The 72,089-nt window shown below is 35.7% G+C and overlaps 1 protein-coding gene across 1 annotated transcript; it reads right to left on the reverse strand.

Annotated features, from left to right (window-relative positions):
* Positions 1-793: 793 nt before the first annotated feature.
* Positions 794-58,407, reverse strand: LOC130454696 (endoplasmic reticulum-Golgi intermediate compartment protein 3-like). Its single transcript, XM_056800611.1, has 2 exons — positions 58,323-58,407; positions 794-3,077 (listed from the first exon to the last, which is right to left on the reverse strand). Exons 1-2 carry the CDS (start codon positions 58,405-58,407, stop codon positions 1,945-1,947), a joined length of 1,218 nt encoding a protein of 405 aa, XP_056656589.1. The 3' UTR covers positions 794-1,944.
* Between the last annotated feature and the right edge of the window lie 13,682 nt (positions 58,408-72,089).

A 72,089-nucleotide genomic window follows, 5' to 3' on the forward strand; every position in this document is an offset into this window, starting at 1 on the left:
AAAGAAGTTAAGAGAAGTTTGAGATGTGTCCAGTAGAAGATTGGACTTTAATTGAGACTTAAAAGAAACAAAGGCAGTAAGTCAGTAGGCAGATTGGAGGAGGGAGAATATTTTATGTATGGTGACAACTAACTAGGGAAAAAAATTGTAGCCAAGAAATGAAGTATCTTATTTCTGAAACAGCCAGAAATCCAGTGTCACTAAATTGAAGAAATTATATTGGGAGATAAAATGTAAGATCATAAAAGTAGTAATGTGCTAGTTATGAAGGGTTTGTATTTTATATTTGATACTGAAGACAATAGGAGACAAGAGGAAACCAATGGAGTTTAATGAGTAGAGGGGTGAAATGGAAAGACCTATACTTTAGGTAAATGGTATTAGTGCCTGAAATAGAGGAAAGATTGAAGTGAGGAGAGGCTTGAGGCATACAGAAATACCGGCATCACAATGTACATATAAGTCTGGATCATACTGTTTCATTAATACACTCAATATCAATAGGGAAGAATAGGCACACACAGAAACATATCACAGAAAATGAAAAAGCAAAAATAAACTGTGGACTATTTAGACTTTTGATATCAGTTTATACAATAACCTCTGCACCACACAGAACTGCTTCTCTGCTCACTGATTGACTCTTGGCCCACACCACTCTTCATCTGAGGAAATCCTTTTCTTTTTTTCTACTTAAATATAATATTTGCAAGTTTTTTTTTAATTTACAAAGGCCTTTAGAAGAATGTATTATCTCTCTTTTTTTTTAATTTAAAAAATTATTTCTATTTCATTTTGAAATACAATTTGGTGCCTGATATTCGGGAAATTAATTTTTAACCAAATAAGTTGAAGATAAGTCCTCATCTTTAAGGAGATTAGATGCAGAAAGATCTAGAAAGTTGTTCCATTTTGCCTCTGCTCATCCATCCCCCCCATTGTTCCTCATTCACTCTGCACTGGGAATGGATGGCATCACCCCTCTGGTATGTATACAGAAGCAAATTTTGCAACATCTCTTGTCTAATTCATACTTTTCCCAGGGAAAGTTTGATTCCCAGTTCTGCTGAGATGTGGGTTGTATGCCAGTGAATGAAAATCCTAAAGAAGTCAGTGAAGGGCTAAAATTGAGGTGACAATGTCTGCACCATGACTAAGGCACAGGTGGAACCCAACTGGCATTAGGCCCAGAAGGAAGTCCCAAATCCTTTCTCTCCCCTAAGTGAAGCAATCAATGGCGATTTACAAAAATTCCCTTCTCTCTCCCTTCTCCTCAGCTTCCATCCCAGGCTGAGACAGAACATGGGAGAAGAAGAGTTTGAACTCCAGGTCAAAGCCTAGAGCTTTTTACTTCCTTAACTCCTCATCCCAAGAAAGCCACAATGGAAGAGTTAGAGTGAACATTTTTGGGGGAAGAGGTATCCCCTTCAATCCCTCTAACCCAGGTTGTGAACAAGAGAGGATACTACCCCTTGATAACACCTCATAGAAACCCGTGGCTGGTCTCAGTTACTCTTCCAAGCTCAGTTCCTCCCTCAGCTTCTAGGAGGAGAGGTGAAATTTGGGAGGCCAGCATTTCTTGGAAGGAGTTCAAATTGCTCTGACCACTGGCAAATGATTCCAGCATAGGGAAGAGATGGGTTATGTGGGAATATAAGAGGAAAGACCTGGTCTTTCCTTTGAAACCTCCTTTGAGACACAGGAGGAGCATGAGTCAAGGCAAAGGATTATGGGGATAGTGGAGCAGGAGATATACTTAGGTCTCAATACCATCACAACACACAATTTTACAAACTTTGGCAGGGAGGTTAGGAGGGCAGAACAATTCTTACAGTTTGAAGATAGCATTCATGAGGGTAGGGCATGGGTCACAACTAGAAGTCAGACACTGGGAAACAGATAGCTTCAAGTGAGACAGGGCCAGGGGTGGGGCATGCAGCTCCTCTATGTTGTCTTCCCTAATTCTATTTTCTTCTGGATGGCTCGAGCAGAATGGTAGATCAGGGAGTCAATGAGTCCAGCAACTGTAAACATGCCTCCAATGATAGCGCAGACACCAGTGAGGAAGTGGGTGAAGGACCTGTGCTTCTCTGTCAGTTGGACCATCATGGGTGAAAGCTCATACAGCACAAAGACTCCGGGAAGCCCCTGGTCCCCAATGAGCCCATTGGCAACTTTCTCATGTCTTGTCACAGAGAACTGATTGGACCTCAGCACCTCCCCGCTCACTTTCATGTATACTGTGGGCACTACTTTTACAAAGTACTGGAACATCATGGAGGCTTGGGGGGCAGTAATGTTGGTATCATCCAATGGGTTCACAATCCCTGGATAATCTTCCCCAAAAGATAGACGTCGAATGTAGTGAGTCATGTTGATGTTGTCTAGTCCAAAGCTCTGCAGGTCATGAACATGTACATGCGACTGCTGGAAACTCTTCCCAGGTGCAAAGTGAAAGTTCCCAGCCACCTTGTTGACTTCTAGGAAGCCATACACCTGGCAGCCTTCATTCTTCTGTTCTTGCATCTTTTGACTGAAGCCTTCCCGTCTACACTGCTCAATGGTATCTGGGTTCTTGAAAGCCCAACCCCTCAGTCGGTATGCTTCCCTCACATCTTCGCATGTGTTACAGCATTTGCTATCCTCAGACTCAGCACCATAGCAGCTCTCACAGCGCTCAGGATCCAAGGAGCTGGGGTCAAACGCCTTTTCCTCCTCTTTCCCCAGCTCATGACGCTCAGCTTCTGTGGTTACAGGGCGGCCATCTTTGTCCAAACGCTGTTTGTATAGGTTGTGTTCCACGTCTAACTGCTGCTCCCCAGCCACATCCATGGCATCAATACTCAGATAGGCACAGGGCATATGCGGGAACAAGATATCAATGTTGATCTTCAGTTTGTCTCCTCGGGACTTGTCAACATAGAGTTCAGGATGAACCTCGGCCGTAAGGTAATACTGCAGTTCGGAAAGGAAGAGCAGCAGCATTAGGAGCCCGCTGATGATGGTCACTGTGGCCCCGCCGCATGTCTTGACCCGGAAGTCCTCCAGGGTCTTTGGGTAGGCATCGAATGTATTATCTCTTAACAGGAATAGTTCTCCTTTTTAAATCACTGCACTGTAGAACTCATCCAAGTGCTATCTCTGGAGTTAGAAAGACCAATCCAGACAGTTATTCATTCACCTGCAGTGATACATTCCTCCATCAGAAAGAAGAACCCAGAAACACATCTCAGATTAATTCTTTAAATCAGATAAATAATCTGGGGGGGAGGGAAAAAGGATAAAGCACCTTCAATCCCTCCTACCCCTTTTCTTTTCCAACTCAAGTCAGAGATAACAATAGAGAACACCTGATACTTTTGAAGAATTACACCTCTTGATTACCCTAGATTTCAGTGGTGGGCAAGAGCTATTATAGAATGAATGAAACCAGTGAAGTCAGTTCTCCCTCCTGTTTATCAAGGTCAGTAAGTCAGTTCTCCCTCCTGTTTATCAAGGATCCCTTAGCTACAAATTATTCTCTGGGTTATGGCCCTGATTCTTATGATTTTTTTCTTCATTATGATTCAGAATCCCTCTCACCATGGAAGATTACTCTGCTTTTCTGGCACCTTTTTTAATTGGTTATTTCCTCTTTGTAACTCCATTTTAAGGAAAATGTACAGAGAGCTTTGTTCAAATTTTTGTCTCTCTCTAGACTTCCCTCCTGACTCTGGACCATTTTCTTTACTATGATCAACTGTTATGCTCATCCTGGAATAAGACTCTTCCTAAGCTGATTTCTCTTCCTCTAAAATCATCATCCTGTCTTCTGATTGGTTATTCCTTCATTTTATGGAAAGTGGCCAGAGTAGTGATGTCCATTCCTTCATTCCTCTAGGGGTCTCTTCTAGATTATCTGTAATTCTTTTTGTAAGCACAACCACATTCTGGTGCCTTCAATTCTTTCTAAGTGTTTCACTTTTGTTATTCCACCTACATCATCCTTTGCAGACAGAGATTTTATTTCTTTTTACTTATATTCATATTCAGAGTTCCTGGCATATAACAATTGATTAATAAATGCTAACTGATACAACATTCCTTTTTCACCAGACTATTTTTTCTAAGTGCCACAGCTCAAAAAAAAAAAAAAGCAGCTCTCCACATTCTTTGCAACGCCTTCAATTCATGTTCTCAGATTTCTTAGTCAAGTTCTCAGTCAGATCTCTATAATTCCCTTTAAAATTTCACTGGCTTAACAAGAACCTCAAATTTTTGTGACTCATTTTCCATTAAAAATTTAAAATTCCTCAAATTTGCACTGTCAAATGTAAAGTCTTGTTAAAACAATGCCTCAAGCATCAAAAGTTTATATGATTTCTCATTTTATTCAGTTCTAACATTTTAAAATATTAAAATTAAAAGTTTAAAATATTTATAGGCAAATTGGTTGAGGTTCCATAATCCCTGAAAGCTTTTGAGTATTTAAAATGGTCTAATATCTAGTTTGGTGTTGAAATTATTTTTCTATTCATTCATGATTTTCCAGCATATTTTTAATTAAATGAAATATTTCCTTCCCTTTAAAACACCTTAAATATAGAAGGCATCATTCTAAAACACTCATAAGATATTTTGTCTTTATATTTATATCAAAATCCATTTTTTCATCTAAAACTGTATTCTCATACAAAAAGATATAAATACATATGCATGCTCTCACAGTTCATATTAAAATAAAGTTTTTTTCTTACTACCGTTATGTATCAAACTGTTCTTCTATATGGGCAATATCTTACCCTGGAAGTGTTTCCTTTTATTATGTATATATATCCACATTTTGTCACTTAATGTTTTATATGGAATTTCATATTAATGAGAAATTGTATTTCATATTTTGGTCTTTTTATGGCATTCTAAAATGCTAATTGAGAGTCCTGGATGCTTATCAAATGGAAGTGTACTATTGGAGGATCATTAGCTATATAGATTTAGGAGAATTTTCACTCACACCATTACTTCTGGGACCTTAGATTAGCAATGACCTCTGTTGAAATTTAACCTGCCAAACCAGGTGGGTGATTTGAGTTTACAGGTTGTGTTACAGTACAATAATAGTAACATAGTGTCATGACAATGATAATGATTAAATAATAATGAAAATATTGATTAATAATAATAATTCAGAAACAAATAGTGCTTTAGGGATCAAAATTCCACTATCCTGTTCCTAAGAATACATTTACAACATTTTTATATTCAGTTTTGGGCACCATATTTTGAAACAGATAAAACAAGGTCAATAAGTAGTCTAGAATATAGGTTATATTATAAAATTGAAGAAATATGGTAAAGAAAACAATTTTTTCAAATAATTATTTGATATGTGATTTAAAAGAGAAAACAAATATGCTCCCTATTTCTTTGCTAGAAAGGATTTTGTTTTATGAGTGGAATTTTGAAGCTTAATATATTGAGTAATTTTCTAACAATTCATTTCACAATTTCAATGGACTTGTATTCTTATTCATATGAGCACTCAAATAATATAAATTAAAATATATTTATACTTTATTCTTCTGAGAAATTCTTCCAAAATTCTGAACAGAAGATTCAATCAATGTCATGGATTCTTTCATTTAAATCTTTTGACATTGAATGGATAGTAATAGACCATGGAGGCTGTCCATTGGTTATCCTATAGCCAACACATTTAATTTTGGGTTGTATAGCTTGTTAATGATATCTGCTTCTGTGAATTTCTTCATTGGTTAAAATATTATTGGTTAATCATATAATTTTGATTTAATTTATTATCAAAAAATTAAATAGGCTCTAAATCACTATTTTTTAAATAGCTTCAAGTGTTTGGGAAAGGTTCCATTACCATCTTTCAGGGACACATATAGAATGTCTTCATTAGATGGGAGGTTACATTCAATAGCTTCCTAGCTCTCTTCCAGTGCCCAAATTCCATGAAAAAAAAAATATGTATATATGAATGGTCTGAAACTAAAAGTCTATCAGTTTCCCTTATTCTATGTATGTCTGAGGAATAGTAGTAAAAATTAAAACCAGTTTGTTTTAGGCTTCCCACTTTTCTCTTAAGTAGGCATGAACTTGTCTCCTTTTGTTTATTGTTTGTTTAACAATATAGTACTCAAATAATTCAGATGACAATCTACAGTTTCCCATCCTATGCAAATCTTGCCCATACCATCCTAAGAAAATGAAAAAATAGTCACCCAGTGAATGGGCTGGGATATCTTCTCAAGTTTTCTTGATATCATGAGGTTGAGTTATTATTAGGTATCTTTCAATCTTACAACTTGGACAATCCAGTTTGTTTTTGTTTTTGTTTTTTGGTATATTTCTTTGCTAACATGATGTATATGAGTTCTTTTAATTATTTGTCTGCAATGTGGCTGCTTATGCCCACCATTGGTCTTTAGGTGAGAGTTTAGCAAACTATGACCTTGGCCCATCTGTCTGTCAGTTGTTTTTGTATCTGCAAGGCCAAGAATAGTGTAGCCAAAAGGCTGCAATTTGACTACTTCACCTTTAGGAGATGCTTTACTTAAACTCTTCAAAGCCTATAATGACCTGTCACAAAAGGACAGAAAATGTTGTTTCAGGCAAGAATGGACTCCTAAATTCTCATTTTTAATGTGGGACTGTTGGCAAATGATGTCTCTGATTCTTAGTTATTCCTTCATCTTTGAAATGGTGACAATTTGTAAGAACAATTTACATGTACTCTACAAAATTAGCACATGATATATCTCAAGATGGGATTATTGTGTACAAAGTGATACAGAAATATCATAGTACAACTGAATAAAACTTCATAAGTAAGAAAATAATTTTCTATAATTGTAAAGGAACAATGATTAGGATATATTAATATGCACAACCACTCTCACTAAGTTAATTGAATACTAATTACCTGCTGATTGAATTAACTCCATTGCAAATCTGTTAATTAGGCTGCTTGACTGGATTACTGGTTAAGAACAAGTTGATAGATGGTTCATGTAGTCGAAATGGTCAAACCAGTTAAGCATGCAAACACAGCATCAGTTTTAAATGGTAGTTATTCAATGTATTACTTACAAATATAATGAAATATAACTTATATGAATCTCAAAATTATGAGCAGTATTACCTATATGTACAAATGTATCTATTCTTTTAAATAATATGTAGAGTAATATTATGCCTGAATTTTACTTGCATATATCCTCTCATAAACCTTCCATAGAAGTACACTGTATACTTTTTAAAAAAATTATTTTAAAATAGGCTATCCATAGGTTATCTTTTTTCTTACTGTGTGACTGACACACATCCATTGTCATTGTATAGTTCTTGAATTACATATTTGATGCCTCATATTGCACATCATTTCTTTTTGTTTCTTTTTATTTTTTTAAATTTGGTCAATTTCAAACATTATTCCTTGGTTACAAAAATCATATTCTATTCCTCCCTCCCCTCCCTCCACCCTTACCCTTGCAGACATGCAATTCCACTGGAAATTACATGTGTCCTTGATCAGAAACTATTCCCATGCTGTTGATGTTTGCACTAGGATGGTCCTTTAGTGTCTATATTTCCAATCATAATATCACCCTCGACTCATGTAATCAAGCAGTAGTACCATATTGTTTTGATAACAACTGTTTTATAGTATAGTTTGAGATCTGGAACTGCAAGGTCATATTCCTTCACATTTTTTATTTCATTATTTCCCTGGATGTCCTTGATCTTTTGTTCTTCCAAATGAACTTTGTTATTTTTTTCTAATTCATTAAAAATTTTTTTTGGTAGTTCGATGGGTATGGAACAAAATAAGTAAATAAGTTTGGGTAGGATGATCATTTAGATCATCCTACCCATAAGTAGTTAATGTTTATCCAATTGTTTAGATCTAGTTTTAATTGTGTGGGAAGTGTTTTATAGTTGTGTTCATATAGATCCTATGTTTGTCTCAGCAGATAGATTCCTAAACATTTTAAATTGTCTACGGTGATTTTAAATGGAATTTCTTTTCCTAATTCTTTTTTTTCCTTGTCCTTTTTTTTGATACTTTTAAATATTATTTTATTTGTTCATTTTCATACATTATTCCTTGGAAACAAAGATTATTTTCTTTTCCTCACCCCCCCTCCCAACACCCCTCGCATAGCCTATGCACGATTCCACTGGGTAACACATGTGTCCTTGATTCAAACCCATTTCCATGTTTTTGGTATTTGCATTAGGGTGTTCATTTTAGCATCTCTCCTCAGTCATGTCCCCTCAACCCCTGTAGTCCAGCAGTTGTTTTCTCAGTGTTTTTACTTACTCAGTTTGTCCTCTGCTTGTGGATAGTGTTTTTTCTCCTTGATCCCTGCAGATTGTTCAGGGACATTGTATTGACACTAATGGAGAAGTCCATTACATTCGATAGTTCCACAGTGTGTACAATGATTTCCTGGTTCTACTCCTTTTGCTCTGCATCACTTCCTGGGGGTTGTTCCAGTCTCCATGGAATTCCTCCACTTTATTATTCCTTTGAACACAATAGTATTCCATCACCAACATATACCACAATTTGCTCAGCCATTCCCCAATTAAAGGGCAGCCCCTCATTTCCCAATTTTTGGCCACCACAAAAGTGCGCAACTATGAATATTCTTGTACAGGTCTTTTCCTTATTATCTCTTTGGGGTACAAACCCAGCAGTGCTGTGGCTGGGTCAAAGGGAAGGCAATCTTTTATTGCCCTTTGGGCATAGTTCCAAATTGCCCTCCAGAATGGTTGGATCAATTCACAACTGCACCAGCAATGAATTAATGTCCCTACTTTGCCACATCACCTCCAGCATTCATTGCTTTCCTTTGCTGTCATGTTAGCCAATCTTCTAGATGTGAGATGGTACCTCAGAGTTGTTTTGATTTGCATCTCTCTGATTATCAGAGATTTAGAACACCATTTCATGTGCTTATTAATATTTTTGATTTCTTTATCTGATAACTGCCTGTTCATGTCCCTTGCCCATTTATCAATTGGAGAATGGCTTGATTTTTTGTACAATTGATTTAGCTTTTTATAAATTTGAGTAATTAGACATTGGTCAGAGGTTTTTGTAAGGAAAATTGTTTCCCAATTTGTTGCTTCCCTTCTCATTTTGGTTACATTGGTTTTGTTTGTACAAAAATTTTTAATTTGATGTAGTAAAAATTATTTATTTTACATGTTGTGACTCTTTCTATGTCTTACTTGGTTTTAAAGTCTTTCCCTTCCCATAGGTATGAGATATATACTATTCTGTGTTCACCTAATTTACTTATAGTTCCTTCTTTATGTTCAAGTCATTCACCCATTCTGGGTTTATCTTGGTATAGTGTGTGAGGTGTTGATCCATAACTAATCTCTCCAACACTGTCTTCCAGTTTTCCCAGCAGTTTTTGTCAAATACTGAGTTTTTGTCCCAGAAACTGGGGTCTTTGGGTTTGTCATATACTGTCTTGCTAAGGTCACTTACCTCAAGTCTATTCCACTGATCCTCCTTTCTGTCTCTTAGCCAGTACCAAATTTTTTTAATGACCACTGCTTTATAATAGAATTTGAGATCTGGGACTGCAAGGCCACATTCCTTTGTTTTTTTTTTCATTATTTCCCTGGATATCCTTGATCCTTTGTTCTTCCAAATGAACTTTGTAATGGTTTTTTCAAATTCAGTAAAAAAAAAAAATTGAAGTTCAATTGGTATAGAACTAAATAGATGTAAAAAGTTTGGGTAGGATGGTCATTTTTATTATATTGGCTCATTCTATCCATGAGCAGTTAATGTTTTTCCAATTGCTCAAGTCTAGTTTTAGTTGTGTGGAGAGTGTTTTGTAGTTGTGTTCATATAGTTCCTGTGTTTGTCTCGGAAGATAGATTCCTAAGTATTTTATTTTGTCTAGGGTAATTTTGAATGGGATTTCTCTTTCTAGTTCTTGCTGCTGAGCTGTGTTGGAATTATATAGAAATGCTGATGACTTATGTGGGTTTATTTTGTATCCTGCAACTTTACTAAAGTTGTTGATTATTTCGATTAGCTTTTTGGTTGAATCTCTAGGATTCTTTAAGTAGACCATCATGTCATCCGCAAAGAGCAATAATTTGGTCTCCTCCTTGCCTATTTTGATGCCTTCAATTTCTTTTTCTTCTCTAATTGCTACTGCTAGTGTTTCTAATACAATGTCAAATAATAGAGGTGATAATGGGCATCCTTGTTTCACTCCTGATCTTAATGGGAATGGGTTTAGTTTATCCCCATTGCAGATGATATTAGTTGATGGTGAGGTGTTGATCCATAACTAATCTCTCCAACACTGTCTTCCAGTTTTCCCAGCAGTTTTTGTCAGATATATACTGTTTATTATTTTTAGAAATGACCCTTCTATTCCTATGCTTTCTAGTGTTTTCAATAGGAATGGGTGTTGTATTTTATCAAAGGCTTTTTCTGCATCTATTGAGATAATCATGTGGTTCTTGTTGGTTTGCTTGTTGATGTGGTCAATTATGTGGATGGTTTTCCTAATATTGAACCAGCCCTGCATCCCTGGTATAAATCCTACTTGATCATGGTGGATGACCCTTCTGATCACTTGCTGGAGTCTTTTTGCTAGTATCCTATTTAAGATTTTTGCATCTATATTTATTAGGGAGATTGGTCTATAATTTTCTTTCTCTGTTTTTGGCCTGCCTGGCTTTGGAATTAGTACCATGTTTGTGTCATAAAAGGAGTTTGCCTAAAACACTTACTCTCTTTTTGACCCTGAGCAAATCATTTAATCTCTCTTTCTGTGTGTTGTCTCGTGTATAAAAGGGAGGTTATAATAGCATCTGCCTACCAGGACTGCTGTGAAGATCAAAAGAGCCAATATTTATAAAGCATTTAGTGTGATACTTGGTACATGGTAAGTATTATACATATTAGCCATTATCATCATCATAATGATTTAATTTAATTTAATATCCAGACTTTCGTTTTTTGGTTGTCCTTCATATATGAAAGCGTATCCAGGTCTAGCCTATAACATACTGCTCAAGACTAAATACAGGATTCCAGGAGTTGTATGATAAAGGTCGAATAAGGTAGGATCATCATCTTCATTCTGGATGCTCTGCTTATATTAATTCAGCCAAAATCACACTAGGTATTTTTTTTGTTTGTTTGCCTACCATTTCACATGACTAACTCCCACTGAGGTTCTTGTCCAATTAAGCAAACTTCCATTAATCATTCCTCCAATGAGTCACTGAATTATGAATTGACTTGAGTCTATTAATATTCAGTTAACATCTCTACTTTTGCCCAAACAAATTCTATATGAGTGAATTTATCAAAAGACTTCCTGAAATCCCAGCAAGCTGTACTCTAGTGGCATTTCATTAAACCTTCTCTAGATAAACTAGAAAATCAAATAGCAAAAGTAGTGTAATGGAAAGAACCATAACTTAACTTCTTACCTCTCTCCTTATTTGGCTGACTTTGAACAAGTAATTTACTTATCAGATCCTCAGTTTCCTTATCTGTAAAATGGTACTCCTTATATTTTTATCACTGATCTCATAACATTACTATGGATAAATGTGTATAAAAATTTATAAAGACATACATAAAATATTATAAAATGTTTATAAAATATTTATGAAGCTTAAAGTTCTGCAAAAACATTATCAGTTCTTAACTGGTAATTAATAGCCTCAACAAAATAGATGGATAGATAAATGGATACATAGACATTAATAAATAAATAAAAGGAAATAAGATTAATATAGCATTGACCTATTATTTAAGAAACCATTTTTGGTTTATAATGATCAACATTTCCCTTTTTATGTGTTGAAAAAAATCACACTTTAAATAAAATATTTGTAAATTTTGTTTTTTGATGAAAAAACAAATGAGAAAAATAAGTAGCAAAAGAGATCTTGAAAGAAGGATCAAAGAAAGCACAAGAAATTATCTGAGTTGTGTGATTAATTTAAATAATCAATTGATTAGAAATTAGAGGAAGCACGTTTGATTTATAGCTCTATTTTCTATCTTTCTGACACCAGGGCCAATCCCAGCATCTCTGGGTTTTAGTTTTTATTCAATCTTAAAATGAAATGATTGAATATAATGATCTAAAAACTTCCTTCCAGCTCCAAAATTCATTATTTGAAAACTTCAAATGCTCATTTCTTGTTTAATATTCCTAATTTATAGAAAGTATGGAAGAGGCATGAAGGAAGAGAGAATTTCATGCATGCAAGATGGAAATCTGGGGACATCATCTGTCAATCAAGGTGAACATTCCAAATAGAATGTTCCCAGGAAAGTCAGTTGGAGCCTCTCCAGGAGATGAACTGAGTGACTTCCTTGGTTTCTGACCAAGAGAGAGACTGGCTTTTTTCTGACCTAGGCTGAGGCTTTGGTGTGGCTGTTGTTGGTGATTGATCATTATATACTGGGCTGATTAGAAGAAGACCAAAGAAAATCAGTTGTCCTTCATATCTTCTTCACAGACTTGTGTCACAGCTGTGACAGGACTGACATTTCCCAAAATTCTCCTAACCCTCCTTATAGACTAGGGACCGCCCTATCCCTCTCTTTCACCTCATCTTTCATCATGTCCTATCTTCCCCAATAAAACTCCTTACTTGAGAAAGAGAACAAGAGTATCTTCTCTAAACCTCACAGTTCACCTTTGAGTTACATAGAAAGGTGGTTGACTAACAGGGGGGAGGGGAAGGGAGGCAGGAGGGAGTAAGTGAGAACCTGGAAGGTGAAGGGTGGAGGGTAGGAAATATCTTGATCTATTAGCCATCAGTAGTGATCAATAGGCAACCCCAGAGTATCCCCTCTAGTAGTATCTTTCTAGTAACTCCAGAATATCTTTCTCTATTACAACTAGGCACCTTGAGGTTTCTCCAAGTATCTCATTTATTACAACTAGAAATATCTCCTAGATTATCATTTCTAATACAAAAGCCAAAGGAGTCTCTCTGTGCCATAGAATGAGGTCACTGTATACCTAAGACTAATAAAATGAGCACAAACATGGAGAAGTAGCATTAGGGAGTAATAATAGTAATAGCTTAGTATGTCCTAGATCCTTTACAATTATTATCTATCTCACTTGATCTTCACAACAACCCTGGGAGGTATGTACCTTTGTTATCCCCACTTTTTAGATGAGAAACCTGAAGCAAAGAGAACTTAAGTAACTTGCCCAGGATCACACAGCTCAGAAGAGTCAGAGGTCAAATATTAACTTTGGGTTCAGCATTCTATCCACTGCACCAAGTACCTGCCCTTATAGTGCCTTTAAAATCCAAAAGGACCTTACAGTTTAATAAGTATGTTCCTTTGGCAGAATTGAACCCACTAGAGTGGGTATGGACTTCTCAAAAGCTGGTGCTTTGGGGGTATTGGACATCTAGGAAGCTCAATTTATAAAGTGTAAGATCTGGAGTCAGGAAGAATAGAGGTCCAATCTGTGTGGCTATGAGCAAGTCATTTAACCTGTTTGTCTTAATCCTCTAGGAAAAGAAATCCAGACCACCCTAGTGTCTTTAGCAAACAAACAAATAGAACAAAACATATAATCACAAATAGTCAGATATGACTGAATAATAGCAACAATACCTTCTCATGATCAAACTTAAAATGAGCTTAATTCTTCCTCTCTAATACAACTTTCTATTTCTCCTCAATCTATCCTTTTGGCAAAATAAAAAATAAAAATAAAAACATTCCTCCCAAATCTTAATCTCTAGACATCTCAACAATGAAAAAAGTGCACATTTCACAATATTTCTGAGTCTATGTCTTAAAATACATATCAAATTTCTCTCATTGAATATTTCCTTTTAACTTATCCTTCATGGTTATATTTTTATGTGGCTTAGGGCAGTTTTAGAGTTACCCTTAGAAATGGATGAAGTGGGTCCAAGTCAGACCTCTAACATATATTGGATGTGTAATCCTAAACAATTATCTTAACCTCTCATTCCTCCAGGTGAATTTTTTTAAATTAACGTTATTTTATTTGGTCAGTTTCAAACATTATTCATTGAATACAAAAATCATTTTCTTTTCCTCTCTCCTCTCCCATCACCCCTCCCATAGCCGATGATAGCCAATGCACAATTCCACTGGGTAACACGTGTCCTTGTTCTGAAACCATTTTTTCCATGTTTTTGGTTTTTGCGCTAGTATGTTCATTTAGAGTCTCCATCCCCATCCCCAATCATATCCCCTTTGCCCCTGTATTCAAGCAGTTGCATTTCTTCGGTATTTTTGTTCCCATAGTTTGTCCTCTGCTTGTGGATAGTGTTTTTTCTCCTTGATCCCTGCAGATTGTTCAGGAGCATTGCATTGACATTAATGGAGAAGTCCATTACATTCGATAGTATCACAGCGTATCAGTTTCTGAGTACATTGTTTTCCTGGTTCTGCTCCTCTCACTCTGCATCACTTCCTGGAGGTTATTTCAGACCCCATGGAATTCCTCCACTTTATTATTCCTTTGAGCACAATAGTATTCCATCACCAACCTATACCACAATTTGTTCAGCCATTCCCCAATTGAAGGGCATCCTCTCCTTTTCCAGGTTTTTGCCACCACAAAGAGTGTAGCTATGAGTATTCTTGTACAAGTCTTTTTACTTATTATCTCTGGGATACAAACCCAGCAGTGCTGTGGCTGGGTCAAAGGGAAGGCAATCTTTTATTGCCCTTTGGGCATAGTTCCAAATTGCCCTCCAGAATGGTTGGATCAATTCACAACTCCACCAGTAGACCATCATATCATCTGCAAAGACTGATAGCTTGGTCTCCTCATTGCCTATTTTGATGCCTTCAATTTCTTTTTCTTCTCTAATTGCTACTGCTAGTGTTTCTAGTACAATGTTGAATAATAAAGGTGATAATGGGCATCCTTGTTTCACTCCTGATATTATTGGGAAGGCTTCTAGTTTATCTCCATTGTAAATTATGTTGGCTGATGGTATTAGATAGATACTGTTTATTATTTTTAGGAAAGACCTTTCTATTGCTATACTTTATAGTGTTTTCAATAGAAATGGGTATTGTATTTTGTCAAAGGCTCTTTCTGAGCCCAGGTGAATTTTTTTTTTTAATATATTTTATTTGATCATTTCCAAGCATTATTCGTTAAAGACATAGATCATTTTCTTTTCCTCCCCCCCACCCCCCATAGCCGACGCGTAAGTCCACTGGGCATTAGATGTTTTCTTGATTTGAACCCATTGCTTTGTTGATAGTATTTGCATTAGAGTGTTCATTTAAAGTCTATCCTCTGTCATGTCCCCTCAACCTCTGTATTCAGGCAGTTGCTTTTTCTCGGTGTTTCCACTCCCATAGTTTATCCTTTGCTTATGAATGGTGTTTTTTTTCTCCTGGATCCCTGAAAGTTGTTCAGGGACATTACACCGCCCCTAATGGAGAAGTCCATTATGTTCGATTATACCACAGTGTATTAGTCTCTGTGTACAATGTTCTCCTGGTTCTGCTCCTCTCGCTCTGCATCACTTCCTGGAGGTTGTTCCAGTCTCCATGGAACTTCTCCACTTTATTATTCCTTTGAGCACAATAGTATTCCATCACCAACATATACCACAGTTTGTTCAGCCATTCCCCAATTGATGGGCATCCCCTCGTTTTCCAGTTTTGGGCCACCACAAAGAGCGCAGCTATGAATATTTTTGTACAAGTCTTTGTGTCCATTATCTCTTTGGGGTACAGACCCAGCAGTGCTATGGCTGGGTCAAAGGGTAGATATTCTTTTGTCGCCCTTTGGGCATAGTTCCAAATTGCCCTCCAGAATGGTTGGATCAGTTCACAGCTCCACCAGCAATGAATTAATGTCCCTACTTTGCCACATCCCCTCCAGCATTCATTACTTTCCTTTGTTGTTATGTTAGCCAATCTGCTAGGTGTGAGGTGATACCTCAGAGTTGTTTTGATTTGCATCTCTCTGATTATAAGAGATGTAGAACACTTCTTCATGTGCTTGTTAATAGTTTTGATTTCTTTATCTGAGAACTGCCTATCCATTTCCCTTGCCCATTTATCAATTGGAGAATGGCTTGATTTTTTGTACAATTGATTTAGCTCATTATAAATATGAGTAATTAAACCTTTGTCAGAGGTTTCTATGAAGATTTTTTCCCAATTTGTTGTTTCCCTTCTGATTTTAGTTATATTGGTTTTGTTTGTACAAAAGCTTTTTAGTTTGATGTAGTCAAAATTATTTATTTTACATTTTGTGATTCTTTCTATATCTTGCTTGGTTTTAAAGCCTTTCCCCTCCCAAAGGTCTGACATGTATACTATTCTGTGTTTACCCAATTTACTTATGGTTTCCTTCTTTATGTTTAAGTCACTCACCCATTTTGAATTTATCTTGGTGTAGGGTGTGAGGTGTTGATCTATTCCTAGTCTCTCCCACACTGTCTTCCAATTTTCCCAGCAGTTTTTATCGAATAGTGGATTTTTGTCCCAAAAGCTGGGATCTTTGGGTTTATCGTATACTGTCTTGCTGAGGTCGTTTTCCCCCAGTCTATTCCACTGATCTTCCTTTCTGTTTCTTAGCCAGTACCAAATTGTTTTGATGACTGCTGCTTTGTAATATAGTTTGAGGTCTGGGACTGCAAGGCCCCCATCATATGTGTTTTTTTTTCATTATTTCCCTGGATATCCTTGATCTTTTGTTCTTCCAAATGAACTTTGTTATGGTTTTTTCTAAATCAGTGAAGAAGTATTTTGGTAGTTCAATGGGTATGGCACTAAATAGATAAATAAGTTTGGGTAGGATGGTCATTTTTATTATATTGGCTCGTCCTATCCATGAGCAGTTAATGTTTTTCCAATTGTTCAAGTCTAGTTTTAGTTGTGTGGCGAGTGTTTTGTAGTTGTGTTCATATAGTTCCTGTGTTTGTCTTGGGAGATAGATTCCTAGGTATTTTATTTTGTCTAAGGTGATTTTGAATGGGATTTCTCTTTCTAGTTCTTGCTGCTGAGCTGTGTTGGAGATATATAGAAAAGCTGATGATTTATGTGGGTTTATTTTGTATCCTGCAACTTTGCTAAAGTTGTTGATTATTTCAATTAGCTTTTTGGTTGAATCTCTAGGATTCTTTAAGTAGACCATCATGTCATCCGCAAAGAGTGATAACTTGGTCTCCTCCTTGCCTATTCTGATACCTTCAATTTCTTTATCTTCTCTAATTGCTACTGCTAGTGTTTCTAGTACAATGTCAAATAGTAGAGGTGATAATGGGCATCCTTGTTTCACTCCTGATCTTATTGGGAATGCATCTAGTTTATCCCCATTGCAGATGATATTAGCTGTTGGTTTTAGATATATACTGTTTATTATTTTTAGGAATGACCCTTCTATTCCTATGCTTTCTAGTGTTTTTAATAGGAATGGGTGTTGTATTTTATCAAAGGCTTTTTCTGCATCTATTGAGATAATCATGTGGTTCTTGCTAGTTTGCTTGTTGATGTGGTCAATTATGTGGATGTTTTTCCTAATGTTGAACCAGCCCTGCATCCCTGGTATGAATCCTACTTGATCATGGTGAATGATCCTTCTGATCACTTGCTGGAGTCTTTTTGCTAGTATCCTATTTAAAATTTTTGCATCTATATTCATTAGGGAGATTGGTCTATAGTTTTCTTTCTCTGTTTTTGACCTGCCTGGTTTTGGAATCAGTACCATGTTTGTGTCGTAAAAGGAGTTTGGTAGAACTCCCTCTTTGCTTATTATGTCAAATAGTTTGTATAGTATTGGGGTTAACTGTTCTCTGAATGTTTGATAGAATTCACAGGTGAATCCATCAGGCCCTGGGGATTTTTTCTTAGGAAGTTCTTTGATGGCTTGATGGATTTCAATTTCTGATATGGGATTATTTAAGAATTCTATTTCCTCTTCTGTTAGTCTAGGCAGTTTGTATTTTTGTATATATTCATCCATTTCTCCTAAATTGGTGTATTTATTGCCATATAATTGGGCAAAGTAATTTCTAATGATTGCCTTAATTTCCTCCTCATTGGAGGTGCTGTCCCCCTTTTCATCTTTAATGCTGTGAATTTGCTTTTCTTCCTTCCTTTTTTTAATTAGATTGACCAGTACTTTGTCTATTTTGTTTGTTTTTTCAAAGTACCAGCTTCTTGTCTTATTTATTAAATCAATAGTTCTATCACTTTCGATTTTATTAATTTCTCCCTTAATTTTTAGGATTTCTAATTTGGTTTTCTGCTGGGGGTTTTTAATTTGATCGCTTTCGAGTTTTTTCAATTGCATTTCCAATTGATTGATCTCTGCTCTCCCTTGTTTGTTAATATGAGCTTTCAGGGATATGAATTTGCCTCTGATTACCGCTTTGGCTGCATCCCAAAAGGTTTGAAAGGATGTTTCGCCATTGTCATTTTCCTTGATGAAATTATTAATTGTTTCTATGATTTCTTCTTTAGCTAAACGGTTTTGGAGTATCATATTGTTTAATTTCCAATTGGTTTTAGATTTGGTTTTCCATGTACCATTACTAATCATTATTTTTATTGCCTTGTGATCTGAGAAGGCTGCATTCATTATTTCTGCTTTTTTTGCATTTGTGTGCTATGTTTCTGTGACCTAATGTATGGTCAATTTTTGTGAATGTGCCATGTGGTGCTGAGAAGAAGGTGTATTCCTTTTTATCCCTATTTATTTTTCTCCATATGTCTATTAATTCTAATTTTTCTAAGATTTCATTCACTTCTTTTACCTCTTTCTTATTTATTTTTTGATTCGATTTATCTAAATTTGATAATGGTTGGTTTAAGTCTCCCACTAGTATGGTTTTATTGTCTATTTCTTCCTTCAATTCTCCTAGTTTCTCCATTAGAAATTTGGGTGCTATATTATTTGGTGCATACATGTTGATTAATGATATTTCCTCATTGTCTAGAGTCCCTTTTAACAAAATATAATTACCTTCCCTATCCCTTTTGATCAGGTCTATTTTTGCATTGGCTTTATCAGATATCATGATTACCACTCCTGCCTTCTTTCTATCAGTTGAGGCCCAGAAGGTCTTACTCCATCCTTTAATTCTGACCTTGTGGGTGTCAACCCGCCTCATGTGTGTTTCTTGAAGACAACATATGGTAGGGTTTTGGATTCTAATCCATTCTGCTATTCGTCTACGTTTTATGGGTGAGTTCATCCCATTCACGTTCAAAGTTATGATTGTCATTTGTGGACTCCCTGGCATTTTGATTGCCTTCCCTAATTCTAACCTTTTCTTCTTCGGCTCTACCTTTTAGTCCAGTGATTTACTTTGAATCAGTCCCCCTTGTCCCCTCCCTTGATGTTTCCCTTTTTAGTCCCTCCCTTTTTGTTCCCTCCCCCTCCCCCCTCTCTTTCCCTCCCTTTTTGTTCTCCCTCTCCCCCTCCCCCCCTTGGTTTTCCCTTCTCCTTACCCTTGTTGGGTAAGATAGAATTCAAGATCCCAATGGATCTGGATGTTTTTCCCTCTCAGAGTTGATTTCCCTGAGATTGAGGTTTAAGTAAACCCCCCCCCCTCTCTTCCTCTCCTTCTTATAGGAGTTTTCTTCCCCTCCCCTTCCCCTGTGAATCTTTGTGTGAGAACCATTATTCTATTTGGTCTTTCTTTACCCCCTATTTATACATTACATTTTCCCCACATATTAGTATACATAGGTTGATATAAATGTAGTCCTTATAGAAGAGAGTTTGAGTAAAAGAAGATAACATTTTTCCCCTTTCCTTAATATTTACCTTTTCAGGTATTCCTTGCTCTTTGATTTTCGGTATCAAACTTTCCACAGAGCTCTGGTCTTTTCTTTGCAAAAAGTTGGAAGTCTTCTATTTTGTTGAATGCCCATACTTTCCCTTGGAAGTATATAGTCAGTTTTGCTGGGTAGCTGATTCTTGGTTGGAGACCCAGCTCTCTTGCCTTTCTGAAGATCATGTTCCATGCCTTACGATCATTCAGCGTAGAACTTGCAAGGTCTTGTGTGACCCTGATTGGCATTCCTTTATATCTAAATTGTCTTTTTCTGGCTTCCTGTAGGATTTTTTCTTTTGTTTGATAGCTTTGGAATTTGGCAATTACATTCCTGGGAGTTGTCTTTTGGGGGTTTAGTGTAGAAGGTGTTCTGTGAGCTCTGTCAGTGGCTGTATTGCCCCCTTGTTCTAGAATCTCTGGGCAATTTTCTTTGATTATATCTTGTATCACCATGTCCAGTTTGGTGTTTATTTCTGGCTTTTCTGGGAGTCCAATTATTCTTAAATTTTCTCTTCTCCCCCTGTTTTCCAGATCTATCACCTTGTCGGTGAGATATTTTATGTTCTCTTCTAATTTCTTGGTGTTTTGGCTTTGCTTTATTAGTTCTTGCTTTAAAGCCTGGTTTTCTTTTACAGTTTGGTCAAACTGGTTTTGTAGATGCGTGAATTTCTTTTGCATCATTTCCCACTTTTCCTCCCAGAGGGCTTCCATCTTTTTGGTCCTTTCTGATTCAAATTCTTCATGGGTTTGTGGAGAGTTTCTATTTCCTTTGGAAGATTTTGGAGAATTTTCTTGTATATCTTCTTCTATCTGCTCTGTATTTTGTATTTTGGCTCCATAGAATGTGTCCAGAGTCGCCCCTTTCTTCTTATTTTTCTTGGTATTTTGGGGCTTCGGTGCTTCTGTGGAGTTTGTCATCTCTGAACGTGGAGGATTGGCTTTTCTTGTCTTTGTCTGGTGATCAGAGGCTTTAGTCCTGGGCAGATGTTGGTTCTAAGAGCGTTCCCTGGGTTAAACTGAATATGCCTCACTGGAACTGGAATGGAAGGGTCGGACCACGAGGCCACACTCTCCCCCTGGCTCGATTTCCGGAAGTTGCCTTCAGAATCGCTGGCCGTGAGTCTGTTTCGTCGGCCTGCGGGGGGATGGGCTGCCGCTTCCCCAAGCTCCGAGAGCACAGACTTTCACTGAGACTTGGATAGCAGGATCCAGCCCGTGAGGCTGTCTTGCCCGCCCTGAGGGTTGCTGTTGTTTTGACCAGCTCTTTGCAGCGGAGGCCCCAGGCAGTAACTTTCACCCGGACCGACCAGCTCTTTGCAGCGGAGGCCCCAGGCAGTAACTTTCACCCGGACTGGGACTTGGGTAGAAGACCCTGAGGGTTGTTGTTCCTCAGACCCTGCTCTCTGAGCCCGGCGCGGCTGCGGCTTCCGGGAGCCTTGGACTCTGCGCTCCTACCCCTGAGGTCCGAGGGATCTCGGGTTCTGGCTTTTAAGGGGAGCCGTACCTTTTGAACCGGGTCCAGGTCCAGGAGGAGGGTTCCCAGGGTCTGTGCTGTTGATCGTTTTGAATTTCGGTGCCTTAGGAGCTTCTAGTTTGAGATCGGTCGGGAAGGGTTTTCCGGAGATCTGAACTTCAGCTTTCTCTAAGCCGCCATCTTAACCGGAAGTCCCGCCCAGGTGAATTTTTAAGACTAAAAGTTTGAAGATATTTTTCATGTTCATTGGTAGAAGGAATTCCTTAGAATAAATCTAATACACAAATAAAATCACAAGTCTGGATCAAAAATAAACCAGCCAACAGCAAGAATCATAAAATTAAAAAAAACTATAGAGCAAGTGATGTTCATGATTCAAAACATGGAAAACCATGCCAAACTATCACTGTGGGAGGAAAGGTTATTTTTTATGTGGGAGAAGAGAAAAGCATAATAATTACAGGACTTAATCTAAAAGAGGTCTCAGAAATCATCATCATCATCTATTTCCCACCATTAATTTTATGAATGAAGAGATTAATGCTGGTAAAGAATAATGGGCTTATTCAAATTCATACAGAGAGTGACAGTAGCAGCACTCAAATCCATGTCCTCTGATTCCAGATATAATGCTCTTTACATTTCATGATAATGCATCTAGATTGTGAGCACTGAGACTAGAATGAATAAAAAATGAAATCTTAATGATTATAATATTTTTCATTTACATATGAGATTTGAACAAAACCTCTTAAATTTTGTTTAAATTGCCACTTTAAATTTTGAAACCTCTTTTCAAATACTTCCTAAACTGGATCTTCAACAAGTTTCAATGATGAGATGGAAATTATTTAATCTTTTCACTGTGTCTTGTATTCTGGAGAGAAGTAGATAAAATGCAAACAGAAGAAAGATATGGATATGATATGGAACACTTCTCTCATGGGAAGCACTCAATACTGAGCAATAGAAGGGACTGTTAATGGGGTTTCTTAGAAAGCTCTTTTCTACTGATTCTTAATGTATAGCTCATTCTTCAATCTTGTCAAAAGAAATTCTTTCTAATAGAATTTTATTAGTTGGTCAGTCATTTTCTTCTCTCACTTATCATCACATTCTTTCCCCAGCTGTCTCCACTATAAGTTATTTGAGGTTCAAATTATAGGTTAAGGTCACATTGCCTCATACTCAGAGAGTTTTTGAGACTCCAGTCCCATACTGTAGAATGATCCTTCTTTGATAACTTTAACCAACCTCTACATGCACAATGAGAATACAGAAAAGATTAGCATAGTTCTGGCAGAGAAATGCTAGAATGGAATAAAGGAAGGAGAAAAAGGAAGGAAGGAAGGAAGGAAGGAAGGAAGGAAGAAGGAAGGAATTATATCTATTTAATGACCTACTGGTAGGTAGAGAGGTTCTTAACAAATACACTAGTGCTGTAAAGGTAGATCCTATGACAAACAGTGTGGAAAGCCTGCCAAGGACTTTGTCTACATGAATAGACAATTAATAATATTAATAATAACCTGCCTACCAAAGGCCAGATTTTTGTGGTCAACAAACTCCTTATTATGAGAATTTACTATTCTGAACTCTTTATTCTTTTAGGGTTGTTATTCAACCCCATCTTTTGCCTGAGTTAAGAACAAGTCCTGTGGTTTATCTTTATGAGAGAGATGCATGTGCAGTCTGGGAGGATGCCAGAAGCCCTGTCGCTCCTTGGCACCTGGAAAAGTTTTGTCTCTTGTCCCACGTGATTCCTGGCTTCCAGAAGATCAGCCTCTAACCTGGACTGAGGTCAAATCTGGCCAATCAGAGAGTCCCAGGAAAGTGATGTCATTGAATGTATGATTTGGAGTCAAGAAAGGAAATAGGGTTCTTTCTGGTCCTAGAGTCACAGTGTGAGGAGCTGAGTCGTAATTGGACCATGAAGTCAACTCGTAAAGGTGAGGAAACTTGGGAAGATAATAACCGGCTACATGCGGCAGGTGTCTCTTCTTTTTCTGATCCAATTTTTAATGTTTAATACATAATTATAAATCCAGATACAATCTCCAGAGAATTTTAATCTTAACATTAGACAACTAAAAGGGCCCATGCCTTTGTAATGTATGGGAGAAATGGAGCCACCCACTACGTTTACTTGAAGCTAGAGAGTGAGAGAGATGGAATGGAACAAGAAGGTGGAGAGGGAGAAAGATTGTTCCTCCCTTCTCTTTCCTTAGTAAAATCAGCACTCATTTTCTTTAGAATTACAGAGTATATTTCTTCAGAGACTGAGTTGACTATAAACCAGGGACTAAAATGGATTCTTCTTCCTTGAGGAGAAAGTCTAGCTCTCTTCCCCAAGCTTCTGGTCTCTCTCCCTGGATGTTATGAGACAGGCATTTGATCTAAGGAATAACTATTTATTCTAAAGGGACACACACACAAGATAGGGTAAATAGGATTGCTGGATAGGGAAGAGGAAAGTGGGAAATAGGAAATCCCTAAGGCTAACAACTGACCCCCTCCCCAAATCCTGAAAAGTCAGGCTGCCTGCCTGACCTTCCTAGGTCAGTGAGAGCTGCGTTGACTTTTATCTACCCAGGCTGGTCCGTCCACCCACCCATCCATCCATCCATCTATCCATCCATCCATCCATCCATCCATCCATCCATCCATCCATCTATCTATCTATCTATCTATCTATCTATCTATCTATCTATCTATCTATCTATCTATCTATCTCTCCATCCATCTATCTTTCTGTCTGTCTGACTGGAGAAATGGAGTAGGATACGGATTTTGTAAGAGAATAAACTAAAAAAAATAATTATTATTTAACCACACTTCTGGTTACTTTATGCTCTTGTTCCTTATTGATATAAGCTATGACCAGCATGGGCTAAATGGGGCTTTGCACAAGGTCATGGATGTTCAAAAGTACAGGTTTTCTGCCTAGGAGAGTGTACTTATTCCCTGTAATTACTGTTATCTTCTAAAATTATAGGATTCTACTGTCCCTTGCTGCTATCTCTATTGGGCCCAGGATGATGTTTTAATGAGGTTTCATTTTCCCCTCAACCCCCACATGGACATTGTCTCCTATCAGTAGTATGTCAATTAATATGGAGCTTCATCTTATACTATTCTCCTCCCTCTTACCTCAATCAACTAGTCAGATACAATGCTGACTCGTTATGGCTCTAGAGTTAATAAATGGGATATTTAAAAAAATGAATTTAAAACTTTTATTTTTTTAATGAATCTAGAATAAAAGTCAATAGAAATTTAACTTTGGACACTCAAAATGTTAAAGCTTAGAAACTTTTTATGGGGTTAATAATTCTAATATTCCAATTTGCCAGTTGCCCTTTTCTTCTTCCCTAAATTTGCATATGTTATTCACCTGCCAAGACTTCCTGAACAAATACAACATCTCCACCAAATGAATTTTTTTCTTTTTTTACCCCCAAGATTCACTTCTGTTGCCATTTTGCCTAAGGAATCCTTCTTAAATTCCCCAACTAAAAGTTATCCATTTTTCTGTATGCACTTATTCCTCACTCTTTGTTTTCTCTCATGCATTTCACTATTTGCTTTCTCCTATGTACTTTAAACATTCTATTCTTGTTTACAATTATCATAAGATCCTGCAGGATCAAATGGGAATAGCACTAGAATGACAGTGAGGAATTTTTCCTCCCCAGAACTTTGGAAATGTTCACTCTGAGACTCATTTTCCCTTTATGTGAAAAGATATATTAATATTTTAATTAATTAGTTCACACAGTTATCCCAAGGATAATCTTTTTGAAATTTTGTATGAATGTGGGATAGGGGATGCATTTAATGGTTATAGGAAACTCCTAGGTATAGGGAATTCCATAGTTCCTAGGGAACTCTACTAATGCAACTTGGTACTTTCTGTTTAATTTATTGGCATAGTACAGAAGTCAGAGTAACTTCCTCAGAGACACATAGACAATTTATGCCAGAAATGATACTTGAAGCCAATTTGTTCTACTTTAAGGTTAAGTCTCTGTTCACTCAATGACACTCTATATTAATAAGAAATATTATTATTTTTGTTTAAATTTTATCTCCTCCATGTGCTTTTCCTCCACCATTGTTGCTCCTGTACATAAAGCAGTTTAATACATAGTATGGGCTTTATTAGTGATTCTTCATTTATATGCAAATAATTACATAAATATTGCTCCATGTGGCAAAAAAGGATCTCCACCTACTCCCATATCAAACTTAATTTGTTCCAAATGAATATCACATTGTACTCCAAACCTACCTCTTCTTCAAACTTCTCCATTTCTTTTTTAATCACATTTTTACTAATTATATGTCAATTTAAAAAAAAAATATTTGTTTTATGACATTTCACAATCCATGTTTTCTTCCTTCCTTCTTCCCTTCTCCTCTTCCTGAATTGGGTGATAATATAATATAGCTAATACATGTGCTATCATATGTTTGTGTCTGTCATGTGAAAGAAGACACATATTGCTTATATAAGAAAAAACTCATGAAGAAAATAAAATGAAAAAGGTATGCTTCAGATTGCTAGTCTCTGTCAGTTCTTTTTTGGAGATGAATAGTCTTTTTTTGTCATAAGTTCCTCGGAGTTGTCTTAAATCCTTGTATTTCTGATACTAGTTAAGTCATTCACAGTTGATCAATGTACATTTTTGCTGTTAAACTATGTATGTGTTCTCCTGGTTTTGCTCACTTCACTTTGCTTCACTTCATATGGGTCTTTCCAATTTTATTTGGGGGAGATGGTCCTATTTGTAAATTCTTATGGCATAATAGTGTTCCATTACAAAAACTCCTTTATTTATTTTAAGGACACCAAAACCTTCCAGACCAAATGATGTACAATCTCAGGACTATCCATGATTTTCTCCTCTCTGTTACTCAAAATGTAATAGTAATCAGTTTCTAAACAAAACTCCTGCATTTACAACATCTTACATAGCTGTCCCTTCTCTACTTTTACATGGGTGTCATATAAAATGAAACTACCATTTCTTCTTGTTGATTCTATTGCAATAATCTCCAGAATGGTTACTATGCTTCCAGTTTTTCACATTTCTAGTCCTAAAACTACATAGCTCCTAAGGCAACCTCCCTAATTAATCAGAACACTTTCTTAGGCAAAGAAGGATCTTCTAAGCTTAGTTAGATTTCTACCTTCTAAAAGAAGTCATACTGGATATTCCCACCAACTTATCTTTCTCAAACTACCTGCACAGAAATTCATTTCAGAGTTAGAAGGATCTTAGTGGTTAACCAATAAAATTTATTTATTTTATTTTTAATTTATTTCATTCCAGTAACAAATCTTACACATAAGTTTTACAAGGTTAGATGATTCATGCTGTTTCCCTCCCCTCTCCCATAGTTGACAAGCAATTCCACTGGGTTTTACATGGATTTTGTAATAGAGTAATCTTTTAAAACCAAAACCTCAAATACCCAAATAAACAAGTTATAAATCATATGTTTTTCTTCTGCATTTCTATTACAACAATTCTTTCTCTAGATGTGGATAGCATTCTTTTCATAAGTCCCTCAGAATTGTCCTGGATCATTCTATTGCTGTTAGTAGCAAAGTCCATTACATTTTATCGTCCCACAAAGTTTCAGTTACTGCATATAATGTTCTCCTGGTTCTACTTATTTCACTCCACAGTTCATGTAGGTCCTTCCAGTTCTTATAGAAATCAACCATCATTTCTTGTAGCACAATAGTATTCCTATACAAAAGAATTTGTTCAGCAATTCCCCAATTGATGTACATCTGAGTTTCCAATTTTTTTTTCACCACAAAAAGCACAGCTATAAATATTTTGGGGCAAACAAGTCCATCTTTATTACTTAAATCTCTTAACCATTCCAACTTATACATGAAGAAGATTTCCCTCTCCAACACGCACAAAATCAGTGGAAAACATATGAAGGAAGGTAGCTTAGCTGTACCAGATCTCAAACTAGATTATAAAGTGGCAGCCATCAAAAACATCTGGCTAAGAAATAGAATAGTGGACTAATGGAAGAGGTTAGGCACTGAATATGCAGTAGTATATGACCATAGTAACCTTGTGTTTGAAAAATCCAAAGACCCAAACTTTTGGAAGAACTCTCTATTTGGGGGAAAAAAACTGTTAAAAAAAACTGGAAAATAGTATGGCAGAAATTAGACAAAGACCAACACCTCATACCATATATCAACGTAAAGTTAAAATGGATACATGATTTAGAAATAAAGTGTGAAACCATAAACAAAAGAGAGAAACATAGAATTGTTTACCTGCCAGATTTATGCATAACGGAAGAATTTATGTCCATACAAGACATAAAGAACATTATGCTATGTAAAACAGATAACTTTGATTATAAATTCAAAATCAATGCAACCAAGATTAGAAGAGAAACACAAAACTGGGGGAAAATTTATGACAATGGTTTCTGACGAAGTCCTCATTTTTCAAATATACTCAAATTTGTTAAAATACAAAACATTCTCCACCTGACAAGTTTTCAAAAGATATGAATAGGTATTTCTTAGATAAAGAAATCAAATGGAATTCTATTGTGCCATAAGAAATGACAAACATGATGATCATATAAAAAACTTGAATTTATATGAAGTAATACAAAGTGAAGTGAGCAAAATCAGAACATTGTACATAATAATAATAATAATGTATGATGATCAAGTGTGAATGACAACTATTATCAGCAATGCAAGAATCCAGAACAATTCCTAGGAACTCATGAAGAAAAAAGCTCTCCAATGCTCTAGAAGGAATTGATGAAGTCTAAATGCATATTCAAGCATGTTAGTCATTCTTTCCTCCATGAATTTTTCTAGTGTAAACAATTCATGTACTTTTCCACAACATTATGAACATGGAAATATGTATTGTGTAATAATAACACATGTACAACCTATCTTATATTACCTGTTTTCTTGGAAAATGAGAAATGGTGTGCAGAAGGGAGTCAACATGGATCACAAGGTGTCAGAAAACTATTACTGAAAATTATATTAAAGTGTAATTCAGAAAAAGTAAAAAAGTACTTATAATGGGGAAAAAATCTGCATGGAATTCTAAATTTAGAACTAAGAAAGATCACAGAGGTATAAAACTTTTCATTTTACAATTGGATCACAAGATGTCAGAAAATGATTATTGAAAATTGTATTAAAGTATAATTCAGAAAAAAAGTTTAAAAATACTTGTAATGGAAAAAAAACATGCAAAGCATCATAGATTTAGAATAAGAAAATCACCAAAATATAAACTTTCTCATTTTACAAATGAGGAAATTGAGGCTTGTAGAGATTAAATGTCTTGCCCAAGATCATCAGTACAATATTTCAAAAGAGTCTTAGAATTCAAATCCAGAGTCTTTGAAAACATATTTTCTTACTGAGTATAATGTAAACTCTTTGAGGGCAGGAATTAATTTGCCTTCATACTAGCAGTGCCTTGTTCAGTGGTTTGCAATAGAATTCACTTTAAGCATATTTTATACAGTGAGAAATTCAGGTTCATTAAACATTAAGTGAAGGAAAAAAATAAATATATATAACCCCTTCACCTTTGTAATCCTGAAAACTGAAGGTTTGCTTAAACACAACCTTATATGCACTCCACACAAATCTCTGTGCTGCATTGCATATGTTCAGTAAAAACAAAACAAAATAAAATGTAGTCAAATCCCTTAAGGAACTTCATACATGAAGAATTAGGATTTTCCCCTCTCTGAAATTCTTTACCTTTTAGATAACTACTGGCTCGGGAGATTGAATCTAAGAGGTAAACTCAGTACAAGTCCATTTATACCAAAGGTTTGCCTTTAGAGAAAACAGAGAAAATAATTTGTGAAACTCCCTACTGTAGAAAGCAATTGAGACAAATCATTCGGTGAAATCAAATTTAGATTTAGGCAATAGCTATCAGATGCTTTAGCCCTGCGGACCACCATTGTATATTATTTAATTTTTAGGGCAATTACAGAGTTTTGATGCTCCATCCCCCATGCCCCCAGAATATGTAGCCAGAGGCACCATTAGAGATACCAACCCAGATTGGAAAGATGATGAACCTATTGGGGGGGTGGCATTCTGATGTCAGCTTTTATAGAGTTTATTTTCAAAACATTTTCTATTGATCATCTTTAGCCATCTCCTCTTTACAGCATGTGTGATGGTGGCAGTGTGGTTATGCCATTTTAGAGGTCTGTAGGCATTTCAGCATCTCATTCCCTGGCTCTTCCTTCTTCACACCATTGGTCATTTCAGTCAATGGTGTGAGTGATGGTCATGTGAGGAAGCAGACTGTGTCTATAGGCACCTGCTGGAAATCTACGACATGAAACTGAAAATGTCACGAGTCTGATTGGCTGCAAACTAGAGTGAAAGTGACTGAAACGACCTTTGTGCCTCTGAAATGTGAGGTATGATTGTTTAGATTAGTTATAGCAAATTGAGTGTGCCAGTCAGAACCAGAACCAGAACCAGGCTGAAAATGGGAAGAGAAGGGCTCCTTATTTCCTCATTCCAGAAATCAAGTCTTATATATTAAAATGAGAAGAAATTACTGTGGTTAGAGCACGGATTATGAGGGCATTATGTAAGGCTTTAATAGTAAAAAAATTAATAAGGTAACTGATTCCCCTCATGCCTTGGCCCATTTCCAAAGCCCTTTGAGCTGCCTGCTGACAGCACCATACATCAGCTCATTGAACAAGCTCATGACAAATATTATTTGCAGACATGTCTATATTAGCATTCTGTTTAACAGTATAGAGGTAAAACAGTTCAGGTGTTTTCATTACATTTCTAAATGAGATCAGAAGCTTCTAAAATCATTATTCTTGTGATGTAATAGAAACCATGATATTTCAAAGGGGGATATGCCCATCAAGTGATTAGACCACATAATTTACTTTTTTTTAAATAAAAGGTCTCCAAGAAATAGAGAGTTTAAGAAAAGCACAAGAGCCAAAAGAAAGGGGAAAAAAGATAGGGGATACAGGAAAATAGATTGTCAAAGGCCTAGAAAATTACTGTGTGCAGAGAACTTTCCAAATTGTCGGTCTTGGTCTTTGGCAAAAAAAAAAATGTCTGTAGTAGAGGAGTTATCACTGACAGTGGTTCAAGGATTTATGGGTATTTATGCCATTTGCAAAAAAAAAACTGCATGTGTGTAGAATCAAAAGGGAATTCATTAAAACACACCACATACTATTTCTTTTGGGAAAAAGAAGACAAGATCAGTAGGGATATAATCTGATTCCCACTAAAATCAAGACTGGAAAGGCAGCTCTGTGCTTCATGCAACATGTGAAATATGACTCTAGAATGGCATAGACAATTTGGAACTGTGTAAGGAGCATAGTTTGTTCCAGAAATCCCTTGAGAGACATGTAGGAGTGCAGGCTTCATTAAGAACTGACTTCAGTAGGGAGAAAAATCCTCACAATTTTGGAAGCTGCAGGCATGTAGTAGAAGTCAGCTATTCAATATGTTCATGATAACCAACTTGTCTTCTCAGAGACTTCAGAGAGAGTTTTTCCTCTTGCTTAAAACTGGACTTTCTGTATAATTCTGTCTCTATCTCTCCATATCTCTGTTTTTCTGTCTCTCTTTCTATGTCTATTTCTCAGTGTGAGTTGAGGTTATTTTTCTCCCATCAGAACAACATGTTCAATCTCATATATTTTTATAATCTGCATATTTTCCAAATTGTCTTTGTTGTTTTACTTGGATAAAGATATTTTCCATTATTACGTATTTCTGATTTTTTTCCCTACAGGCAATATGTGATACTAAGAATTCAAGATGGTTACTGATTAATTAATCACACAGTGAGCCAGCCACTGTGCTAGAAGCTGGAAATACAAAGACAAAAATAATAATTACTGCCTTCCATAAGCCTGCATTCTACTGCATCCTCCCTCATCCCCACCCAAATGAGTTCAGACCTGTGTTTTGGTCAATTTGGAGAACAGCATTTATGCAGATTTATAATGTATCTGTAACTCAGAATCTTCAAAAATTGTGGGGAATATTTAGAAATGAAATGACCTAGCCTTGGCCATAGACTGATATACTTCTGAGGAAGATTTGAAGAAATACTCAACTGAAGCTCTTCAGTTTTATCATAAACACTTACTGATTTTTCCTGTTTCTACATTCTTCACATTCTTAAATAATCCTTTAGTTCTTGTATATTTGGCAGAGAGGAAGCCTTTGTATCTAAACTACCTTGGCTCAGTCCTATCTCTGCCATATTTTCTGTGACCCTGGCTCACACCCTTAGCCTTTTAGGGCGCAGGCAACTCTCCAGGACTATTCATTGTAGAATAGTTAGAATATGTTTCTTCACCAAGAGTTCCTTGCTACCCCCTTACGAATGCAATAACATATAGGGTTAAAAACAAAAGGGAGAGACAGAGATACAGAGAAAGCCAGAGAAAGCCACAGAGAGAGAAACAAAGAAAGACAGAAACAGAGACATACAGAAAGAGAGAGAGACACAAAGAGAAAGAGAGAGGGGAGAGAGAGAGAGAGAGAGAGAGAGAGAGAGAGAGAGAGAGAGAGAGAGAGAGAGACAGAGAGAGAGAGAGAGAGAGAGAGAGAGAGAGAGAGAGAGAGAGAGAGAGAGAGAGAGAGAGAGAGAGAGAGGGAGAGAGAGGGAGAGAGAGAGAGAGAGAGAGAGGGAGAGACAGAAAGAGAGACACAGAGAGAGAGGGAGGAGAGAGAGGATGAAAAAGAGAGAGAAGATAAGAAAGAGAGAGAATGAGAGAGACAGAGAAACAAGAGAGACAGAGAGAGACAGAGACACAGAGAGAGAAAGAGAGAGAGGGGATAGAGAGAGAGAGGATGAGAAAGAGAGAGAGGATGAGAAAGAGAGGAGAGAGAGAAAGACATAGAGAGACAGAGATTAATAGGGAGACACAGAAGGACAAGCAAGCAGATAGGAACACAAGAAAGTAGATAGGCAGACAGATACATAGATATATAGACAAATACTAGACACTGAAAGACAAACAAGAAGACAGACAATCAAATGAATAGAAAAATTGATTGATGGATGAAACAGTGTTCCCTTCATAATCTATGTTGTTAGCTCTGTCGTTGTTCTTTCTCTGCAGGAATTCCAGTTTCTATTTTTCCTCTTCCTCTTCAGGATTTCTTTACATATTTCAGACAGAATCCTCTCTATCTAGGTAGTAGATTAGAACTTCCTAAAATACAAGAAACTTTCCTTATCTAAGTTTCACATCTCCACTAGCACAATGATGTAGGCACAATAAATGCTTAAAACATGTTTGTCATATTCATTATATTTATCATTGGTCACTTCCCTGACTTCAAACATCTGTGCCCATGGCTGGATGTATTAACTATTAGATTCTGGTAATGCCAGTTATACTAGTTCCTTTGGGTCAGTATGGAACATCTAAGCATGTGTGCCACAACTAGATGCATTGTGTTATGGTACAAATGGCACACCAGCACAGTGAATGCCACTTAGGAAGGCTGTCGGGGACCTCAGATTGGTTCCTCATAGTGGAATATGTTATTGTGAATAGTCCCATCTGATATAAGAAACCTGCCACAGGACAGATCAGGCCAGTTTTCTTTATGTGAATGACAAACAGACATACTTGAGCCTAGAGAAGTAAATCAGTAAGTCAGTTAATAAGCAGGTATTAAATTCTTACTCTGTGATAGGCGCCATGCTTAGTGCTAGGGGTACAAAGAAAGGCAGAAACATAATCATTTAGAGTCCTTCCTTTCCATTAGGGTCATTGTCTCTGTCTTGACTTAAGCAGGAGAAATCAATCTTTCTTTTTCTAATGGGAATAAATTTAGCTTCCTCAAAATGTCATCAGAGTAAAATGATCAGGCTGATAATCACATTTATACTTTCTAATTTCGGCTTCTTGGCTTCTTTTGTTTTGCTTCCCTCAAGAGCTAAATTGACATTTGCATTTCAAATGGTCAGTTGCTTTGGTTGGTTTTGAATAACTCTTGATCATATTCCACACTTTAAAGGTGCCTTTCTGAACTCTTTTCACTGTAATTAGGGAAAGAACCTCCCCCTCCAACCCCAGCCCCCAACAACAACAGCAACAGCCTTTAGGAAGTTGTCTTTCTCTGATACACTGGATAGTCAAGCCTTACCACACAGCCCTTTCTAATTCCTGGCCCCCATTCTTTTTTTCTAGAATTGGCTTGGAACCTACCCTATTCAAAACATCCACCATGGCTACAAAACCTTGCCAACTGGCATTTTCTAGGTGGTGATGCCCAAGTAGAAAAATCAATCAGATGCATTTGAGTGAGTTCCTTGCTCTTGTTATTAATACATTTGTCCTTTATGGAAATCATGAGATATCCTGATAAAGGGAGTGATGAGAGAAGCCATGGTAAAAGCTTGGAATAACATTGGTCCAAGCAAAGATCAGCCTCCCATACAACCAAAGAACACTCCTTCCTCTCATGGTCACACATATCCCTACCTGGCCATTCCCCATCCAGTTTTGGCAGTGTTGGCTGACACCCTGGTTTAGGGATAGATGGCAGATTATTGTTCTCTTACCTCCCTCACATCCCTCTTTATTCCTACCATTGTCCTAAGTAAAGCATGCGACTTTCCCTTAAATATAACAAATAAAAGTTACTATTTCTTCTCTCAATCCATCCCCTTCTCTTTCTAAGCCCTGGTGGCATGAGCATTGTACCCCTAAAACTTTAGAAGTGTTTCAGACAAACTATAAGCAAGGAAATTCCTTTGCTCCCTTCTATCCTTGTAACTCCTAACTCAAAACATCTAACTCCTATAAGACCCTGAGAGAATTATTCTCCTTGGATTGCCCTTTAGATTTGAGATGGACAGAGAGATGCACCTCCTTGATATCATCAAGTTGTATCTCAGACATCCATCTGTCCTCTAAAACTATGAGGGTCACCCCTATGTCTTCAGGCCAACCTTCCCCCTGCCCATGCCTCAGTGCATACCACTCTAGAGTCATGTCTTCACTGTTGTAAAGAGTATAAAGACCCCAGAATTGATGTCATCTGGGAACAGTTTTCCATCTCTGCTGTTCCACCTAGGAGGCAGTAAATGAATACATTTCTCTTTTTATTTTTAAGATAAGTTTCAGAGTCTTGCATCCTTGCAAAAGGTACCCTTCCCTAACCGCCCCCCACAACACTAGCAAGGGACCACAAAAATTGTCTTTGTCTGGAGAACGAACTGTTGGAGTCAGAAGGATGCAAATCAAAGTATATTGTCTTTCTCATCCATGTATTTATGGTTTTATTTGGGGATTTCAGTTTTGTACGAGTGTGCTCTAAAAACAATGACTGATGTGGAAGTGGGTTTTGTGTAATAATAAAAATAAAATAAAATAAATTGTTCCTGGCATGACAAACAGATGGGTTTTCATATGTCAAACAACATAATCCAGAGAGCATTTAAGAAGGGATCACAACACAAAAAGTATTTTTTTATGAAGTTCAAGCTACAAAATGGAGAAGGATAAATGTTCTTAAAGAGCTTACATTCCTAGATGGGTACAAAATGCAAGCAGATAACTTCAGAAAAGATAACATTTTGAGGTCAGGGGATATTACCTAAGGGAATGATGAAAGGCTTTGTGTAGGAAGTGGCACCTTAAGCATAGTCTTGAAATTAGCTAAGGATCTTAGGAGAGGAATGTGTAAACAGAGAAAATTCCAGCTATATAGGAAGGTAAAGAGTTTGGAGATGGAGTGACAATTTTAGAAAATAGCAAGTAGATTAGTTTATCCTCTGAACCTAATTTTCACACTGTTTTTGAGATAAAGCTTATAAAATCATGTGGCCTTTCCTTAACACTCATTCTAGACTTGTTTGAGGACATTTCAAGCTGGCATTTGTAATTATAAAAGCATTCTTCTATGACAATAACAATAATAACAATTAACATTTTTATAGTGTACTGGGAATATCATAATAATAAATTGTTAGTATTTATATTGCATGTATAGTTTGCAAAGAATTTTTCCTCTCATCTTTTCTTTTAAGCCCTTACCTCCATCTTAGAATCAATAATGTGCAATGGTCCCAAGGCAGAAGAGCACTAAGGGCAGGGAAATATGGGTTAAGTGCCATGCCCAGGATTAGGCAGCTGGAAGCATCTGAAGTCAAATTTGAACCCAGGACCACCCTTCTCTAGACCTTGCTTTCTCTCCACTGAGCCACCTAGCTGCCCCATCTTACCATCTTTGATTCTCAAAAAATTCCATGAGGAAGATGCTATTATTAAACTTGTTGTAAGATGAAGAAACTTAGTACCTGTTCAGGGTCACATTCCATTTAGTGTTTGAGGCAGAATTTGAACTCAGTTCTTCCTGACTCCAGATCTATTCTATTTACTTGTACTCTATTCCCTTTACCTCCTCGTTTCTCCACCTTGCTGAGCCTTCAAGCTTGCCCTGAGTTGAATGGTTTTCACACATGAGGCACTCAAGACTCAGACTGCTCCATAAATTTTAAAGGGCATGTCAAGTCATAAATTCCTATAATTTTATAATGGAAGGAATTGAGGTATTACTTAGTATAATGCATTGATAGAAATCACATACCATGCCAGGATGACTCAGAAATGGAAGAGATATTTTGTATATGGAGATAATTACAGTTATCAAATGAACAAAAGGAAGTCTTTTTAATTTAATACATTAAAGAGAATCATACTGTGCAGATGTTGACCCTCTCCTCCCACCAACATTTACTCTTTCTAGTTCTTGAGTATTTTTGTAGCTTGTTTGGTTTTGTGGCTTCAGTTTTTAATAGATAATTCTGGGAGGGACAATTACAAAATTTAAGGTGAGAAAGAATGAGGGATGGCTACTCAGTGTGACAAAAAGGAGGGCAATTAATGTGCTTGGGAAAATTTTGGAAAACCTAGGTTTTGCTTCCTTACTAGTTGTGATTTATTAGATCAGATTATAGTTTATAATCTGAAAGACTAAGCTCACCTATCACAGGAGTTACATACCAGAGACCTCTGTAAACTTTAAATTACTCCACTCTACTTAAACCTTACTTTAGGGGAAGATAAAGTTGTAATCTCCTGATTGAACAATGAAGGCACTTAGTTCTCACCTTATAGTGAAGCTAGAATGTTAAGCTAAGTCTATTTTTAGATCTTAATAAAAAAAGGTGTTAAGTAACTATAGAGGTTAAATTAATCACAAAAAGGTCAAGTAACTAACAAAAGGTGAACTTAACAAAGAAGTGTTAAATAACTCAAAAGATATAATGTAATCAAAGATCGTGAGAACTAAAAGTATGGGCAGTCCTGGAGAAAGTCTTTGATGTGATTTGTAGATGTGAAAGTTTAGAGGAGGAGACACAAGGGTGAAAGGTCTATATATTTGGGATTTTTCATCTCTCAAGACACTCTCTTTCTCTTATTGGTGGTGGAGAGTTAGCTGAGAGGAGCGTGCTGAGCCTTTCGGCATCTTAGCATGGCTACAAGCTATTGTCTGGTTCAGTGGTGAGTTTCTGGCTGAGTTTTCCTCCTTTACTTTCCAACTTTATCTTCTTAGAAGCCTCTAATCTTCTTCAGAAACCTAGAGGCAGGGATTTTAAATTCCTCCCTGGCACAGGCCAGGCAGGAGAGATCCTATATCCCCTTCTGACCCTCTCCTTAATTCCTTCCCTCTATATTAATTAAATTACCATAAAATTCCAGACTGACTTGGGTATTTTGTTTGGGATTTCCCTTGGTGACCAAATTTAAGTCACACCTCTAAAATCATCTTTACACCTCCATGATATGTGAAAATCTTCAAAGTAGCAGTATTATATTTATTTTATTATTTATATATTTTTTCAGGTTTTATAAAGCCTTCCCACTTTCCTGTTAACCATTTTTATCCATGTTCTTATTAACCTACAGTCACTGAGCCAATCAGCACCCAGCACACAGAACACAGTGCTGTGGTTCATAGCCTTACATTCCATAAGCCAATAGTATGCTGTGAAAAGTGTCACTCCACAGTACAGAATTAATTTTTTTTTAAACCCACAATACAGTGAAGCTGAGATAAGTGAACCACAATGTTCCGAGGGACAGCTGTATTTTGAGAATGTGTTTATGAGTCATTCAATGGATGGTGTCTGGAGGCAAAGTCCAATCAAAGGTTTTCCTGATGTCCTCAGGGTTTATTGTTTTTTCCTATGTCCAAATTACTTTGTATTTACTTTGCACTTGCATTTGCTTTTGGCCAGATATATTTTATCCACCCAGTAGTGTTTCTAATATCTAGCATATTGCCTCCAATTTAAGTTAGATACTAAGAATATTTAATTACTTGTTTATGCATTAATAATAGATTCTTAGCAAATGCTTATTGACTCATTAATGAATGTTTGACCTTGAACAAATTTTATTTCTTTGGGTTATATAGCTTCCAGGAACACATGGAATTCCTCACTAAAGGTTTTATACATGGAGACATTAGATTAATCCCCTTATTGGCTACTGAGCAGGAAGAGGCAAGAACTAAATGGATGTTTCTTCTTTCCTTCCTTCCTTCCTTCCTTCCTTCCTTCCTTCCTTCCTTCCTTCCTTCCTTCCTTTTTCTCTTTCTTTCTTTTTCTCTTTCTTTCTTTCTTTCTTTCTTTCTTTCTCTTTTCTTTCTTTCTTTCTTTCTTTCTTTCTTTCTTTCTTTCTTTCTTTCTTTCTTTCTTTCTTTCTTTCTTTCTTTCTTTCTTTCTTTCTTTCTTCCTTTCTTTTTTCTCCTTTCTTTCTTTCTTTCTTTCTTTCTTTCTTTCTTTCTTTCTTTCTTTCTTTCTTTCTTTCTTTCTTTCTTTCTTTCTTTCTTTCTTTCTTTCTTTTTTCTCCTTTCTTTCTTCCTTTCTTTCTTCCTTCTTTCTTTCTTTCTTTCTTTTTTCTCCTTTCTTTCTTTCTTTCTTTCTTTCTTTCTTTCTTTCTTTCTTTCTTTCTTTCTTTCTTTCTTTCTTTCTTTCTTTCTTTCTTTCTTTCTTTCTTTCTTTCTTTCTTTCTTCCTTCCTTCCTTCCTTTTTTCCTTCCTTCCTTCCTTCCTTCCTTCCTTCCTTTCTTTCTTTCTTTCTTTCTTTCTTTCTTCCTTCCTTCCTTCCTTTTTTCCTTCCTTCCTTCCTTCCTTCCTTCCTTCCTTTCTTTCTTTCTTTCTTTCTTTCTTTCTTTCTTTCTTTCTTTCTTTCTTTCTTTCTTTCTTTCTTTCTTTCTTTCTTTCTTTCTTTCTTTCTTTCTTTCTTTCTTTCTTTCTTTCTTTCTTTCTTTCTTTCTTTCTTTCTTTCATAATTATTTTTTTAAAAACCCTTATTTTCCATCTTAAAATTAATACTGGGTATTAATTAAGGCAGAGGAGCAGTAAGGGCTGGGCAATGGGGGTTAAGTGACATGCCCAGGGTCACACAGCTAGGGAGAGTCTGATTTGAATCCAAGACCTCCCATCGCTGGGTCTGATTCTTAATTCACTGAGCCACCGATCTGCCCCCTCAATGGATATTTAAAAGAGAGGATTTACCCTTCGTCTCTCCTGTCATGGGTCTGGGGAAAGGGTCATCTTTACCCTGTTTTCAAAGCAGCTTTCAGCATGACAGCCAAAACACTTATCTACCTGAATGATCGCAATACTACATTTTAGAGTACTAGTTAGTTCTTCTGACTTCTGTTTCTTTGATTGGTCATAAGTGATTGTACAATCTTTTCACTTTGTGAGTTCAAACAGTCCAGAGAGCCAAAGTCTCTAATCAATGTAGGACCTGCCCTTATGATATCCGTTGTAGAGCTTCTTGGAAAGGAAGATGACCAATTTGAAAAGAAACCCAGTCTTTGGCTGGCTTTCTAGAAGACACTGATCTGGAAGGAATTGCTTGTATAGTTTAAAGCCCATTCAGTGGTCACACAAAATATACCCTGTCATATTTTTTTAAAATATTAACATCTAAGAATAGTATGATAATTTCATGTTGCTTCTGTGACTGCTACTTATTTTTAATTTTTGTTAATGAACACTTGTAACAAATGTAATTAACATTTCTTTTGTGTGGAAAAATTACATAATCTTCCAATATTTGATTTACATTGCATATTAAATTTCTTCCTTCTTCCTTCATATTTGAACCCAGAGAAGGCATAAAGTGTGGAAGAAAATAGAGGAGGGTAAGGCAGAAGTATTCTATATTCTAGTAACTGTTCTAAGTGTTTTATAAATATTTTCTCATTTGATCCTATGATTACCATTTTACAGTTATGGAAACAGAGGTAAGAAGAAGTTAAATGGGATAGCTATGTGACTCAGTGGAAAGAGAGTCAGACTTTGGAGATGGGATGTTTGAGATTCAAATCTGGCCTAAGATACTTTCTCACTGTTTCATCATGGGCAAGTCACTTAAATATTCTTTGCTTAACCCTTACCACTCTTTTGCCTTGGGGATTCTATTTTTCTTCTGTTAATCTAGGCAATTTATATTTTTGTAAATATTCATTCATATCATCTACATTGCCATATTTATTGCCATAAAATTGGGAATGATAGTTTTTAATGATTGCCTTAATTTCCTCTTCATTAGAGGTGAGGTCTCCCTTTTCATCTTGGATACTGTCAATTTGGTTCACTCTTTTGCCTTGGAACCAATATTCAGTATCAATTCTAAGACAGAAAGTAAAGGTTGAAAAAAAATTAAAAAGTAGAATTTAAGTGACTTGCTCAACACCACAAAGCTTGTAAGCCTCTACAGCCAGATCTGAATTTAGGTTTCCTGTTTCCTGGCCCAGCACTGCTTTTTTGCACTTACCATCTTCTTGCCCCAGAGGAGGGTTAATCATCTCAACCCACCTACGTCCAATTGTGCTAACTACTGAAATATTATGAATACATAATATAGAGCGTAAAGAATCCTTAGAAACCATCTTTTCCAATTTCTTCATTTGTCTGGTGTGAAAAAATGACACGTTAAGAGGTTGCTTTCCCTCTCCTTCCTCTTAATCTTTACTTTCTTTTTTCTCCATTACTTTTCACTCCTTCACTGAAACAGAGAAACTAAAAAACAACAAACAAACAATGAACAAGTAAACTTAACTTATGAACAGTATAATGAATTTTAAATACAATGTTCTTTGAATTCTCTTCCTTTTTGGTTTTGTAACACGGTATGATACAAAATAACACAATATGAAGAAACAAAATATAACATTAACATAATATACATTTTCCAAACAATAATTAAGGTTTTAGTATATATGTGTTTGTGCATGTTTGTTGAAAACCCTCCTTTACAATGGTATTCAGTGTAATTGGATTTTACTTTTATGTATTTACTAATACATGGTCTACTTTTTCAAATTCTTCTTTTAAATATTTCATCAATTCATTACCATAAGAGGTAACATTGACAGGCTATAAATTATTTAAAAATGATTTTGGCAATTTATCAATGATGGAACCATCAATTGTTTTTAAGGAATATAATTACGTTTGATATCAGGTAGTACAGTTCTTTCTCCCATAGCATGTCACATGGAATTTCTTTCATCAATTGAATATTTTTTTCCCAATGTGACAATTCTTCTTTTCTTATAATGGATCAATTTATATAGTGTTTTACAGAATGCATTTCTGACAATACTTCATATACTAAATAGAAAAACTATGTTCTTTTCTGTTCTACCACGAAAGAAATTCAAATTGAGTTAATATGAGTTACTTATGGTCCCAAAGCAGTTATCACAGGCTGGACTCCAATGGTTCTTGAATTTAATTAAAATGCCCTTTCCATGACACCATCTTGCTTTAGTAGATCTATGTTCTCATCACTATGATTTTTCTACTAGTTCAGAGCAGAAATAATTTATAATGTGATATTCTCTGTGATTCTTTTAAAAAATATGTTATTTTTATAAAATCATGTTTTAATTAATCTGTTCTCTGCTCCAGACACTTCCATTGAGCAAACTGAGATAGACAGCCTGAATACTTTCAATAGTTACATAATCAATGTTACATAATTAGCCATATCAAAAAATAAGTGTCTGTGCATTTTAAAATTTGTCACTACTATGGAAAGAAATGAATTATGTGTTTTCTCCTCATTCTTTTGGATTTGTGGTTTACAATTGCCTTATTAGAGTTCTCGAGTCTTTCAAAGTTTTTTTCTAATAATAATTTCATTGCATAGATTGTTTGAATATTGATAACTTCTCCTGCATTAGATAGTTTGATTTTTAATTTGTTGGATTTCTTCCTTTGGAATAAATGTTCATATCCTTTTTTTTTTTTTACCATTTATCTATTAGGGAATAATTTAGATGTATAAATTTGAATCACTTCATTATAAGTCTTACATGTGAAGAAACTTGTTGTAATAGCTTTTCCCACTTATCTTTCCCAACATTTTTAATTTTTCAGTATATTTTAGCAGGTTTATCATTTAGCATGTTTAGACAAAAAAATTAAATATAGAACAATCATAATTACCCATCCAATCTAAGATGAGTCTTTCTATTTCTTGTTAAGTCATGAACATTTCTTCTATCCACAGTTCCGAAAGGCAATTTCTTCCTTGGTCTTCTAATTTGTTTATGAAGTGACTTGCTCTATCTAAATCATTTAGTCATTTTAGAGTTTATCTTGGTGGATAGTGTGTGGTTATCTTCTGTGATTTTTATGACAAAGAGAGATAAATTGCCAGCAAGATATTATATGAATAGTCTTATCTAAATGTGTTTCTCTATCATCTTAAACCAGCAAGGAATATATCACCTAAAGGAAAAAAAATACTATTTATTAAAATAGATGAAAGAAATCATCAAAAAAGAAAGACTAAAGAAATGAGAAAGAAAAAAAATATCCTACAAAAGTGAAAAATCTCCACAGGATAGGAATAATACTATGGTTTATGACAACTACATGACCAGAAATTAAATTTGATCACCTAAAAGACATGACAGAGATGATTATAAACTTATTCAAATAGGTAAAGTAAGCAATAAGGAGGGAAATTAGACTTCCTGAAGCATAATATAAAGGACAGAGAAATTATTTTTTTTAAAAAGAGGGAAACCTCAAAACAATGCCTTGTCTACCCTATGCCCACATAATCAAACCCTGTTTTATAAGAAAGTATGTAAGCAAAAATAACTGATACAGCGACCAAATCCAATAATTATAAAACATACTCATTTTCTAAGCCAACTCCTATAAAGAATAAAGTACAGTTCATTATTTGTTCACTATTTGTTTTAAACTATTCAGAAATCAGATTCCTTTTGGTGACTTTTTTGTTTGCATATCTAAGTTTTGATAACCTGTTAATCTGAAGTAACAGCATATTTTCACAATTTTCCTAAACTTGGGGCTGAAAATGATCCAAGATTACAATTTTAAAATCCCTACAAATTGCTATGCTGTAGCTCCTAAAATATGAAGTGTTCCCTTCTTTTTTAATTTTTGGAATTTGCAAGGCATCGGGTAAAATATTAATATTATTATAATTTGCCTTTCTGTTACTATTAGTTATTTGTATCATTTTTCTTCCCGTGGTTATTTATAAATTGCAATTGCTGCTGATATTAAACATTTGTGTCAATATCTTATGCATATTTAGCCCTTGGACTTTTATTACTGATATTTGATGCAAATATGTTCCCTTATTCTATCATTTCTCTTCTAATTCAATTTTCATTGATTTTATTCATGCAAAAGCTTTTTAAATTTAATATAGTCAAACTTATTTATCGTACCTTTTATGATATCTTCTATTCCTCATGTAGTGAAGAATTCTCCCCCTAATCATAGCTGTGAAAGGTATCTGATATGACTTTAATGATTTTTTGTTTTATATAACAACATTTTATATTCAGGACATGTACCCATTTGAGGAAATTCTTTTCAAAAGAGGAAATGTAAACCCTAAGCAGTCAAATGAAAACGTGTTCAAAACCTTTGAAAGGAGAAAGGCAAATTAAAATAACTTTGAAAACTCATAACCCAACAAAATTGGGAAAGATGAGAAACATTAAATGTTTAAAGGGTAATAATTGTAAGACAGACATGGTGATCTATTGCTACTGGAGCTATGCATTGGTCCAATCATTTTGGAAAACGATCTGGAATTTTCTAATTTACTAAACTGCCCATAAGCTTTGACACAGAGATCCCACTAGTGGGTCTATGTGCCAAAGAAGATCGTGACAGCAAAGGGACCATTTTATGCAACTATATTCATAGACTGTAATCTGTGACAAAAGTCTATAGATTATATGTATACATATATATATATATGTATACATATATATATAAATTGAGAAATGAACAAACTGTGACATATTATTGTATAATATTATTATAGCATAAGGAATAATGAATATGAAGATTTGGAGTAAACTTAGAAAGACTTGTATCGAATAATAAAGAATAAACAATAAGAGGAAAGGAGTCAGATATAATAAAGGTCACACTATATTATCAAAGTTAAAAGACATAGCGGGGGAACAGTTAGGTGGCTCAGTGGATAGAGACAGGCTTAGAGATGGAAAGTCCTAGGTTCAAATCTGGCCCCAGATACTTCCTTGCTATGTGAGCCTGGGCAAGTCACTTAACCCTCATTGCCTAGCCCTTACCACTCTTCTGACTTGGAATACACAATACTGATTTTAAGATAGATGGTAGCTTTTTTTAAGGTCAGATATTTCTGCTTAAAATAAATTAAATTACAAAAGTGGGAAATAATATGTACTGTCATACTGAATTATGCTATTAAGTGGCTTTGATGAACTCTCTTCAGGAAATCTACTTTGTAGGAGGTTTTGTTTGTATGTTTGGAGGGCAAGGTCTGTCAAAACAAATGAAATCAATATTTTTTTAAAAATAAACATTTCCTAAATGGAGCTGAAAATAACATACACATTTTAACAATGATTTTAAAAATATATTGAAAAGAAACAAAACAACAGGCAAAAGATAATTAGTTTTGGTATCAAGTGATTAAAATTAAGGTACACATCCTTTCTGTTAACAATTAACTGATTGGAATAGTGTAAAGCAGTGGCACTTTTAGGGGTAGACAGTTGAGTAGTCTTTCGGGGGGGAGTTGTGGTTGTATTTTTTTTTTTAGTATTGTCTTAAGAGAGAATGCCAGGTGATGCTATCAAATAGCACATAATGGCTATAACCTTGGGATTTTTAAAGTATAGAATCTGATTAATGACCATGTGATGAATATGTGGGGAAACCTGGAAATGGATACTGTCCCAGAATAAAACAACTTGTTTCTTTAACAATTTATTATTTTCTTTAACAATTTCTTCTATGACAAACTCTGAACCAAAGGATATAATGTAGTGAAAAGATGAACTGAAAGTATAGTTATCTTCAACCAGGAACTGCCACCTAGAAGCACACTGGCCACTCATTTTTGTGGATGTAATAACTAACTTGATTATCTGAATTCCCTAATTGCAGAGTGAAGATAAGGCATTCTGTTGAGCACCTTTTAAAAATTCCAAAAAACTTCGAGAGAAGCAATCAGGAAGAATAATATTATAATGAGACTAGTATATAATTTCTGATCATATTCACCAACAGATAATCCAGCTTGGAGGTAAAACTAAGATTGTGGCTTTCAGAGAACAATTTTTATGGTCTGTTATTGAAGTATATAGTTTCTGAAAGATCTGTAGGATCCTATAATGGCAATAGAGGGGCAATGGTGACTGTTTGCTTCTGCTGAGTGATTTTATGCTCAACATTGACAAGAATCATTTTAAAATGGAGAATTCAGGAGTAGAAAAAAAGGAGAATTTTTTCTCAAACATGGAGAAATGGAATGATAATAAGGGTACAGTAATGTTTAGTTATTATTTTTCATATTTAAAAAAATGAACAATTATTTTTCCTTCATTGACTACCTCCATTAGAGGAGGGAGAAAGAAGAAAAGAAAAGTAAGGGAAAAATTTAATTTTCCTTTAAAATTAATTTAATTTAATTTTATTAATTTTGAAATAAAGTTCTAAAAATATAATTTCATAGTCAAATTCATTTCTTGCTATATCTATAAAGTAAATTTCTCAGTCTATACCATGATTCAATTTCTTCTCTACTAGTAATTAGGTCCTCTGAAATCCTGACTGATCACTAAACTGATCATAGTTCTTAAATTTTTCCCAAGCTGTTCGTAGGCTCAACAGTGAGGCTTACAATATCATAGGAAAAATCAGTTGAAGTGAATATGAAAAGGAATTACTGAAACTAGAAGGGGCTTTGAAGAAATAAATAAGACAAACACAGAGCCAACATGTAAGGGCATAGAAACATTGATTTAGATTTTGAAGGGATCTTAGAGGTTATCAAGTCCAAGCATATCATGTTACAAATGAAAAATAATGAGTGTGTTAGAGTTTTAGACACTTAACAAGGACTATATAGCTAGTAAGTTTCTGAAGGAAGATTCAAACAAAAATCTTCCTAAATTCCAAAACTAGAGCTCTCTTTTTCTAGATCAGAGCAATGATAGCATTGTGGTCCATGAGAGAAATGAACTTATGAACATGGTATAAAAGTTTATTATTGGATTTTCCATCTAGTCCTTAAGTGACTCTAGACAAGTAATTCAACTTATTATATTTTATTTCCCTCATTTTAAAAATAAAATATTTTCATTCAACTAACCTCTAATAGATTTAGAACTATGATCCTATAAGAAAAAAAAGTAATTAGGAAAGCAAAAATATGTCAAAGTCAAGGTGAAAACGAAATAAGATAGGTAGGAAAGTAGGGTAACAAAGAATAGGAAGGCAGTAGACTTTTCAATAAATGGAGTCTTTAAACATGGATTATGCATGACCAATCTCTGAGAATTATAAGGGAGAGTCAGGATTTAGGAAGTACATAAAACCAAGACATCACAACAATGAGATCTTGAACTTAGTGAAGGACCAGCCCTGGAATGTATTTTTCCCTGACCCCTTTGCCCCTAGAACCCCTGACCATACCCTGGAATGTGCTAGGGACTGATAAGGACTCAACCCCCAGGACTTTTTGATCCATGGCCTAACCCCACCTAGGGCCTCCCAACTCTTCTGAGGAAATAAACAGAACTAGGCACCACGAGCAGACAATTGGCCACAAAGACCTAACCCTACCCAACTGTTCTAAGATGTCCTCTTCTGCAACTCAAACCTACTCTATATAATCTGTCTCTCCCCTTCCTTCAGGGCCCCATCTGCCTTGGAGGTGGTGGGATCCAAGCTCGAACTTATAATAAAGCGGTACCTCTTGCTTTTACATTATCCTGTGTGCCTCCTAATTTGGGAAACCAGAACCGGGTCAAACACTTAGGAGATAAGAAAAGGAAAAGAATCCATCTAATGAAAGCCAAGGACAGAAGCAATTGTTCTCAATCACAGGAATGTCCATCCTCCATCTCAGCTCCATGCCCCAAGAATGTCCTTTTCTTTTTTTTTCAGAGGATGAACACCTTTTCTGAGGTATAATGAGACATACTGAATGAGACTGATATGTCATAGATAGAAGATTTTGTATCTGTCAACTGGAAAAAACACAGAACTCTTAAATAGTCAAAATCACTCTTTAATCAAGGGCAAAAGGGGTTCAAAGCAATAGTAGGCCTCAACACAGAGATGTGTGTCACACACGACTGCACAGAGACCGAGGATTGAACTCTGGCCTCTCTGGTCACTGACCCCTGTGAGTGCCACTGACATGGGCATTGCATTCTCAGAAACTCAGGCAAACTATTATCAGGGAAACTCCCTTGCTCCCTTACTTACATCCTCGTGACTCTGAGACTATTGGAAGCTTCTCCTTGATTTTGCATACAGGTCCCCAGCCTTGGTTCTTGCATCTTGGCTTGCAGGTTCACTCTCTCTCCATGCCTCTACCACACTAGGTAGACAGAATAGCTAAGATAAGTTAGGATTTTTGTTATTTTGGGAAGGTAAAGGTATATTTAAGATAGTACAGAGTTAAGAATAGATAGATGAGTTATATAAAAGGTAAGTATCATTGGAATTTTGCTGGTTGTAAAATTAAGACAAAAATGGGAGGAATTGTAAAAGAGAGAATCTGCAAGGCAAGCCAAGCATGCAACACAAGGCAAGGGACATCATCTGTCAATCAAGAAGTAACATTCCATTCGGAATGTTCCCAGGAAAAGACAGTTGGAAGCTAACCCCACAGCTGATTTGAACTCCCTCTCTAAGCTTTGGAGAGGGGAGGGAGGAAGAAGGTTTTGTGTGGCTGAGGGTGGTGGCTAAACCTGAAGAGATAATTGTGTCTCTGGACTTGAATTAATCAAGCTGAGATTATCTGGCTTTTTGGAAAAGAAGAAAGAAGAAAATAAGTGTCCCTGCTAGTGACTCCTTGATAGACTTGGTGTCACAGTTGTGACTGAACTGCCATTTTACCAACACCCTCCTAACTCCTTGTATATATTAGGGTAAACCCCATCCCTCTTACCTCATCCTCATCAAGGACCTATCCTTGTCCTATCTTCCCCAATAAACCTCCTTACTTGAGAAAAGAGAAAAATGTATATTCTTTAAAGCTCATATATAATAATATATACACTAAATATAACACAATAGAAACAAACTTGCAATGTGTTAATTGTTCCAGTTTTTTCTTCTAAATATGTTTTGTTTTAAATGATGCTCTTTTTGCTTTTTTTTTACTTTTCTCTCTCTCCTCATTATTTATCTCCTGTTCACTACTCAAACCAACTAATGGTTCTCTTGGAACAAATAATCACAGCCATTACAAAATAAAACTATAAATTGGTCATGTAAGAAAATATATTACTCATTTTGCAAATGAGTTTGTTAGCTTTGATAAGAGGTAAAAATATCCATCCTTTTCCAATATGTGGTTTAGTAAACTAAAGTAAGTTCCTCTTTGCTCTTGCATTTCTTTCTTTGTTTCTTTGTTTTTTCTTTGTTTCTTTGTTTCTCTCTCTCTTTCTTTCTCTCTCTTTCTTTCTTCCTTTCTTTCTTCCTTCCTTCCTTCCTTCCTTTTTTTTGGAGGAGGATCAGGTTAGGTTTGTAATTTCATTTATGTGAAGAATTCCCTACATAGATATATTATAAACTTTACATAGACCAAAAATTAATTGCCTGAAAAGTTATAGAACTAGACAGTTTCCTGAACACATCAAGATTTAAATATTTTTTCCAGGATTAAATAGAGAGTAGAGGTAAGAGTCAGAATTTGATTGCAATCTTCCTGAGTCCAATGTTGGCACTCTATTCTAATGGGCACTAAATTTGTTCATTTGTCTCCCCCACTATCATTTACCCCCCCAAAAAATAAGATTAATCAGCATATATCTCCAATATGTCTATATCATATATATCAACTTACTAATAAATGACATATATTTAAAACTATTACATTTATATATTTTAAAAATGATATATATATATTTTTTAAATGAGATGGATATGAAATAATACAGGGTCTGACAAAAGTCTTATTAGCTTAGTCTTAAATGGTCTAAATTTGCAATAAGACATGTGGGTTCCTCTTTTTGACTTAAGATCCAATTAGAAACCATCATAATTTATTTAATTGCTGACTAACAGATCTTTGTTTTAGCAAAATCCCCTTGATGGCTGTGCAGAGGAGACATGGAGATGGGATAGAGATATTATTACAATAGTCCAGGTAAAAGGTTATGAGGTTCAGAACAAAAGTACAGGCTTTGTGCATAAAGAGGAGATGGGTATAAATGATGTTGTGAAAGTAGATGTGACAATATTTGTTAACTGATTGGATATATGAGGTGAAAGTGAGGCACTGAGGATGGCAGTAAGGTCACCTGGAAGACCATTTTGAAGAGGATGCCCAGAGAATGATAGGGAAGTTTGGAGGAAAGATAGTTTTGGGGGACAGACAATGTAATGAGATCTTCAATGTAGATCACAGCATAATCATACTTGTTCATCATAAGCAACTCATTCTATCTCTCTTCTCCCTAAAATAAAGTGAGGAAGAATTTAAGGATCTTACTCCTTAGTAATTGCTCTATAATTCAGCTGCTGATTCCTGAGGTATCTGGTGGTTTCCACAAAATAAGCTGGACAGAACCAATTGAGGCAAAGCTAGAGGTAGGATATTTGCTTATTCAACTGCTGCTGTGATTGCCTGGGTAGAAATTAGATGACTCTTACTTCCTACTCTTAGCGGCAGACAATTGTTTATTGATAAACCAGTCATGGGAGAGTGTGGGGATGTGTGTGTGTGTGAGTGTGTGTTGAACGACAGTGGGTAAAAAGGTGGGTATAGTTGTGATGAAAAAGAGTATTCTGTACAAATCATTCCCCAATTCATAAATGGCTAAAGGATACGAACAACCAATTTGCATATGAAGAAATCAAGACTATATACAGTTACATGAAAAATGAAAAAATCTACATGAACTGATGCAAAGCAAAGTGAGCAGAACCAGGAGAACATTGTAAAGAGTAACTACAAAATTAATTGAGCAACATTTATAAAGGACTTGGTTATTCTTAGCAATACAGTGATCCAAGACAATTCTTAAGTACTCATGAAGAAAAATGACATCTGTTTTTAAGAAAGAATGGATGGAATCTGAATGTAGACTAAGATATGCTACATTTCACTTTATTTCTTCATTTTTCTGTTTTTTTTTAAATATTTTACACTATTGTACAAATGCAAAATCTGTAATAGATTGTTTGCCATGTCATGTCAGGGAGGTGAAGGGGAAGGAGGGAAATTGGGAGGGTGAGAAACTTAAAACTAATGAAGATTAAAATGCTTTTTCTATGTAATTGAGGAATAAAATAAAATATTATTTTAAAGAGTATTCTCTTTTATATCCTAGAAAGTTTTCCTCTATACTTTTAGACTCCATTCTACTTTTCCTTCTAAAAATATTTCAAGTAACACCATAAAATTCTGAGATAATCTCATGACATTAACATGCATCTCACTCATTTTCAATCCTTAGTTATTAATCTTTGTAAATCACCTTCAGATTTATTGAATACCAATAGAAATATTTGCAACCACCTTTAAATCACCTCTAATTCAAATTCAAATACTATAGATAACTAGCAGAAAGCATCATCTGATGGCTGAAATGTACTATTCTGGATATGCACATTCTTAAACAATAAAATAAGTCACAGTTAATTATGTCCTTGAACTGCACTTTAATTGTCTATTATTAACTGTGTGCATCATCTCCCAATACACAAACCAGATGTGATACACTAGTCCTTTCTTTAACTGCAGCTTGCTAAGATCCCAGCTAGAAAGAGTCTTAATCCAATTAACAAACCCATCATCAGGTGAAAAAAATGAAAACTGCTGAAAAATCTGATGGCCATCATTAGTAAAATTCTATTGATGTGTGTCTTATTGTGTTCTTCCTATTTGAATCTCATGCCTTTCAGACTGTAGATCCACTCTGAGAAATAGTCTCAGAAAATGATATTTTCTCATTGAATGTGATTTCATCTCTGGATTTTCTTTACTGTATAAATGACATAACATGTTTGCAAAATTTTCTTTTTTCTCTCTTTAAAGCAACATTTTCCCCTCTGATATTATATGTCAGAATAAACTCCAGAGTGAATAAAAAGAAATTAATAATTATTCAACTGAGTAGAAAAAGAGGAAAATAGTGTCTATTAATCTGAATTTCAATTGGATTTCCACTTCAATATAAGACTTGGCATATTATTTTTTCCTAATAAGAGGACTATAGTCATTTTTCATAGAATAGTTTTGCATGCAATATCTCATAATCCTAAAGATTATACCCCATTCCCAGGGAAGAAAGGAAATTCAACATCAGTTAGTCTGGTTCCTTGCATTATAGTCTTTGTGGAGTTCCTCACAACTATTATCAGTTTGAGACAGGCTGGGAAATTAATAGGAAATGTTATTTGTTTAACTGATTTTGTTGGTGTCCCACATGAAAATGGAATTTTCATATTGCATTTTTTATCTGCTATCTGAATGTTATGCTCAGTAAATATGTTTGAGTCAGAGAAAAAATAAAAAGATGACACAACTTTCCCCCTAATTTTCATCCTCATATTCTATATTTTCTATCCCCCCACACACATTTATACATTATATGCCACTATGTCCATGGTGGAGAAACAAACATTATGAAGCATTCTTCTTTCGATGATCGAGAAAAGAAATTACCTGCCAGAAAAGTCCTTGGTGCTGTCAAATGATTCACATCTGAAATGAAAATGATTTTATCATTGGAAAATAATTAAAGAACAGGAATTGCCATCTGTATTGTTGATGCATTCTAAGGACCATGGGATATTCCATCTGATTTTCAGGTGAAGTCTTCCATATATGTTGCCTCTAGTGGTGCACTGGTAAATGTTTAATTTTAATAGATTGCTGTGGAAGGGGGTGGGGATGATAGGGAAAAAATATATGAAACACTTTTAATTTTAATCTGCATTATTAACATTTTTTCCTTCACTTTCATAAAGCTTGGACAATGAACAAATCAAATTGTGATTTGTAGCATTTGCCCATTTCTAAGGCACAAATGCATATGGCAAATTTAGCAACTATCGATTATGGGGCAGTTGGCACTGACTTTAATACTGTTCAGTTGTTTTGATCATTATAATATGAGTTCTAGAAAGCAAATTCTGTCTTACTTTTCCATTTGTAGATATTGAATTTATTTGTATTCTATTTCTGTATTTATCACAGTACTTTGCACTTTTGCAAACTCATAATAAATGCTTCATTCATTCATATATTCAGTTATGAAAACTCTTAAAACTGCATCTAACACCCAATTTTACACCTGCAGAGAACTTATTACTGTGTATATGCCTGGAACTTCCAATGAATTGGTACTTTCAAATAAATACCTTAATCCTCAGGAAGCTCTCATTCTTACAAAGATAATATCGCGATAATAAGTGGAAGATAATAAGTTAATAATAATAATAATAATATATGTTGGTACATGATTGTAATGAAACATAAAAAAATAATGATAGACAATATTTAGAGAAACATGAGAAGTTTGGTTTTTTTATAACTGGTGGTGACTGAATTATGCAGATTTGGAAAAATATGTTTCATTATACAATTTCATTATACTAAATACAAATTCATTATACTAAATAAAGGTAAATAATGTGATCTTAAAGACTAATGATCCCAGGAAAAAAATAAGGAATGATGCTTTCCACCTTGTTTCCTTGGAAATTATGGAACAATGAGTACAAAATGCTACATCAGACACATCAGACATGACTGATGTGTCCATTGATTTTGCTTACTTTTTTTTTTAGCATGGGAAAATTCATTGTGGGATCCCAAAATGAATTTGATAAGAGTTAAAAAAATCAATGAAACACAAATTTAAAACTTGGAATAGTTGCTAAAGAATGAAAAGAATTCATTGCAGTGCAGTACTTGTGGCACAATAAAAAGCACAATGAGATTGAAATCAGAGGACCATGGCTTAAATTGAAGTTCTTATGTCACTTTTGACTTTGGCTAAATCACTTAAAAATAGTTTGAGAGCTGTAGTTTTAGGAGTTCAGACGCTTAAGAGTACATTGAATCTGGAGTAGTAGTCATTCCCCTTTCATAACAACCATCAATTTGGAAATTGTGAAGCTAGGATTAACTCTCCCCTTGCCTGTTTTTAAATTAATCAATCAGATACTTAAACACCCCTACTTAATGGTAAGTAAGGGAGTTCCAAAGTCACTTACTAAAGTGGGTGACATCCGAAGAGACGACTGCTCTGCCCCTGCAAATTGATAGACTGCAATTGGTTCCCATAAAGTGGATGAAGGGACAGGAAGTGAAATTGAAAAAAGGACTATAAAAAAGGCCTGAACTTCCTGTCCAAGGGGTCTTCAGCTTGAAACTTCATCTTGGGACTTGGACTGGGACTTTGGCTCTTGAACTACTTCTGGTAAGACTGCTCCTGGATTTTCTTCTTTGGAGTTCATCTTGGGTGAGTGAGTAGCTGACCCTTCTTTTCTGGTTTCTGGAAAGATTAAGTCCAGAGAGGTCTTACCCTCTTGGAGGAGGCTAAGTAGGTGGAATCCCCCATTAATTTACCCTGGACATCAGAGCAACATTTAGTATGATAGACTAGACATTTTCTCTGCCCCCTTTTTATATTTCTCTACTTTCACTCTTTCTACCTCTTTGTAAATAAACTACTGAAAGTCATTTTGACTTGAGCTATAATATTTTTAAATTGGTAAACATCATATTATTTTAGAATTCTCATATACTTCAAACCCTAAATTTAATTCCTTGCAAAACAATATGATACACAAGGAAGAACACAGGGTATGGAATCAGAGTATTATATAAATTATATGAATAAAATAATATTACAAAGCAAAAATCTCCTATGATACTCTAATGACAAATCCAGGCATTAAAGAATGGCAATAGATAAACTCCTTCTTTTAGTGGAGAAGTATAGATGTTAAATATAGTTGTTGAATTTATTAGTTTTGCTTTATTTTTTCCTCTTGTTTTACAAAAGAGTTTGATAATGGGGAAATACAGACTTCATGGGATGATTTATAGAAAGCTGATTTTAGAATTAGGAAGAATTGGTTTCAAATATTGTGTCTGACACATATTACCTCTCATGCCTAATGATTCATTTAACTTCTCAATGCCCATGGCAACTAAGACTCTAAGTTACAGAGAAGGTGAAAATTTAAATTAGTACAGAAAGTGTCTCAGTGGGAACTCTCTAATTCAATGAACAAACTGAATAGGCTAAACAGAAAACCAGAATGTGAAAACTGTTACTTGAAACAGTACTGATCAGTGAATAAGATGGGCGCATAAATCATTATGAGTTCAGAAAAATAATTTCAGATGAAGAAATACCACAAATTATCCTGAAAGTCATGATGATAATGTCATATTCTCAACAATATAAGGAGTGAAGAATGCCTTTGAAGGTAGAGTGTAGCTTCTATAAACAAGAGAGCATACAAAACTTTGCCCTTTGAGGTCCTAATGATTATGGTTTGACTGTTCTTTAGGTGTATCCTCAAATGATCCAGAGAATCACATAAAACTATTACCTAATCAAAATGCAAAATGCATTGATGTGTAATGCAATTGAGTAATAAAAGTTTGAATGTGCTCATTAAACAGGAATTGAAAATAGATATGACTTTAGGGTCAAGTCCTTCCATAGCTAAGTCCATACCAAAGCTTAGTCCAGTATAGCTACAATGATTAGCTTCATAGTTTAATGAAAAAACCATGAAGTCAAAAGGGGAAAAAGTTTAATCTATGTTTAATAATATTATTTCTAATCAAAAACTAATCATGTAAAAAGATTCATCACCATGAAAAAGTAATATGCAGTTGATTTGGCAAAGATGGAACAATATCTGGTTTTAGCTCAGCTTTTTAATGGTTTATATAAGAACCCACATAGTCTACTTGCCAAATTAAATTTTCTGTGAAGTACAATTACAAAATAATAGAAAGTAAAAAGTACAAATAGCTAAAAGTAACCTGGCTTAAATAATAAAATCTGAAATGCAAATTATCTTTTCTCTCTAGGAAAACAGGGTATTATTACTTTTGAAATATTTGTCTTTAAAAATTTAGTAAAATATTTCATGTACTTTTCTCTTTATTAAAGTGTGCAATTGCCAATTCCATGTTCTATTTAAAATAATATTGAACAAAAATAATAAATGATGCAGTTATGTGTTTAAATACAGTATGTGTTTTTAAAAGTAAAAAAGTACTTGAGAAAGTCATTAAAAATGAAAGAAGTATAATCTGATGCATAATTTTAAAAGCACATGTATGTTTAACCTATGCTAATGTCCTCTGGAGAACATCCTAGTTTCTTGACAGCTACATTAGAACAATACAAACACTGGCAAGTCTCATCTAATTGGAAAACAGTTGACATTGACCCATGTCTATCATTTTTAGACAACCTTAACTAAATTTGAAAAGATGATCATTTTGAGATATGTGTCACTGAAAGGAAGAGCCACATGAAAACATAATAAAAACTTTGACATATTGAAGTATGCATTGTGTAGTGTACTATATCTATATAGCTATGTTATATGTGGTTCTACGTATCTAGACATAGATATATAGTTATAGTTCCATGTAAATACCTACTATAGAATTACACATATACATATACTATATATGTGAATATATGTATATAGTTACATAATACTTCAGTGGTTCAGGAATTGTAATATGAAGAGACATATATAGCACATATAACTACATGAATATTTTATATGTGTGCGTATTATATATATTATTTTGTAGTTTATGTTTCAGTCTGTGAAAGTAGAGAAACTTAATGAACTCATTAAAATATCAAAAATATCAAGAAAAAAATTCTTATTTAAAAATATAATTTAAGTGACAATGGTAAATGATACTCTTGTATTCTTCAAGCAGAAGAGAAATATCCTGTCCCACATACTGAGGTTTGTAAACTTAATTAAGTTTAATTCATTTAACAATATTTATTGAGCACCAGCGGGGGTGAATACAGAAATAAGATTAATTCTTGCTTTCATAAACTTAAAGTCTAATAAGGGCAGTGAGTCCAGGTAAGAACAAAAATATACAACTTAGCAGTATATTCATCTTTTTCAAATTTGATCCAGTGATTTGATTTTTTCACCTTAATCATACTAATAGTTTATTTATTTCATTAGTATTTTCATAAAACCAATTCCTAATTCTATTTATTAATATAATGGTTTTCTTACATTCAGTTTTGCTAATCTCATCTTTAATTTTTGGAATTTCCAATTTGGTGTTTAATTGGAGATTTAAAATCTGTTCTCTTTTCTATTTTTTAAAAGCATATAGTAAAAGGGGGAAATGGGGATAGTCTTTAAAAGGGTTGAACTTTATTATTTAAGAGTGTGGTTGCCAGGAATTTAATTAATTCCAAAAAGATTTATTTGCAATTTATATATAAAATGTAGGAAGAGTGAAGTAAGAAATCAGAGAGAGGATAAGGTAAGATATTTAGCCTGAGCACTAAGTAATTTATCTCTGACCCCTGGCTCAAAAACTAGGCAGGGGCATTTAACTAGATAGGCCTCGGCCCTAGTAGGCCAAGACCTGGGCAAAAATCCAGCAGTTAAAAGTCAGCTTTTGTGTCAGTCCAGTCAGCAGATCCTTCTGTCCCTCTTCACCAGCCTCAACTCAAAAGCATGAAGAATTCTTCCCAGCAGAAATGAAAGTCCAAGAATCCCCGAAACTCTGTGTAGCACTCTCTCTTTTAAAGGTATTTTCTCTTGTGTCACTTCCTGTGCCTTCCCCTAATTTTACATCTACCAATCACAGTTGATGCTCTGCTCTAGGACTGCCCAGAAGTTAGTCAGTTGATTCTGATTCGTCACCCACTATCGCATACATAGGTCACAGACTTCCCACTTCATAATTAAGTGAGATATTTGCACTTTTGGTGATTAGATCTAAATGGGCACATCTTCATACTTAATTTTTAAGTACTGTGTTGCACATTTTGTGGTTGAATCTAAAAATAGGCAGATCTCCATACATAACTTTTAAGTAGGGTATTTACTCTTATGGGGATTAAAATCTAAAAATAGACACGAGTTACAATTTAAATCTTCACCATCAGGGAAGAGCTAAGCACCTTCATTGTTATAATCAGGGGAGAGCCAAATCCAATCTTCATAATACCCTATGCATTGATCTGCATTTTCTCTATTTTATTTAATTAAGAATTTAGAGATACACATTTTCTTCTGATTGTTACTTTTCTGCATCCCATAACTTTTTAAACTAAACTGATATATCTTATAAGTTTCTCAAGTTTTGATTTCCACCTAGGTTTTTCTCACTCCACATTCAGTGCATTATCCACTACATTATCAGGGCTCTCTAGTTTATCCTACTGTCATATTCCCTAATTTATATTCTCAGGGTGTCTTTTGCCTGTGTTCTTTTTTGTTCTTTGAATATTTGAGTATTGATAACTGAATTAGTTTTAATGTTCAATTTTATAGTTTTTGCTTATCAAAATATTTAAATTATTATTCCAAAAATAGATTTCATTGAAGTTTATGGTGACCAAATTCTAATTATGAAAAAATTAATTGATTCTATTTTTAGCTATCTTTAATTTTATTTTTTTCTTTTGTATGGTATGTCTTACACAACAAACGATGTTGTTTCATTTTTTATTTTTTGTTGAAAGTGTTCAATATTTTTAGTGTCACATTGACAACATACTACAAATCTATAAAATCTCATTGTAAGCTTCAATGATTTAAGAATTAGAATTTATTTAGACCTAGTTATTTGAATTTTCATCAAGTGACCAAAGTGGGGGCAGAGTCAAGATGGTGGCTTAGAAGCAGTAAAAATCAATTCCTCTGTGGAAACCCTTCCATACCAATCAAAAGCAAAGTGTTTTGAGGGGGACAGAAAAAATACATCTAACAACAGGACAGAGCCTGGGGACCCTCCTGCTCAATCCAACTTTAAAGGTACACAGAGAAGGTTGAATTCTCAGGTTTCAGGAAAAGAAAGAAGGAAAGACCTAGGATCCTTCCTTAGCCTATTTATTTGGGTGGTTCCTGGGATATCTGGGTGAGGGCTCCAGTCTAGAGGAAACGCCTTTCTACCACAACTACATGAGCCTCAGGGCGCTCACCACAGCTGGCAGGGAGGCATCTGGAAGAGAGAGGCAGTGAGGAAGGCAGCCTGGTCACAGCCTTCAGCCACCATTCCTCCATCATGGGCCACTGCCTCTGGAAGTTTTGGTCTCAGGGCATACTCAGCTCTACAGATCAGCTTAACTGGCTTAATTCATCCTATCAATAGTGCAGAGAAGAAGCCTCCAGGTGGCAGAAAAGCTCAATCTCCAACACTTCTTCCCTACTTACCATGCTGAGACCTGTGGTAAGAATCTGGCTGACTGGGATCCTGGGGGAAGGCTGCAACTGCAACAGAGTTCCTTGGTACCACCATGGGAAACTTAACTCAGGGCTCTGACTGGGCAGCTGGAAGGGAGACAGCTGGCAAAAAGAAATAGAGGAGGACAAGAGTAACTACCTTCAGCCTCTACACCTTCACTTTCACCTTCAGCTTTTGCTGACAGCTGGGGAAGATCTGTCTTCAGGGCACATTAATACACGAGGTCAGTTTCTTTACCCTAATCCAGTTAATCAGCATAGTGGAGAAGAAGCCCTCTCAGGGCGGAAAAGCCCAAACTTGCAGATCCAGCAAATAAGCAAAGGAGCAAGAACACAGACAATAAGGAGGGGGAAAGAAGGAAAAAATATGAGTAAGCAACAGAAAAAGAAAGAAGAAATTATAATCGACAGCTTCTATTCAGGTAATGAACAAATGAACAAAGATAGAACAAAAATAGAACAGAGAAGGACTGAGCAAAAATCACGAACTACAGCAAATTGGACTCAGGCTTTGGAAGAATTCAAAACACAATTCAAAAAAGCAATTAAAAGAGGATGAAGACAATTGGGGAAAGAACTTAAAAAGCAAAATGCTTAATCTGGAAACAGAGGCACATGAATTAAAATAAGAAAATACTGTCCCGAAAGCCAGAATTGACCAGCTTGAAAATGAGGCAAAGAAAGTGAAAGATGATGTACAAAGGAAAATAGACCAAAAGGAAAAGGAGAATCAAAAAGCCAGGGAAGTGATCAAGGGTCTTTTTTCATTGACACATTGCCAATATTTATCTTTGAGGAAAAGAAATTGGAGTTTGGGAGGAATTCAATATATATATCATTATGAAAATTAGATTTTGATATGAATAAATTAAAATATTTTAATTATGAAAATGAAAAAATAGTTATTTAAAAGAATAGATAGACCTGAAAATTAAATGACCTTGGGAGAGCCTAGATCATGTGTTGTAGTGCTCTGTAATGCAGTTCATGTTAGTTCTATAAAATGTATGATAAAACAGTGAGAAATCTGGACTTTCCCCATAATTTCTGAGGTATCAGAAGACCAAAAAGGCCCAAAATGGAATAAAAAGCCATTTAACTTGATTTTGTATTGAATAGTACCTAGACAATTTCCCCATTGTTATGGTGGTGATAGTGCTGAGGGAGGACATACATTTCTTTTCTTTGTGTACGATCCAGAAAAGATAGCAGAGTGATAGAATTCTCATACACCTGTTATTTCCTGTGCCAAGGCTCAAAAAATTGTCCTGACAAAATCATGACATTGCTTTGATAATCAAATGAGATAATTTATGGTAAAGCACTTTGAATTGCAAAGTTTATATAAATGTAAGTCATGATTACTATGTTAATTTTTCTTCATATAACAATTTAATGAGTAGTCATCATTCTGGTTCTCCTCTGGATGGTCTCCAGTTTGTCAATTCCCTTCCTAAAATAAAACACAGAAAATGAAACATGTCATTATAGATGAAAACTGATTATCTCACAGAGGAGAATGGCATTTTTACTTTCATATAAATTCATACATGTACATATATCTATATTCTATATACACACACAAAAACTACACTATTTAATTCAAATTCACATATTTATCAAGGATCCTTTACATATAAAGCTTTTTGCTAGATACTGGGACATTCTGCTTAGTGCTACTAATTATAATAAAAATATATTTAGTCTATGATTGAATATTGAAGTTCTCTTTTAATGCCACATAATTGTGTAAAAATATGCACTGGGTTCTTTAAGTCTATGCCAGTGGAGTACTATCAGACCCTAATAAACTTATAAGACTTTGAGAATGAGTGTATCAATGGGTTTCTGTGTCTGTAAATGGAGGATGAGCTTAGACTGGAGGCTTTATACATAACCTGCTTATCCTTACCTCAGAGTTGTTACCATTGCAATCTGACTCATTAATTTGACTGACCATGCACAGTTAGGCATTTCCCAGAGTTTATCAAGAATCCATGATGTTGATCTTGTCAGATTTTCCAAGGAGAAACTAAGAAGGAGAAAGGACCAAGAAGCACATGCATTCAGATTGCAAGTGGAGGGTAGGGGAAGAATATCATTCTCCACTAAAACTATTGCTTAATCATGTAAATGCTGAGTTGAAGAGAAATTTATATCATCTAATATCGTTTCCTACCATTCTAAACCTACCCTACTTGCTCTTACAAATATTCCTAGTACTAGTGGTAGTCTCTCCGTGTCCGAGAATGACGATTGTCTTTGTGCGTTATCATCTATTGATGTACCCTCATGTGGCTTTGGAGTCCAAAGGCTGAGGCGCACAGTTTGTGGCACATGGGGCCTGGGACGCCAGTTGTTATGGGAGGTGCGGGTGTGGCCTGGTGTCGGCGTTCACGTGCAGCGGCAAGACGTCGACGTCGTTCATCTTCAAAGGTGGCGGCGGCATGGTTAATGTGGGTTCGCCAGCTGCTTCTGACAGAGGCAGCGAGTTCTAGTTGCTTTGGTGTCATGCCAGTCCACTTCAAGTTGGACTTTAGCTGATCCTTGAATCTTTTCTTTGGTCGGCCTTGTTTCCTGAGTCCAGCTGACAGGTCACCATAGAATGCCTGTCTTGGTATTCGCTGTGGGTCTATGCGGATGACGTGTCCAGACCATCGTAGCTGGGCTTTGAGGACCATGACTTCGATGCTGGTGGAGTTGGCTCTGTCGAGGACTTCCTGATTGGTGATTCGGTCCTGCCATCCGATCCTCATGATTGACCGGAGGGAGCGTTGGTGGAATTGCTCCAGCTGTTTCATGTGCTTCTGGTACAGTGTCCATGTCTCACACCGTACAGGAGCGAGCTGAGGACCACTGCGTTGTACACTTTGAGCTTCGTCGCAGTGCTTACATCTCTGTGTTGGAGGACCTTGGAGCGCAGCTGTCCAAGTGCCTGGCTGGCCTTTTGGATCCTGGCATTAATCTCGTGGTCTAGGGACCCGTCGTTGGCGATGGTGCTGCCCAGGTGCTTGAAAGTGTTGACGTTAGAAAGCTGCATGCTGTCTATTGTAATGCATGGCTGGTTCGTTGGCCTCCCTGGTGTGGGTTGGAACAGCACCTCTGTTTTGCTGAGGCTGATAGTCAGGCCAAACAGTTTTGTTGCGGTAGAGAACCTGTCCACAATGGTTTGGAGATGATTTTCTTGGTGGGCCATGAGAGCACAGTCATCTGCAAAGAGAGCTTCCAGGATGAGTCTCTCTGTTGTCTTTGTTTTTGCAGTCAGGTGGCGAAGGTTGAATAGTGAGCCATCCAGTCTGTATTTGATGTAGACACCCAGATTTAGATCCGTCACATCATGTTGCAATACTTGGGTTAAAAAATAGGTTGAATAGTACCGGAGCGAGGACACAGCCTTATTTCATGCCATTGGAGATGTTGAAGCGATCAGAAGTCTCTCCACCAGATAGGACTTCCCCTGTCATGTCGACATGAAGGAGCTGGATCAGTTTGATGAATTTTGCTGGGCAACCGAGCTTGCTGAGGATCACCCACAATGCGTCCCTGTTCACTGTGTCGAATGACTTTGTCAGGTCTATGAAGACAATGTAGAGACTTAGGTTCTGCTCAAGGCATTTTTCCTGCATTTACATCACTGTGAAGACCATGTCAATGGTGCTGTGATCTGGTCAAAAGCCACAAATATTTCTATTAGAATGTAAACCAGTCTTTGAATAATTTCAGAGATTATATGAAGTTTTCATATCCTTGAAAGACAATTCATTTTTATATTAAGACTATTCTTCTGTAACCCCAAAGAGATAATAAAGAAAAAAAATGTGTACAAAAATATTTATAGACATGCTCTTTGTGGTGGAAAAAAACTGGAAAATGAGAGACTGTCCATAGATTGGGGAATGGCTGAACAAATTGTGGTATCTGATGATGATAGAATATTATTGTGATGAAAGTAATGATGAACTGGATGAATTCCATGTGAACTTGAATGACATCCATGAACTGATGCAGGGCAAAAGGGGCAGAACCAGGAGAACATTGTATACAGAGACAGATACACTGTGGTACAATCGAACATAATGGACTTCTCTACTAGCAGTAATGCAATGATCCAGGACAATTCTGAGAGACTTATGAGAAAGAATGCTCTCCATATCCAGAGGAAGAACTGTGGAACCAGAAACACAGAAGAAAAACATCTCATCAATCACATGGTTTGATAGGGATATGATTAGGGTTTTGGTTTTGAACAATGATACAAGTTTAGTGGAACTACTTATCAGCTTCAGGAGGGGAAAAAGAAAAGTGGAGGGAAAGAATATGAACTATGTAACCATGGAAAAAGTATGCTAAATAAATGAATAAATATATTTTTAAAAAGACTATTCTAACTTTGAAACCCTTCTAACCTAATTCCTCCCTTTAGTGGATCTTACTGAATTTAACCTTTAGAGCTTCATTGGTTATTATGATACTTCAAACATTTGATGACAATTTTGCTAAACAATGTACACATATCCTTATTAGGTTAAACCTCCATAATTACTCAAATCATTTCTCATAAGATTTTTTTTCACAACCATCTACATGATAGCTACTCTCCTTTGGGTGGACATCATATACTTTCTCACTAATATGCTTCAATTGCATTTACCAAAACTAAAGCTCATATAATTCAATGTTATAAAAATCTCTTATAGTTCTGTTAAAGATGGCATTGTAGAAGGTCTTAGAAGATCTAATTTCTTCCATACACAAATTAATTATCAGGAAGATTATAGATAGAACTAGTATGAAGAAAACTAAGAGCAAAAAGAGTACAGTTATCCTTCTAGTCCAGCATTGCAGAAATTGATGGAGAGAAACCATAAAAATCTGGGAGAAAGACTTCCAGGGAAACATGGCAGCAGTCTAGATGCAAGACTCTTCCTCTCCTCAGCACCTACAAATATAGACTATCTCAAAAAACCAAAAAATTCAAATTCATATGAATGAAGGGCCTCTACAGTAGGGCATAGCATTGAAGGTACTTGGGATTTGGGCATTTCTACACTATAAGGGGGTTAAAAAGCTCCCACCAAAATGCGAGCTGATATACCCTCCCCCACCCCACCTATAGAGCCAGAGTCAGAGCCAGCATGTGCCAGAATCAGTGAGTGAGTAAGGGGCACTTCTAGAGTGAGTGAGGGGCACTTCCAGGTCCTTATCAGCTGACTAAGACCACCAAAGACCTACCCCTGGGAGCAACTAGACCTGAAACCCCAGCAGGCTGAAGAGCATGGACCATGGGAACTCGCAGGAAGATAGCACAGAGAAGGGCAGCAAATAGCAAAAGCTGTGAAGAATCAAGAGCTTGCCTCAGGTAAAAACCTTGCTCTTTAACTCCATACACAAAGACCCTGCCCATTTCACTCTGATTTCTGAATAAAAAGGGAAGGAAAAAACTCCATAGTAATGGCAAATAGTGCCCAGGAACAACAACCTCCCTCCATCAAGAAAAACAAGAAGGGATTGAAACTGGAAAAATTTTATGGAGGAAAATCTTGACTACAGAAGAAATAAAAGAGGAAATTCAAATAAATGCACCAAAACCTTCCAAAAGAATGGAAATTATCCAAAGATCTTGAAGAATGTAAATTGGAGATTATCAAAAAGATGGGAGCCTTCTGACAAAAAAAGTGGGAAATAGTTCAAAGAGAAAATAACAGTTTAAAGGACAAGAACTCCCAGTTGGAGAAACAGCTGGAAGCCACAAAAGCAGGATAGACCAAACTGATGAGGAAAACCAGTCTTTAAATCCAGAATTAGGCAATTGGAAGGCAATGACTTTGCAGAACAGCAAGGATTAATGAAGCAAAGTCAAAAGACTGACAAAAGAGAAGAAAACATAAAATATCTCACTGAGAAGATGACGAATCAGGAAAACAGAGCAAGGAGAGACAATTTAAGAATCATTAGTCTACCTGAAAAGCCAGAAATAAACAGACATCTTGACATCATACTACAAGAAATTATCCAAGAAAACTGCCCTGATGTTCTTGAACACAGAGGGAAAAAAGACATTGAAAGAGTTCATAGAACATGAGCTCTACATTAAATGCACAAAAGACAACTCCCAGGAATGTAATTGCCAAATTCAAGAGCTTTAAAGCTAAGGATAAAATCCTAGAAGAAGCCAAAAAGAGACAATTCAGATACCAAGGAGCACCAATCAGGATTACACAAGACATAGCAGTTTCCACACTAAAGGACCACAAGGCATGGAATATGATATTCAGAAAGGTAAGAGAACTGGTTCTTCAACCAGGATCACCTATCCATCTAAACTGACTATATACTTCCAGGGAAAGTATGGCCATTCAAAAATATAGAAGATTCCCAAGTATTTGTAAAGAAAAGATCAGAACTGTAAAATTGAGATTTGAACTCTGGACTTTAATCCCCACAAGTCCTTGCTCCACTTCCCCAAAATGCTTTGTAATCTCACAGAATTCTGAGGTGGGCAAGATCAAGAAGGTACTTAAGCTGATTGCAAAGGCTTTTGATCTCTTTCCCTCTCTTGGACTTCCGTTTTGGAGCAGACATGGCTCTTTCCATAATGTAGGTGAGGTCTAGGCCACTCTGGCCTGAGCACGTTTTTCCTTATCCTGTATTTTCCTTAATCCTTAATCTTCAATAAACCTCATAAAAATATAATACTCCTTGCAGAGAGAAACTAATTTCTACCTGCCTCAGTCTCCCCTAAATTTTAACTGTTACAGTTGGCAACCACAAAGGGACTAATTTCTATGAGCTGGTAACAAAACGGGGGGGTATTGGCTCCATGTGGGCGGCCTAGGCTCCACGTGGACTGGGGCAGGAGGAGGGATCATATCGGGAGAGAGGAAAGGGAGAAGAGAAGAAACAGACTAGATTGGATGAGAATTTCTCAAATTTTTTAGCCTAGAGAATTTTTTTAAGCCAGCTTTTCCAAGATACCTTTTTAGAAAACTATCTTGATCAGCTCCTGCCTGCGGCCCTCTCCGGCTCCTGCTTCTGCTCCTGGTCTCTCACCTTGTGCCCGAGCTCCTGGCCCTGTTTGTCTGCAATCTGGCTCCCGGTCCTGTCCACCCTGTGGTCTTTCTCTTGCTCACCTGATTCAACCAAGATTGCAATCACCTTGTGATCTGCCTGCCCAACAAACCCAGTTCCTTGAAGCAGATCGCTCGGGACTCATTTCTATCAGCTGGTAACAAAACGGGGGTATTGGCTCCACGTGGGCGGCCTGGGCTCCATGTGGACCGGGGCAGGAGGAGGGATCATATCAGGGGAGAGAGGAAAGGGAGAAGAGAAGAAACAGACTTTTAATCAATGGGCTATTTAAAAGGATACCTTTTGATTATTCTGGTAATAGCATTGACTTCACCTGTGTGTCAGGGAGAAGATTCAACTAACTTTGAAGGGGAAAATGGGTGGCTCAGCAAACTAAGAACCAGGCCTACAGACGTGTGGTCCTGGGTTAAAATCTGGCCTCAGATACTGCCCAGCTGTGTGGCCCTGAGCAGATCTCTCAGACCCCATTGCCTAGCCCTTACCACTCTGCCTTCGGACAATAGGCATTTAAATGGATAATTAATAATTAAAAAAAAACACACCCAAGGAACTTTGAAGAGAATTAAAGGCTATATTCTAAGGCATTTCAGACTCCAATGGTTTATAAAAATCTCTGACTCTATTGCATTTTTTTCTGATTGTTTTGTTTAAGGTTTAACTTTGTGATTTTAAATTCATATATTACTGGATTCAATATTCTGTTACACTGAAGGTTGATTGAATTTATTTTGAATGTACTGAGTTTTGAAAGTCTGTTGTTTTCCCCTATAACTGTGCTGAAAAAATATTATTGTAATTAAGCCCATATAAAAAAAAAACACAGCTTTTTTCTATTTTTGCTAGATGGACTTCAGAACTGGATAAAATTGTATAACAACCTTTGGAAGATTTAATGTGCTAAATACCTCAAATGATTTTAAGGGTTTTTTAAATATGATTTTTATAATTTTTTGAACAATCTCTTGTTATTTTTTCCTGCCCCTACCACTAGGTAAGGCCCATTCTAGTAGCTGGAGTGAAATACATTTTATAACCCCCAACCTTCCCGCATTTCTAAATATGTTAATGGAAGTTGGACAGTTAATCTCAGGGCATTTGTACCCTTAAAAGCCTCCAAAAAAGGGAGCACCCCTTTATTTATACTCTTCAGCTCATTACTTTACTTGCACCAGAATGATATATAGATTTCTTGATTATGTTCTTAACCCAAGATGAGTTTTACTTTGTTTAAAAAATATGTTTAAATACCAAGGTTGAAAGATTGCTACATTTGTAAAAATTATGACAAATATCCATCAATTCATAGCCTTTAAATGTCATACAACTTATGTGAAATGTGAAAGTGCGTTTGTTTGCTATTGTAATTAATTGGGCTATTGAGAATTTTGGGGATATTGATAACTACATATTTATACCTTGTTCAATTCATTTGCCTTCTACTCACAATGATTGTGGCCAGATATTAAGAGGAAATGGATCTCATTTTTGGTGAGAAAGCCTTGCATTTTATATTTTCTTAGCTGACACAGAGTGTCAATGATTATGAATTATATTTTTGAATTTTTAAAGCTCTTTTATTGTTATATTTTTCTTGCATGTGCAATATACTATTACAGTTTTTTTTTATTTTTTCTCTCCTTTTTATATTTGAAGCACATGTCACCAGTATTAAGATTTTCTTTAACCTTTTGATTTTGCAGTACTAGTACTACAAGTTTCAGTATACATTTGCTAATGCATGCCCTAAAAAGCTTGTGACTATAAAAATGATTCCACTAATTATTTAAATAAATTATGGGACTTTGCTTAATGATTCTGTCTGATTCCAGGACAAGATATACACAAAAGAGCCATTGCACAGAGCCAAAGAAAAGCCATTCCAGGATGGACTGATGTGCTTCCAGGCCAATACAAAGGTCTTGAACCTAGTGTGAAGACTCAAGGTTACTGTGTTTATCATTGCTAGATATAGGCTTTCCTTGTGTCCACACTCACTCTGAAGATACTCACAGAGGAGTATCCCCAAACTTGGCTCCTACTTGGCTCATAACCTGGTCCCATTTCTGCCTCTCATAGTGTGATACCTTTCTGTAGTCCTGGCTACTGACTGGGTAAATGCATCATTGCTTAGATCATTTTAATTGGGCCCTGATTCAAGGACCTGTTATGGATTTATTTTTCTTTTACTTGGAATTTTTACACATAAGACTTTGATAGTCTATATTTTCATCCAGAAATTTTTTTTCTTTTCTTTTGGATTTTTCCGATATTTTTGTTAATTTCTCTTACCAATTGATTCATATACCTCAGCCATGCATCCCTAAGTGATTTCGGTTTTTTAATCACCCTCTTAATGGGGGGAATGTAAAAAAATATTATTATTTTAAATTTCAAAGTTTAAATTCCTTTTGAGAAGAATTTTAGGTAAAGAAGATGCTACCTCTCTGAATACAGAAGTGAACTGTTGGAGAAGATACCATGAAGAAGCCTCCAGGCCACAAGCTGCACAAAAATGAACTTTGGGTGTAGTTGATTGAACATTTATTTGTATGTATACTTTCATGCCAAAGGGGATTGCCCCCTAACTGGCTTTCTGTCAATGTGGTTTTGTTGTTTTTTTTTTTCTTATCCTCAAATTATTGTAATCTTTAAATTGATTATGTTTTTATGATCCTTTGGGGAAGGACTTCTTCCCAGAGGATCAAACGGGGGTATGTAAAATTGAGATTTGAACTCTGGCCTTCAATCCCCACAAGTCCTTGCTCCACTTCCCCAAAATGCTTTGTAATCTCACGGAATTCTGAGGTGGGCGAGATCGAGAAGGTACTTAAGCTGATTGCAAAGGCTTTTGATCTCTTTCCCTCTCTTGGACTTCCGTTTTGGAGCAGACGTGGCTCTTTCCATAATGTAGGTGAGGTCTTGTCTAGGCCACTCTGGTCTAGGCACGTTTTTTCTTATCCTGTATTTTCCTTAATCCTTAATCTTCAATAAACCTCATAAAATATAATACTCCTTGCAGAGAGAAGCTAATTTCTACTTGCCTCAGTCTCCCCTAAATTTTAACTGTTACAGAACTAAGAGGAAAATTAAAAACACAAATATCAAGAGAACCATGAAAAGGTAAATAAGAAAGAGAAGGAAAAGAGGAAAAATGTTTTTTTTTATTCAAACTTTCTTCTTTAAGGACTCCAATAAGATCAGATTATTTATATTAATATGTGGGGGGAAAAGTAATTTGGAACTCTCAAAAATTATATTCACTATTATAGTAAATAGAAGAATCATTCACAGGAAGAGATATAGGTAATAAGTGCTATAAGATAATGTGCAAAAAAATAAAAAGGGAAGGTGGAATGGAAGATGGAACCAAGAGATACTTGAAGAAATAAAATAAATAGGATAATCTTTATCACACAAAGATATGCATGGGAAGGGAAGAGGAAGAATACTCTTATAAGAAGGAGAGGAAGAGAGAGCTAATATGCAATACTTAAACCTTACTCTCAGTGAAATAAATTCTGAAAGGGAAGAGCATCTAGATCCATTGGGGTATTGAATTCTATCTTATCCTACAGGAAAAGTGAGAAGGGAAAACTAACGGGGTAGGGGACAGGGAGTAGAAAAAGGGAGGGAAAGAGAGGGAGGAGGGAATGTAAAAGATCCTAAAAAACAAGAAGGGAACAAATAGGGAGGGGCCAGAAATGGAAGCATATTAAGGGAGGAGATGAGGGGGATAAATTAAAAAAAAAAACCCACTGGTTTAAAAGGATATAGCAAAAGAAGAAATGACAGAACTAGGAGAGGATATCAAATTTAGATGAATCAAATAAAAAATAAATAAGATAGAGGTAAGAGATGTGAATGAAATCTTAGAAAAATTAAAGTCAATATATATGGAGAAAAATAAACAGGGACAAAAAGGAATACACCTCTTTTCAGCAGCAAATTGTACATTCACAAACATTGGCTATATACTAGGTCATGCAAACACAGCAAACAAATGTAGAAGAACAGAAATAATAAATGCAACCTTTTCAGATCACAATGAAATGAAAATAACATTTAGTGAGGGTACATGGAGAGGAAAATAAAAAATTAACTGGAAATTAAACACTAAGATTCTGCAAAATTGATTAGTTAAAGAAGAAATAATAGAAACAATTAATAATTTCATTGAAGAAAATGACAATGATGAGACATCCTTTCAGAACCTGTGGGATGCAGCCAAAGCAGTACTCAGGGGGAAATTTATATTCTTGAGTTCATATATTAACAAACTAGAGAGGGCAGAGGTCAATGAATGGGGCATACAAATTAAAGAACTAGAAAGTGAACAAATTAAGAACCCCCAGAAGAAGACTAAATTAGAGATCCTAAAAATCAAAGAAGAAATTAATAAAATTGAAAGTAAAAGAATTATTAATTTAATAAAAAAGACTAGAAGGTAGAACTTTGAAAAAACAAATAAAGTAGACTGGTCAATCCAATTTAAATAAATAATATCAAAAATATCAAAAAATAAATAAATAAATTATATTTAATTTAATTTAAATAAATAAATAAATAAAATACTGGTCAATCTAATTTAAAAAAGGAAAGAAGAAAAACAAATTAATGGTATCATAGATGAAAAGGGAGAACTCACCTCAAATGAAGAGGAAATTAAGGCAATCATTAAAAAGTATTTTGTCCAATTACATGGCAATAAATATGGCAATCTAGGTGATTTGGATGAATGTTTACAAAAATATTACTGGCCTAGATTAATAGAAGAAGAAACAGAATTCTTAAATAATCCCATATCAGAAAAAGAAATTGAACAAAGCATCAAGGAACTCCCTAAGAAAAAATCCTCAGGTCCAGAAGGATTCACAACTCAATTCTATGAACATTCAAACATTTAAAGAATCCCCATATTATTCAAACTATTTGACAGAATAAGCAAAAAAGGAGATCCACCAAATTCATTTTATGGCACAAATATGGTTCTGATTTCAGGTCAAAAACAGAGAAAGGAAACTATAGACCAATCTCCTTAATGAACATAGATGCAGAAATCTTAAATATGATACTATCAAAAAGACTCCAGCAAGTCATCATTAGGGTTATTCACTATGATCAGGTGGGATTTATACCAGGAATGCAAGGATGATTCAATATAAGGAAAATCATTCACATAATTGACCATATTAACAAGCAAACCAACAAAAATCACGTGATTATCTCAAGAGACACAGAAAAAGCCTTTGACAAAATATGACACTCATTCCTACTGTAAACACTAGAAAGTATAGGAATAGAAGGGTCTTTCCTAAAAATAATAAACAGTACTTATCTAAAACCATCAGCCAACATCATCTCCAATCGGGATGAACTATAATCCTTGCCAATAAGATCAGGAGTGAAACAAGGATGCCCATAATCACCTCTATTATTTAACATTGTACTAGAAACACTAGCAGTAGCAATTAAAGAAGAAAAAGAAATTGAAGGTATTAGAATTGGCAGTGAGTAGACTAAGCTATCACTCTTTGTGTGATCCTAGAGAATTAACTAAAAAGCTAGTAGAAATAATCAACAAATTTAGCAAAGTTGCAGCATATAAAATAAACCCACATAAGTCATCAGCATTTCTATATATCTCCAATATATCTCAGCAGCAAGAATTAGAAAGAGAAATTCCATTTAAAATCATTCTAGACAATATAAAATACTTAGGAATCTCTTTGCCGAGACAAACACAGGAACTATATGAACACAACTACAAAACACTTTCCGCACAATTAAAACTAGATCTACACAATTGGAAAAAACATGAACTGCTCATGGGTAGCAGCTAACATAATAAAAATGACAATCCTACCCAAACTTATTTACTTATTTAGTGCCATATCCATCGAACTACCAAAAAACTTTTTTTGACTGAATTAGAAAAAAAACATAAAAATGTTCATTTTGAAGAAGAAAAGATCAAGGATATCCAGGAAAATAATGAAAAAAATGTAAAGGAAGGTGGCATAGCAGTATGTTGAAGAGGCATGAAGGAAGAGAGAATTTCATGCATGCAAGACAGAGTAAAGGACCTCAGATGACAATCAAGAAAGAACATTTCAAATAGAATGTTCCCAGAAAAGTCAGTTGGAGAGTCAAGCCAGGCTGAAGAGGGAGAAGCTGAGAACAATTACCCTGTTAGCTTCTTTCCTAGGTTGAAGGCTCTTTGCTTTGGAGAGGGGAGGCAAGAAGAAAGTTTTGTGTGGCTGATGGTGGTAGTTGAACCTGAAGAACTGATTGTATTTTTGAGATTTGAGTTTGAAGGAAGAAGAAAGAAGATTAAACATTTGTCCTCCATCTCCCTAACAGACCTTGTGTCACAGCTGTGACAGGACTGACATTTCCTAAAATCCTTCTAACCCTCCTTATAGACTAGGGACAACCCTATCCCTCTCACCTCATTTTACCTCAGTCCTCCATCCTGTTGTTCCCAATAAATCCCCTTACTTGAGAAAGGAAGAGAAAAGAGTTTTTCTTCATAAACCTCAGAGTCTGTAGCATGATTTGATTGTTCAGTATTAAGAACACATTTTATCTTTGAAATAATCTTTATGAGCAAAGAGGAAAATTTTATTATTGTTGATAATCACACTTCAG

This window comes from Monodelphis domestica, chromosome 5 (genome assembly GCF_027887165.1).
Source record: "Monodelphis domestica isolate mMonDom1 chromosome 5, mMonDom1.pri, whole genome shotgun sequence".
Classification (NCBI taxonomy): Eukaryota; Metazoa; Chordata; class Mammalia; order Didelphimorphia; family Didelphidae; genus Monodelphis; species Monodelphis domestica.

Excerpts from the sequence above, each read along its gene's own strand:
- LOC130454696 (XM_056800611.1), bottom strand. The coding sequence starts at position 58,407 with ATGGTGGTACCAAGGAACTCTGTTGCAGTTGCAGCCTTCCCCCAGGAT. Across the intron at positions 3,078-58,322 it reads TTACCACAGGTCTCAGCATG|ATAATACATTCGATGCCTAC; the intron begins GTAAGTAGGGAA and ends TCCTGTTAAGAG.